Source organism: Dendropsophus ebraccatus, chromosome 4 (genome assembly GCF_027789765.1).
Source record: "Dendropsophus ebraccatus isolate aDenEbr1 chromosome 4, aDenEbr1.pat, whole genome shotgun sequence".
Classification (NCBI taxonomy): Eukaryota; Metazoa; Chordata; class Amphibia; order Anura; family Hylidae; genus Dendropsophus; species Dendropsophus ebraccatus.
Window position 1 is genome coordinate 84,280,726 of NC_091457.1, and position 66,859 is coordinate 84,347,584.

Genomic DNA, 66,859 nt, shown 5'->3' on the forward strand with positions numbered 1-66,859 from the left:
GGAACATAACAATACAGTAACAGATTTCAAGTGTTCAAGAAAAGCCCCACCTTCGGGCCCCTTCATGAATAATGGATATTATGGAAATGTGGAACTAGGAATTTCCTTAAGATGATCTTATTGTTGGAATTATTTCATGCTAGGCTTTGTCTACAATATATTTACTAGAATACAGATATTGTTAGATATATAGATAAAGATACTATTAGTAGAATGCTACCAATTTAAATAATAACACTGTGTTAAGGATTTGTTAGCAATGCAATTCCTTAAGGCTATGTTCACACAGCATTTTGTTTTATTTGCAATTAAAACAACTGCTATTCTTGTCATAAAAAATGTGTTGCACTAAAGTCAATGCGAACAGCGGACATAATTCATGCAATGTAACGCCATGCAACGCCCGTTGTTCGCTGCGGCCGTGGAAATAATTGTCAATTATTTCCATCCGTTGTGAAATTAATGCAATTTTCACTACAACAATGACAGTTATTTGACACTCACAACAACGGCCATTGTTCATGCATTGTGTGAACATAGCCTAAGGGTAAATTTACACATACTCAGTTCGCAGGAGATTTCAAGCTGCAAGTTTTGCAGTAAAATCTGCTGTGTACTGTTATGGCCTATGGCTCTTCATATTCGCAGCCGATTTTCATTTCGCTGTGAGAATGTAGTCACTGGCTTTTTAACTAAATAGTTGCCGGGCCCTAAGCAAGATAATCCTTTACCTGCCTGCGCTTCCGCCTGCTTCTAAAGTTCCTGGGTCACAGCCGGCCCCAGGCCACATTAACATCTGCTGCTGCCCTAGGCACTAAACCTGAAGACCCCCCATCTTAATTTACCAATTGGCATCAGGATTTTTTAGTTTCTGAACATCATATTAATATCTGATCAGTCTTAGGCCCCGTTCCCACATTTACTGTACGTCACCACATGCAGCAGATGCCAGGCCCTCATGCGGTAACCAATAGGCCAATATGGCCAATAATCCTGGTAACAGCACATGACTACTGGGGAAGAAATGAAAGCATGGTTTTGGCCACATTTATTTCTCTACATGTAGAAACGCTGTCTGAATCGCATTTTTTATGGTTTTGAACTGCTTAAAACGTAAACAAATTTCCACATTGAATTAAAGATTAGAGCAGCCTGCATATTGTCTGAAGGAATTCTCACCACAGGATTGGTAGGTAATAGCTCCAGGTGTCATATTTAACACTGCCATACTGTGACTGGATAACACTGCCATACCAGACCTGACCAATACCGCCCTACTGTATTTAGATAACACCGCCTCACACAAGACCTGACCAATACCACCATACTGAGACTGTATAACACCGCCACACCAGACCTAAACAATACTGCCATACTGTCACTGGATAACACCGCCATACCAGACCTGACCAGTACCACCATACTGTGACTGGATAAAACCGCCATACCAGACCTGACCAATACCGCCCTACTGTAACTAGATAACACCACCACACAAGACCTGACCAATACCACCATACTGAGACTGTATAACACCGCCACACTAGACCTGAACAATACTCCCATATTGTGAGTAGATAACACCACCATACCAGACCTGACCAATACCGCCATACTGTGACTGGATAACACCGCCATACCAGACCTGACCAATACCACCACACAGTGACTGGATAACACCGCTACACCAGATCTGACCAATACTGCCATACTGTGACTGGATAACACCACCAAACCAGACCTGACAAATTCTGCCATACTGTGACTGGATAACACAGCCACATAGGGGCGGACACAGACTGCAAAGGGCCCCTGTGCAAAAAATGTGTTTGGGCCTCTATAACCTATTAGTTTCTCCCCTTTTCTGCCTTAATGGCGCACACATATGTACGTCCGGGCATCCGGTACATGTGTCCTGGTTTCTTGGGAGGGCCCTACAGCACAGATACCAGGGCCTGCTAAAGGACTGTACTGTAGTCTGTGCAGGCCTTAGTGCAGGACTGGGGTACCTGTGGCCACCAATAGAACTGATCATGGTGGGCACCCAAATAAAGAACCCGTCGAAAGCGACATGCAGACCTTGTCCCACCTTGGACTGATGTATCTGTGACCACAACTTCCAGTATAACAATACCTACAACTCTCAGAATGCCTCACACTCATGAAGCTCTCAAAGAATGCTGGGAGTTTTAGTTCCAGAGAGGACAACCCCTTGAGTTGTTTGCTCATTTGAACTTCAAATCTTAGCGCATCCTGAGGGCTGTAGACTGCAGTACATGCTAGGAGTTGTAGTGTTTGCAGCGGGGGCAGGGGGGAGATGAAAGAGAAAAACAGCTATGCTGCAAAGTGGAGAGGGCACAGTGTTTGGCATAAAAGGCATAAACTTATAATCAAACATCAGCATCAGAGGGTGGGGGCTCTGTGCTTTGCCTTACACAGTCCACCCTCTATCCTGCAACTTCCAGCAGCCTGACAGACACACTGTCAATAATAACTCACTGTCAGAGCTGCTGCTGTTGCTCCTCTTCACAGTCCCGTCCCTGGTAGCCATAACCCCGCAGGATCCCTCAAACTCCTGTCACCACATGCTCTTTGTCCTCTCCTCCTCACACAAGGTATGGCGGACAGTGGAGTACAGGAGGGGCTGTCAGGAGCAGCGTGGAGGAGGAGAGGTGGAGAGAGGAGAACCAGCCCCAGCTGGGCACAGCATCTAGTTACTAAGTGGGCCCCCCAGGAGCAGGGGGCCCGTTCTTCCCAGGTGCTGATACCGCCTGGGGGTCCACTACAGACATGTGCCATGCTGAGCTGACACTTTAGAGTCTGAGCCTGGAGGGCCCCTCTATTGGCCTGGGCCCCTGTGCAGCTGAACAGGCTGCACAAGTGATATGTCCGCCTCTGCAGCCACACCGGACCTGAACAACACCACCATACTGTAACTATAACACCGCCACACCAGACCTGAACAATACTGCCATACTGTGACTGGATAACACTACCACACCAGACCTGAACAATACCGCCATACTGTGACTGGATAACACCGACACACCAGACCTGACCAATACCGCCATACTGTGACTGGATAACACAGACACACCAGACCTGACCAATACCGCCATACTGTGACTGGATAACACCGACACACCAGACCTGAACAATACCGCCATACTGTGACTGGATAACACTGACACACCAGACCTGAACAATACCACCATACCTCCCTCAAAAGTACACCAAATTTACTGGCAAGTCTGAACAGGAGGTGGGAGACTAAATAAAAAATTGTTTCCCCCTGCAAGGTGCTGCCCTAGGCACTGGACCACAGGTGCCTAGTGGTAAATACAGCCCTGGCCAGCCTGCTCAGCCAATCAGTCCACTGTCCTGCTGCAGCCACTGATTAGCTGAGCAGGCTGTTAGTGACCCAGGAGCCAATGAAGAATGCAGGAGAGCTGGCAGGTAAAGCATTATCTTGTTTAAGGGTCGGCAGCTATTTAGTTAAATAGGCAGTGGCTACATTCTCACAGCAAAAGGATAATCGGCTGCGAAAATGCAGAGCCATAACAGTACCGAGTATCGCAGTAAATTTCACTGTGAACTCAGTACATGTGAATGTACATGTTACAGTTTGTCAGTTACAGTAGTTGCACATATACATTGGCAACTTGTCAAAATAGTGTGCCGACATATATGTGGACATATTGTCAAATTTAACACCAGACTCAGGTCAGAAATAATTTGACATGTAATAGTGCCTTTAGTTAGGCGGCCTTATGCCTAAATAGCTCTTTCCTTTTACTGCCACACAGGGCAATGGAAGCAAGAATCACTTTTTACTTGATTATCTTTGAAACTGGGTATCCTTGGTACTGGTTACATATATCACAATACATACAGTATATATGACCCTTTATAGCAACATTCCAATGCTGCTGTATTATATAAACTGCATAATCGATAGATCCCTATACACCTAGTGCCTGTTCATCCTGTGGAAAGTGTCATGCAATATTTTGGCCTTTAAGAGGTCAGGATGTGGTCAGCCCACGCAACAGGTTCTCCAAATGTCCTTTTGTCCGTTACTCTGTGTTGCACTACAAGTCACAACATCCTGAAATTGGCAGTAAACTGACTTCAGGAGTTTTGTAACGGAATGTTTAGAATCATCCTGTATTTGCAAATTCCTCAAATTGTCACAAACATGCAGAAGTTACATAAGACGAGCTCAGCTGTGTTTATAGTGAAGATGCAGTCCTGATGATTAGCAGAGAACTATCATGTACCACAGGTGTATCACAAATTTATATCCGTCCTCAAGGCGCTCATTGGAATCAGCACTAAAGTTAGGAAGCTACAGTGTAGTACAGTTTGTCTGATGTGCCTGCAGAACTAAAGATCTATTTTGTCCTTGTCAAACTTATTTTATGTATGGTGTTATAATTTAATATGCATATTATAATATTATTATAATTTAATATGCACAATTTTATAATTATATTTAATATTATAATTTAATATGCTCATGCATCAGGAGTAGTCTCCTAAACCACTGGAACTAGTAAGGTTGCTTTGGTGGAGAACAGAGCAGTGTAAAAAGGTGTAACAGCTTGTACTGCCTTGTCTATGTACCATGTGTTTCTACTTATCTGGACTGTTGCAAGCTCCCACATGTCTTTCGCTTAAAGGATGGCAGAGTGTCATACTATGTATGCGGTTGTTGGAAAAAATTATGAAAATTTTATGAAAATATGTATTAAAAAAAAATGGTGAAACAGGTCAGTCATGTCATTTGACTGTCATTTTTTATGCAATATAACTGGGATTTTAATGGAGGAGCCATGTATTATTCTAGTATGGCAAGAGGAATTCATACTGTAATGCAGGTATAATAGTGAGCATACTGTTACTATCCAGGGGAAATGTGCCTGGCGTATATGAGGGGTTCAGTGAAAGCACTTTAATAGCATGAATCTGTATGTAGAACACAACCCATCCTTCTATTGTGAGCCATCGGCTTTATCCAAGTACCTTCACAGGATCATTTTGATCTCCAGTAAACAGGGCTTAGTCGTTGCATCTACAACAGGTGCAGTTCCAAATGAAAACGATCGACTGTAAAAATGAAAGCAATCGTTTTACATGATTAAATACATTAATAACATTGTAAAGATTTGATGACACTAAGATAAAACTAGCAGCTTTGTTTAGCAAGGGCCAGTCTGTACAATGTAGCAATAAAGACCGAGGCAATTCATCTCCATTTACATTCTCATTATAGCACCCTGACTGCATGATATACGAGAGTGTTCATCCAGACTGTAGTGATTGATAATTCTACTGCCATAAGATGGGAAAGATACAGGGAGGAAGTATTGTGGCCTCCAGATCCTATCATCTCCCCACAGCTGGCCCTACAGGAAGTCCAGTGGCCAAGGAGCCTGCCGGAGCCAGACTTGGGTCTAAACCTCTGGGCTGGTGTTGTTGGTGATAACAGGGCTGTGTTTACGGAGAGGTTGAGCTGCTGGTGTATCCTGCAGTCATCCAACAGACTGATCCATAAACCAAACCTATGATTTCACTTGTCATTGTAAGACATCACCAAAGACGGAGCAAGGCTTCTATACCACCCTGTCTGGATCGGTAATTTAATGAGCTGCACCATGTCGCTTTCCAGATGGACCTGTAAAATTGTAACTGCAAGTCCACTGGTATCAAGAAGATTCCTAAACCATATTGAAAAGAAAAAGTTCTGCAACTTTCTGATATGTTTTGATCCTGAGAAGTCTGCTTGCTATCAGTTAATGGCTGATAACTGTACAGACCCTCTATCAGTAGAGGAATTAGATGGCCTGTATAAAATTGCATTTATCACAATGTGGTTTACTAGCATCATTTTTCTAGTCATGACAGAAATAATAATAATAAAAAAACAGCAAATATGTAATGCTTGCCTTATGTATGCTATTGATTTTAATCTCACAGCTCTAGCAGTCCATTTAGTGCCCGATTGTGCTGATTATGCTTCCGCATTTTGCTCTGAATTGGGGGACGGGCTATTAGATCATTTAGTTGACTCAGCATCAGCACACAGGGGCGTGTACAGGGGGGAGCACAGCTGCTGGCCAATCAGCATTCATCTTCACTGGGCCAACCTGTGCAGATCAGAGAGAACTGACATCACTTCCTGCACTTGGTCTCTTTTTTTTTTTTTTTTTTTTTACAAAAAGACCAAATGGCCTTAGTGACGAAGCCTTGACTGAAGTTTTCCAGTAAGTGGAACACCTAGTGGCAGATTTTATAGCATTGTATTTTACATAGAATACAGGCAAAAATAAATAAATATATAAATAAATGAAGTAAATTGCAAAGTGCATAAACCTTTTAACTAGGGATGGTCCGAACCCGCCGAGGTTCGGCTGAACCCAAACGCTCGGCATCGGATTCCCGCTGTCTGCGCGCTCCGTGCAGCGGGCGGATACAGCGGAAGGAACGCCTGGAAAACTGGGATACAGCCTATGACTATGGCTGTATCCCAGTTTTCCAGGCGTTCCTCCCGCTGGATCCGCCCGCTGCACGGAGCGGGCAGACAGCGGTAATCATTGCGGAGGGTTCGGGTTCGTATGAACCCCGTCCCAACCAGGTTCGGACCATCCCTACTTTTAACCCTCTTCTTAAGGGCAGTTTCACACAGGACGGACCACAGTGGAAATCTCACTGTGAGTTTTGCAGCAAGATCCGTTGCAATCCAAGGTCCTGGCAATTCCTATGTGAATACATGCTTGCAGGGGATCTTTTAGACTGCTGCGAGTATGTAAATCACCTGCCCCCTTAACCCACACGCTGCCGGCGCATACATCATCCATCCTCAATCTGGCTTGCTGCACGGGGTCCCAGCTTCTAACTCTCCCGCCAGCCAATCAGTCAGCTGCCCAGCTGCAGCCACTGATTGGCTGGGTGAGAGAGCAGGAAGCAGGGACCCCATACAGCAAGTCAGAATGAGAACGGGCCTTGTGTGGGTTAAGGGGGCTGGTGATTTACATACTTGCAGCCAGGGTCGCCATCAGGAATTTTGGGGCCCCATACAGCCAAAGTATCAGGGCCCCCTATTAGCAGAACCAATCCCCAAAAATTGCGATGTATCCTTAACCGATGTCTTTGGAGTGGCATGAAGACACAGGGGCTTTGGGTACGTCCTTTTTCCATGCATGAGCCCTAATAATTAAAATAAAAACATGTTGCTCAATCTCCCAGCAGCAGCTACGTCTGTACGCCACTCCAGAGACATTAACTTTGTGGCAGGCACCCTTTAAGAATTACTGTCATTTGAATTAAAGGGGTACTCCAGCCAAAATATGGAGTTATCATATTTAACTATTAAATTGCCCCACAAAAGTTATTTAACATCTAAATATACTGGGGGAGATTTATCAAACATGGTGTAAAGTGAAGCTGGCTCAGTCTCCCCTAGCAACCAATCAGATTCCACCTTTCATTTTCCAAAGAGTCTGTGAGGAATTAAAGGTGGAATCTGATTGGTTGCTACGGGCAACTGAGCCAATTTTACTTCACACCATGTTTGACAAATCTCCCCCAATGTATCTACCGCTTCTGGACGCATAGTGCTATATTATTTGCACTTACTGCGACCAGAAGTCTTGAACTTGAGCTTTTGTCCCATCTCTCTAGCTAGGATCGGGGCTAGGCTAGGAGGTCGCCTTTTCCCCGCCCCACTTCTCGTCTTTTGCAAGACTTGGTAACTGAGCAGATAGTGACGGCCCCTGTCTCTATATCTGATGTTACCAAGTCTTGCAAGAAATGGGATGTGGAGCGGGGAAAAAGCAATCTCCTAGCCTCTTACATGCCACGGCGCTAGGACCATGGCAACCAAGCAAACACATCACAGACCCAAGATGCCGCCCGATCCTAGATAGGGAGATGAGACAAAAGAATTATTTTTATCAAGTTCAAGATTGCAGATAATGAGTACAGACAACATAGCACTATGCAGCCAGAAGCAGTAGAGACAGTATATTTAGATGTTATATAACTTTTGTGGGACAATGCAATAGTTATACATATATAAATTATAGCAGGAGTTCCCCTTTAACTTTTGACATGTGTGCAACATGTATGAAGTTTAGACTGGTCAGGGTCTAAACCCCCTGCAATTGTTACCTATAGTAATGTGCACAATAGTATGGTTCACTCCCCAGCTCAGTGCACAGTCCAACTGATCACAGGAAATGGGCTCCATAGACTATAATGGAGCCCCTCTCCTATAATCAGTTGCACTGCAAGGGCAGTATTAAAACGGCCTGATCACTATTGTAAGTGAGTTCCGATCTGCCAGATCGGTGCTTGCTTGCTGAGCCCATATACGGCTCGATAATCATGCAGCAAGGGCTGTGTGTGTGTGTGTATATATATATATATATATATATCTCATTAGTGATGTCCGTGCAGCCTTTGCCCTATTGTAAAATAATAAACCTTAGCACACCTGTCCATGTTTCCGGTGTACTTCTTGCTTCTGTCTGCAGCTGCCGCTGGAACTTCTGAGCCAGTCTCTAAAGGGACAGGCCGCTCAACCAATCACTGGCCATGGTGGTCCCTTCTCGGTCAGTGATTGGCTGAGCGGCCTGTCATTTTAGAGACCAGCTCAAAAGTTCCAGTGATGGCTGCTGACAGATGTGAGAAGAACATCGGAAGTGTGGACAGGTGTGCAAAGGTTTATTTAATTTTACACATTTATCAGCCAGATCGTTGTAATTTACTTCAACCTAAAAATCATTGGCTGCTGGGCATGCCAATGATTTTTAGGCTGGAAAAAACTACTACAATCAGCCGATGATCATTTCATCAGCTGATCGTTGGTGATAATTTGCCAAATGACCTGATTTGGCAGACTATCGCTCCGTTTAATAGGGCCCTAAGCTGAGCCGGGGGTCTCAGCACTCAGACACTGATGGATCTTAATTTTTCACTTGTTTGTTGAACATGTCACAAATTAATCTAAATGACAAAAAAAGGCTATTTTTTTTTACTGTGCGACCCTGCTGATACAGTATGTCAGTGTAGCCGCCTCGCTCCTCATTTCAGCGCTGTTCTTATTTTTGCAGGTGCCGCTGTTTTGAAACAATTTCATCCAAAATTAGGCTGCATTCACACTACGTATATTTCAGTCAGTATTGACTGAAATATCCCGCCTCTGTCACTGACTGGCTGAGCGGACCTGAGACGTATCGTCTCAAGCTGGAATCGGGGAGGTGAGTGGACGTCTTTTCCCTCAGCCACCTCCTCCCCAGTCCCAGCAAAAAAGTGCCGCCCCCCCCCGCCGGAGTACCCCTTTAAATCTTCAACTTCAAATCTGCGCCATCACATCTGCCATAGCAAAAAAGAAGAGGTAAGGGCGCTTCCTAGTGCAATATTGTATGGTCAGGGGAATATGTGCAGAGGAAAATAGCCTGTGTACACTCACCTTATAGTGTTGTGCAAAAGGTATAGGCACAACAGTATATCAAGCATACAGTAGTTCAACCACCGCAGCTGGGCACGGGATCATCCACACAGCGAATGAAATGAGACAGTAGAAGTAGAACCAGTTCCTTGCAGGACTTTAGGAGCCGAAAAAGGTGATTAATAGTACTTGAGAAAGGCACAAATGGATGTTTGTGCCAAAACGCATCGCTACTACAAATAAATCTCCTTTGTTTTGATACTTGGTACTAAAGTGGCCATATCTATATCTCAACCGCTATTGCGGTTTGAATGCGATAGTCAGCTTCAGGTGATTGCACTACCTGCGCTCCGCACTATTGAGGATCTTTTTCGGCTTCTAAAGTCGTGCAAGGAACCGGTTCTACTTCTACTTATCCAAAACCAGGGGCAAAACTCACAGGACAAAATTATAATGGAACCCACTCCTGGTTTTGATTGAAAAAAGACTGACGGAAATACTATGTGTGAACATAGCCTGAAGGTGAATGGTATTTTTCTGGTAACTAGTAACATGAAGTTTTACCAGCACACAAGGGGTTACAGTGCTGAGTCTATGCTGAGATCAGCAATGGGTTCAGCAGAAAAGTTAGTGGGTCAAAGAGCAACAGACAGAGATAAGAGCGCTCTTCTGTGCTGCATGTACTACAGTATGTGTTTGCTTTCACTCAAGGCTAAGACAATATAGGATTATCTATGAGCGAATGGGAAATGTAACATGTTGTAATGAAATTGTACGTTCTGTTCCAGACTCATTGATTGAATCATGCTACCATTTTATTTTTATCCTATAAGGTCTCATTTTCTGGTGAGTTTAGCATAGTAGCAGTAAGTAGTTGGTGTGCTTCTATATGAGTTATTTCTCTGGAAATCCTTTGCCATGTTTTCTCATAGTTAATCACACTACAGCACTTCCTTCATGAAGGGTCAAGCTACATTTTTTATCCCGGGCAGAATAAACATGAATGTAAGGCTGCATTCACACGTTCCGTGTTCTGTATGGAACACGGACGTGGAGTGCATGTAAAGGACTTCTCCCCCCCGCCCAGGCATTATCTGTGATAAGATGCTAGGAGCAGGGGAACTGTATTCATATGCACCGTGCTGTAATAAAGCAGCCGTGTGGCGCTGTCATTACAGCGCGGCGCATATGAATACCGTTCCCCAGCTCCCATCATCTTATACAGATGCTGCCCGAGCGGGGGGAAGTCTGTTATATGCACTCCACGTCAGTGTTCCGCGCAGAACACTGAACGTGCGAATGCGGCTTTAGAACTATGATAAACTTCTAGAACTCTGAGCAGGGGAGATAGAAAGCAGATGAAAATGCAATTCGGGGTCAGCTGAATTACAACCTCTGAAAGATTGCCATTACTGGCTTTGACCTTTGAAAATTTATAATTCATTATTTCAGTCACTAAATCCAGCAAAACCTTCCACAATTGATAGTATTTCACAATATCAGTACAATAAACCTTTACACACTGCAATTTTCTCCTAGCCACACGCCACTTTACAGTCAGGACTGCCTTTAGGCGACAACCTACGATTTAGTATAAATATAGTATGGGCATTTGTGACACAGAATCTGCATTAATTTTTATATCCATATAAATGTAGTTTTGCCTAGTAAAAATCATTGACCTAGATTTATCAAACTGGTGTAAAGTAGAATTGGCTCAGTTGCCCCAAGCAACCAATCCAATTCCACCTTTCATTTTCAAAACAATCTGTGAGTAATAAAAGGTGGAATCTGATTGGTTGCTAGGGGCAACTGAGCCAGTTTCACGTTACACCATGCTTGATAAATCTCCCCCATTGAGTTAAGTGGGAGTTTCACACTTGGATTATTCCACTGAAACTTCCAGACAGACGGGGTTTTCAATTTACACAATGGCCGTTCTTTTCATAATAAAATGATTTGCATTGAAATCAATGCAAATAATGGCCGTTGTTCACAAAATGTATTGAACAATGGCTGTCAAAAAAATGATCATTGTTTCTGACTGTTGTCCATAGACTTAAATGCAATTTGCATTTAAAACAATGGCCGTTGTTTGATACTCAAAACAATGGTGGTTGTTTAAACAGTATGTGAACATAGCCTAAATTTTTCACCTCTATAAGCTGCTGTGTGAATAAACCCTTAGGCCTGATATTCCTGATAAGAGAGCACCGATGAACTAGATCAGTACTCGCTTACAGAATTACAAGGTTACAATTATCGTGTAACCCTTGCTTTAGTGTAAAATAATAAAGATATATACTTACCTGATCACGTTTCTGAGGGTCCTCAGACCTTGTCTATCGGATTCCCCGGTCTCTGCAGCTGCAGCATGTGATATGTGGCTGGTTCCATTATATAGGCACTGATATATGGCTACCACTGTCTCATCATGGGCACAATTACAAGAGGACTAGATTGGGAACCATTTATCCAACTCAAAAATAATGCTAGCAAAGTCTGTATGACTGACAGCAGCCAGCCTACCTTATGATAAACTGCTAAACTAATCCTGTTTATCATGTCCTAGTGCTTATGAGTGACAGTGCCTTCATTACCATCTATTCAATCCACTCATTTGCTTCTATAGTTACAATAGTATCAAGAGCAACGGAGCTGAACAGACGCAATCAACTTCACAGCCCATAATCTCCCTCTGAGCCGCCCGTCACCTGGGTAAAGGTGTTTCTCTCTTAATGCAAATCAACTATAAGGAATAGGTTTGACAATGCTGCGGTATATAATCCTGCTGATAACAGGCTTAGTCATCTGAACCCAGTACATGCCAAGGAGGCTGGCATGGTGCCCGTCTCATGTCATGATGGGAAAGGGAGTGTAAACTGCCGATGGGCAAGGCTAGTAATGACCTATCTTTACTATAAATTTATTTCGGCACTCGTGACTTTGTAGGAATATGTTGCTGTTTTTTTGTTTGTTTTTTTGCCAAAAGCTGTCCGGGAGCCAAGGTTATAAACTCATAAATGAGAGCAGATGAAAGTATTAAAGGCTTACAGGTTAATGAGAAATAGGAAATATAAGGAAATAATTGTTCAGAGTTGTTTGGGAGCAGAAAAAGTTAGTCATCTTGTAAATGCATCATATTATACGAAGCTTTAGTCGGAATTATATGCCAGAGCTCAATTCACAATCCTACTGGTCAGCACGCTTGGTGACAGATAGCAACAGCTTAGTTAAGTGTCTCTAATGCAGAGAACAAGTAGTTTTTCTTACATCAGATTTGTGTACAGAGCCATGTATAAAAAATATACTTCCCAAAATTACAAGAGCAAGTGATGTGCAGGAAATTATTAAGATTTCAGCCCTGAAGCTTGGGACTACAGCTCTGCACTGTAAAATAGGCTGTAACTCAGGATCAATGTAAGATAGGTGTATATCTCAGGTACATTAACAAGTGAATTTTATTAAAGTAACAAAAAAGAATGTCTCCATAATGCATTACTAAGGAAAGGGGATTGCACATACAACCCAAGATATACAGTATTTGTGTAAGGACACTGGAAAAAGGGAATGAATAGTTGCTGTTAGTTACTTTCCTCAGAAAATCTGATATTATTAAGATTTTTGGATAAGCAATAATATATGAGATCATTTCCTGTAGTAGTTTTATACAGAACGTGCAGAATCATGTTTAACTTGAACGTCAGATCTAGCTCTACAAAAGGGCGTGTAAGCTTCATATTGTATGATTGCTTTCACACTGATCAATAAAGAGGCTCTGGCTTCATTTATTTCTAGAAAAATCTGAATGCAATAAATGCACAGGGGTCAGAATGGTTGCAGAAAAATTCGTTTTTTTTGTTACTTCTCTGTCAGTACAGTGCAAGCCAAGCCTTAAAGCTGTGCTTAAATAAATGCAGACATGTCCATAGTTGTGATCACTTGAAGTCTGAGTGTGGAGACCACCACTGTTCTCTAGCTATAGCCAGAAGAAGTGTGTGATTGTGCGCTTTACTTCCCGGCTCAGCACTTAATCCGTCTTAGTGTACTATTACACCAAGCAATTTTTCGACGACTAACGACTACGATAAACGATCTTAAACGACCGCTATGGCAAACGACCCGAAATCGTTCGCCAATTACATGGAATGATGATCGTTATTTATGATCGTTCTTGAGGTCGTTTAGTCGTCGGTATTGCGTACATTTCAGCTGCGAATTCTTATTCCACCGAACAATGTTCGAACGATGTGCGAACGATCAAACGATAAAAATAGGTCTGGATCCTATTAAACGATCAACGATTTCTCATTGGTCGTTTAATCGTTGCCTGCTATTACATGAAACGATTATCGTTCAAATCCGAACGATTTAACGATTTTTCGAACGATAATCGCTCCGTGTAATACCAGCCTTAGAGTCAGGCTTCGTAGATTTCTAAAGGAACTCATCTCCTGCAATGAGCTGGATTGCACGTCTCTCAGGTATAGAGATCATTGGAGGTAGATGAATTGAACCATCCACAGGATAGGTTATCAGTAACTGATTGATAAGGTGCTGACACTGGGCACCCCTGCTGATCAGCTGATTGCACACACTACACAGTGAATGAGGCTGGAAGCAGTTGTCTGAGTTCACTGTGTAGTGGCTGTTTGTGGTTACTGCAGCTCACCTGCTGTTCACCTAAGCTGCAGGAACACATTGCCCCCACTACATAGTGAATGGAGCAAATTGCATCCTGCCCCATTCACTGGGTAGTGATGGCACTGCCCAGTAACTGATGTGCTATGTTGTGAATAGCTTATCAGTATGTTTTGAATACTGAAAGCCCCTTTAAGTTGAGCAGAGGAGATATTTTAGGCAGGCTGTGTGCTAATGATACACTACAAGCTATGATCTTATGCCACAGCTACAATGTTTGGATAGGTCTTTTTTGTTTCAGGTCCTGATACAGTTTGTAAAATTATGTAAATAACTAACTATCAAACGTATCCCTGAATGAGAACATTTTGGCATGATTTTTGTTTGAGGACCAACTAAATGCAATCCAAGAATAAGAAGTGTGCTGTTTCTGGGTGAACATGGAAACCATTCTTCTCTTGTATAAACGCTTTGTTTTCCGAAATGACAGTTACACTTTAAGTAGAATTCTTAGTCATCCCTCACAGCTCAGCCTTCCAAAATCTGTACATAGTTATGCAACAATAAGAATGTGGAAGATTATTGCATATCTACACAGATATAATATAAGGGTCTAGATAAGAAAGGTGACAGCCCCTGTGGGAGTTATATTGGTGGCCACATATGTGCCTTATTCAGAAATTAATAAAACATAATTCATGGAGGGAAGGACAGGCTTTAGCACCCTCATGTATACTACTGGGGCAAGGGCCCCATTAATGGAGACTTTTCTTTTCTGTAACGCTTCCTGTATAAGACCTGTGACTGCTAAATGTTACATAATATCAGATTAATTCAGTGGAATAACAAAACAAAACAATCACTGAGCTCAAGGAGATCAGCGACAAAAATTCCAATGGAGTACTCACTCAAGAGTCTCCACTGATACATTGCCTACTATAAATTTAAATATGCAAAAAAAGGGGTCGTGGAGCCTCAGTTACGAGTCTCAAAACACGGGAATAGCCAGATATCCCTCAAGAGAAGGAAAGCCTGTTGCCAAGGGGAGCCTCCCAGTGGGGAGATCACCAAACCACCCTGATACGTAGCCCTTTAAGTCCCACTTGGTTGCGAGTATTGGAATATAAACAGGGAAATACCAGGGTGGCCCCTTTTGCGTCAAAGTGTAACTCTGTGGCGAGTTTTGTGACATGACAAGGGTTATCAAGGCAGGCATCCAGCCACAGACAGCTATTTCCCTATTTATGTTCCAATACTCGCAACTGAGTTGGACTTAATACCTTAAGAACCAGGCCTGAAATGACCTTAGGGACTGGGCCAATTGTCACTTTTGCATTTTTTCCTCCTCGCCTTCTAAGACCCAAAACTCTTTCATTTTTCCACCTAAAGGGCCATATGAGGGCTTATTTTTTTAAGGAGCAGGTATACTTTGTAATGACATCTTTCAACTTGCCATAAAATGAATGACGGAACCCCCAAAATATCATTTATGGGATGAATTTGGGTCAAAAATGTGATTCGCAATTTGGGGAGGCATCCATGTTTACGTAATGCACTTTACGGTAAAACTGTCAATTCTTCTTATATTCTATTTTGCAAATAAATATATTTAAAAAGGCCCTCTCGTGACTCTTATAGCACATTTATTTTTTCACTTACGGGGCTGTGTGGGGTGTCATTTTTTTGCGCCATGATCTCTAGTTTTTATTAGTAACATTTTTTTCTAGATCAAACGTATTGATGTTTTTAACGCTTTTTGTTCATGCTGTTCACCATGCGGGAATAATATTGCTTTATTTTAATAGATCGGACCATTACGCATGCTATGGTATATTATATGTTAATTAGCTTTATTATTTTTCTGTGTTTTATGTATAAAATGGGAAGTGGGGTGATTTTCACTTTTATTGAGGGAGGGGCTATGGGGCATTTTTTAAAACTTTTATAGATTTTTTTATTTTTTTTACACTTTTTGTGCATTAATACATTTGATTCTATACACTGATCACTGTTATGTCCTCCTGCGTTAAGGCCCAGGCAAAGGGGGCATAAATGTACGCCCATGGTCGTTAAGGGGATAATGGGCTATGTATCAAGGTGGTTTAGTGAACTCCCCACTGGGAGGCACCCCTTGGCAACAGGCTTTCCTTCTCTGGAGGGATATCTGGCTATTCCCGTAATTCAGTGGAATGACTGTAATAATATTCTAGAGTAGAACCCGAGAGATGGCAGCTAATTTATTCTTAGTAACTTTTAATCTTATGTCCTATAAAAAGGGCCTTGCATTGACAGGTAACATGCTTAAAACTCTTTGTTATTTTTTGTAGCACCTGTAAATGTGCAAAATTACCATACAGCAAATAACATACTTCAGCTCTGGAGTATCCTATTGGTGGGTCTACAGAACATCTTGATTTTCTTTGTGGAAAACACAAAGGAAAACCTCCATTGCTTTTTCCTTCAAAATCAGCAGATTAACCCTTTGAGAACCAGGCCCAAAATGACCCAGTGGACCGCGCAAATTTTGATTTTTGTGCTTTCATTTTTCCCTCCTCCCCTTCTAAGAGCTCTAGCACTTTCAGTTTTCTATCTACAGGACCATGTAAGGGCTTGTTTTTTAAAGGAATAGTTGTACTTTGTAATGGCGTCTTTCATTTTACCATAACATGTATGACAGAATCCCAAAGTTATTATTTATGAAGATATAAATAGGTGAAATCATAAAAAAGAATGCAATATGGTAACATTTGGGGGGTTCCTGTGTCTACGTAATGCACTATATGGTAAAACAGACACAATACTGTTATTCTATAGGTCAGTCCGAACACAACCATATGCAGGTTTACACAGATTTTTTAATGTTATATATATATTTTTAATGAAATACTTTTTTTCGGCAATTAATTATTAATAAAATGGGCCTATTGTGATGCTTATAACGGTTTTATTTTTTCACCTACGGGGCTGTATGAGATGTCATTTTTTCCGCAATGATCTCTAGTTTTTAACAATACCATATTTGTGAATAATTTTTTTTAAATATATAATGTAACATAAAATCGGTAATCCGTGCACTTTCTTCCTTCTTTTCGTCTACACCGTTCGCAATGACGCTTACATTTTAATATATTGGACAATTATGCGCGCTACGGTATATTATATGTTTATTTATTTTTATATTTTTTATTTATATAATAGGAAAGGGGGGTTATTTCAACTTTTATTAGGGGAGGGGCTTTGGGGTAGTGTGTTAATGATTTTAACTTTTTTTACACATTTTAAGTCCCTTTGGGGGACTTGTACATTCATTACTTTCATTTCATACACTGATCATTGCTATGCCATAGGCATAGCATTGATCAGTGTGATAGGTGATCTGCTCATTAAGCCTGCCTGTGCAGGCTCAGTGAGAAGAGCGCCGATCGGACCGCACGGAGGAAGGTAAGAGACCTCCGGGGGTCCGTTTTAACGATCGGGACCCAATCGGTAAGTGACAGGGGACTCCCCCTGTCACTTACACTTAAACGACGCGCCCGCACCGCAATCGCATTGTTTAAGGAGTTGATGACACGCTGCAGTGCAATCGCTGCAGTCTGTCATTAACGGTGATGCGCCAGCTGCTTACTGCAGCCGGCCCCCACCTGCTATGAAGTGCGCTCCGCTCCGGAGCGCGCTTCATAGCTCAGGACGTACCGGTACGCCCAGAGTCGTCTGGGCACAGACCTCCAGGGCGTACCGGTACATCCTAGGTCACCTAGGGGTTAATGCAAACTAGATTGCCACAGCCGCATACCTCATCTTTTCTGTGTCAGCAGTTTGGACCATTACTCAGCCCTTGGGGTTCCCAGTACCACCATGTGCACACAGTCCTTGGTAGACTCCTCAGAGATATTTATTCATTTGTGTGGTATTATAATACACTGCTCAAAAAGTTAAGGGGACACTCCAATAACACATCCTAGATCTGCATGAATTAAATATTCTGATTGAATACTTTGTTCTGTACAAAGTTGAATGTGCTGACAACAAAATAACACAAAAATCAGCAATGGACATCACATTTATTAACCAATGGAGGCCTGGATTTGGAGTCACACACAAAATTAAAGTGGAAAAACACATTCCGGGCTTTGTGTGTGTGTGTGTGTGTGTATTGTGTGTGGCCTCCACATGCCTGTATGACCTCCCTACAATGCCTGGGAAGGCTCCTTCTGATGGTCTCCTGAGGGATTTTCTCCTAGACCTGGACTAAAGCATCCGACAACTCCTGGACAGTCTATGGTGCAACGTAATCTTGGTGGATGGAGTGAGACATGATCTCCCAGATGTGCTCAATGGGATTCAGGTCTGGGGACAGGCTGGCCAGTCCATAGCTTCAATGCCTTCATCTTACAGGAACGGCTGACACACTCCAGCCACATGAGGTCTAGCATTGTCCTGCATTAGGAGGAACCCAGGGCCAACTGCACCAGCATATGGTCTCACAAGGGGTCTGAGGATCTCATCTTGTTACCTAATGGCAGTCAGGCTACCTCTAGAGAGCACATGGAGGGCTGTGAGGCCCTCCAAAGAAATGCCACCCCACACCATTACCGATCCACTGCCAAACCGGTCATGCTGAAGGGTGTTGCAGGCAGCTCATGGCGCTCCATGGCTTCTCCAGACTCTGTCATGTCTGTCACATGTGCTCAGTGTGAACCTGCTCTCATCTGTGAAGAACCTCCTGTTCCTCCTTGCACAAAGGTGGAGGTAGCGGTCCTGCTGCTGGGGTGTTCCCCTCTAACAGCCTCCTCCACGTCTCCTGGTGTACTGGCCTGTATCCTGGTAGCGCCTCCAGCCTCTGCCAACACTGCCAGCCACAGCAAACTTTCTTGCCACAGCTCAATGAGCCACTTGTGTGGGTTGTAGAGTCCATCTCATGCTACCACGAGCGGGAAAGCACCACCAACATTCAAAAGTGACCAAAACATCAGCCAGAAAGCATAGGTACTGAGAACTACCCTGTGGTCCCCACTGCAGAACCATTCCTTTATTGAGTGTATCTTGCTAATTGCCAATATAATTTCCACCTGTAGTCTATTCCATTTGCACAACAGCATGTGAAATTGATTGTCAATCAGTGTTGCTTCCTAAGTGGACAGTTTGATTTCAAAGAAGTTTGATTTAATTGGAGTTATATTGTGTTGTTGGTGCGTTTACACGGAGCGATAATTCGTCAACTCGAACGATTAACGATTTTGAAGTAACAATGTGTTTTTTATAACGATCAGCGTTTAGACAGAACGATATATAATTTGAAAAAATCGTTATTGCGATCATTTTAAGATCGCTTAAGCCTATCTCACACATAGGGTAAATCGTTGAAAGACTGTTTACACAAAGCGATCTGCGAATTTTTAGCGGACGACCAACAATGATTTAAGAACGTGTTGAAAGATCACAATGAACGATTTCTCGCTCGTCTCTTGATTGTTCGCTGTGTTTACACGGAACGATTATCGCTCAAATGCGATCGTTATCGCGAAAATTTGAACGATAATCATTCTGTGTAAACGCACCATTAGTGTTCCCTTTATTTTTTTGAGCAGTGTATTATACACACATGGATGAACCTCCTGATAAATAGTTGCATCTATGGCTGCCTTGAGTTTGCAGCAAAGTGCTGCTGTTTTACTGTAAGTGCAGTAGTGGTTTTATATAACTGCAATGTACAATCCAGGCAATAACAATGTGGGAGATTTATCAAACACAGTGTAAAGTAGAACTGGCTCAGTTGCCCCTAGCAACCAATCAGATTCCACCTTTCATTTTCCAAAGAGTCTGTGAGGAATGAAAAGTGGAATCTGATTGATTGCTAGGGGCAACTGAGCCAGTTTCACTTTAGCTTACACCATGTTTGATAAATCCCCCCCCAAAGTGTTTACTACTCCCATAATGTCATGTAAATCTGTGCGGTAGCTGGGCACATTTGCTCTTCACTGGGTCACTCGCTCTGGACATGTTTGTTTTTACAGATGTAATGCTGATTGTTTCACATTACTAAGACAGTAAGGAATTCTTGTTAATTTCCTTCACACGTTACGCCTAATGATACCACAGAAACCGTTAAAAAGGCCATGAAATGTATACCTGGTGCTACATCCACAGCCATTTTTATTAACACAGAGGGGACTGTAAACTGGAATTATATATGTGAGGGCTGGCTTAGCATACATGGATAATACTTAACAGTGGAATTGTTAAAAATGTCAAATAAACAGATTATGCACTCAGTAACCAAACTGAGCAATGGATACAACAGATCTGAGAATGACTCCATGATACAACACCTCTCACTCTAAATTCACCATCAAACACCATAAGATAGATAGAAGGCTGAGTAAATTATTTGTCTAGTTCTGATCCTGAGTTAGTTAGAACCTGTATTGTGTTCTAGGGGGGCACGCACTGTTCTGCTGGTGGAGGCAGTGAGCTGCATTGACTGTTCGGTTGGTTCTTACTGATGACAGTCAGCAATCTTGTCATCAGTCACTTCCCTCACAAAATGACTAGTGCATACAAAGTTATTTTGGATTGTATCATGACATCTTTTCATAGCTGATGCTGCTTTCAAATGGGCACGGTTACTAAAAATATCTTTATGTCTGATGCCATGTCAAAAGTTATTGATTGCAGAGGGTCTCACTGCTGAGGCCCACTCTAGTCAGAAGATAAAGCCATGGGAGAGCTGATGGCAGTACGATGCACTCCTGGGCCGGACGTGCAGTTCATCAATATTCTCAATGTAAGTCTATAAGAAAATATTGACAAAAAAGTGGCTGGCCAGCGAGAAGATTGCGCTACCGCAATCTCTACACGGATATATCTTCTAATCAGAGAGGGTCTCAGCAGTGATCAATAACTTTTTAAATGCCCTAGTAAACAGGCTACCCTTTATCTAAACCTCCCTTAACATCCTTTCCCCAGAGCTGATTATCAGGAGACAACTTATCCTATAAAAAGCAGGGGAAATTATGGTAGGTCATCTGAACATGGTGCTGGCTGCCAATTAAAAAAATTTAAGCACTTTCCAACAAGATTCAAGAGTCTGAAAGATCACTAATCCATACATACAATGGTAAACTACAGTTTTTACTACAATGTTATTTAAGGCAAGGGCTACATGGCAATACTTTCCTACGATTTACGATTTTGAAGATAGAAGTGTGGTCACATGTAACTTTTCTTCTTTGTTGGTAATGCTGTGTTGTTGTTTAGCCTTAGCCCTAGAAGAAAGTATTCATCATATTTAGATTTGATATGTGAATCTAACTGCATCACAATAAAACTTTAACTTAAGACGCGTAAAGTAACTTAGGATGCAAACCTTAAAGACATCGAATTAAATAATCAAGGACAACACAACAGTAAATCAGACTTCTATCTGTAAGTATTGATGAGCGATGACTGCGTTTTAGAGAATGCTAAGTTGTAGAAATAAACATAATGTTCCAGAAACTTTAAAAAATCTACAATCCACGCATAACAAAACCTGTTTCCAGTTTTTGTTATGACATGGTTACATAACCAGAAGAACATTGCAGGCTGTTGGCTGAGCACATCCTCCTTTGTGCCAGGTAGGAACGTGCCGGTGAAGGACAGTCGGTAACCACAGATTAAGGGCTACCCTCTTTGATTTGATGCAGATCTGACCACAGGATATGTGTACATTCATCTTAGGTCAGATAAGTAGCTTGTGCTTCCTCTTTTGTGAAATCACCATTTAGCAGGACCCCCCGATGTGACATGGCCTCCTCTGGCCTTAGCATTAGTGGTTAGAAGAGGTTTCTTCCAAACTTTTCTCTTAGAGGATATAAACATTACAGGTTTGTAAAGGTCTGACCACAGATCAGTTATATGTCATAACAGGAAAGATGAGACTCAAGATATTTCTTAACCAGAATTTCCAGATCATAGAGGACTCAACCAGCCACTAGCTCTATAGATGTAACCGACAATCCTTATCTGTATTGCATGGAAAACAGAGCATGTCACCATGCCTGATTTCCAGGCATAGCCTTGGGTTTTAAAGATTTGTCCATGGAAACTGTTGAAGAATGTCCAGAAATATTAAACCAAATCAACTGTAGATGTGAAATAAAGCATGTTTGCAATTCTTTTTTTATTTGTTTTAATGCTTTAGGGCATCTTTTTAGTCTTTTGCTCATTGAAAAATGAGACTAAACACAGGACGTCCCGGCCATTTACATGCTCACAGAGAACGCAGTTATGTGACTGGTCAACAGAGAATGTATAGGAAAAGTCTATTTGGTACCTAATGTACAAAAATGTAACAGCGCAACTCTCTCTCTCTCTCTCTCTCTCTCTTTATATATATATATATATATATATATATATATATATATATATATATATAGTCAGGACCCTGAGCATTTAAGACTTGCCTATGATCCTTTCAGTAACCCTTACATGCCATTCAATCAGCACTGTAAATGAATTCTGAACTATCCTTCCAAGTCCATACATTACACTGTAATATTCCCAGTTATCACAAGGTGAACGGGTCATAGGATAATTAACAGTGTTTACTGCCAGGGCTGATTAGGCTTGGGCTTGATTAATGTTCCACCCAGTCATTGTCTTTTTGATAAATCAAAACTATTAAAAGGAGGCTTGGAGGAGCTCGAACGTACCTTCCCAGTATAATTCACTAGGCTCCCACCTTTGGCTAGACACCATTTACTCTAATTACCACTGTTGACACAAGGATCAGGTATCCATGACTCATCAACATGAACCTTTTCATGGCAGCTGCCAATACATCAATAAACAGATTACTGATCTAAGGAAGACCAGCTAGAAAATACTGTTGGCTGCTGGTTAAAGGGCTCAACACAATGAGATGCAAGGGCATTGCCCCCTGGAAGACATGAATATGCAAAAAAAAAAAAAAAGTCTATGGAGCCTCAATTATAAGTGTCAAAAACAATGGATTAGCAAGATATCCCGCCATGGTAAGGAAACCTCCAAAACCACAATATTAAGTGGCCCTTTCAGTCAATATCCAGCTCAATTATGAATTTTAGGAGATCAATGATCTGTTTATCATATTGGTCTACTAGGCATTGTTCCTACCTAGCCAGAATCCTAATCCACACTGATGAGGGGTAACACCCCGAAACAGCAGTCTGTGCATAGATATTGGACTTTGGTAGTTCCCTTGTCATAGCCTCAGACTTGTAAATGAGTCGGATATTGACTGAAAGGGCCACTTAATGACGTGGTTTTGGTTGTCTCCTTACAGGATTCACCCCTTGGCTTGGCCCATGTTTTGAGACCCGTAGAAAATGCATGAAAAGGAGAAGAAACATCACAAAAACAGAACAGGAACTACTTTCAAAAGTTAAAGGCAGAGGGGGCTTGATCTTTCCATAAAGTAATGGCATATCAATATGATATGCCATCAATTCACTACTGTAGGGATCACAGAGGTCAGAAATTCCACCAATAACACAATAAATGGGGCCATAGTGCTGATTTAGCACTGTATCCCCTTTATGGTTTTCCCGTTGTATAGTGACCCTGGGACATGTGGTTGTGCAGAGAACTACAGCGTAGCTCCATGTAAGTGAATGGGACTGGCTGTAGTTTCTTGCACAGGCAGGGGGCCAGAAGTTCCATTTTGTAGGGGAAAACCCAGCTTTTTTTGACTGGTGTCGGTCGCAGAGGTTGTAAACCCAAAGATCGTATTACTTTAGGAGATGGGAAAATGTCTTACGTTGTACACTTATATTTACTCTTCTGATCTTTAACTAATCTGCAGGTATGGCTGATAAAAGAAAGTTTGGATATAGATCCATTGGCACAGGAATTGATCAGATCAGAAGGATTCTGAAATTTAAAGCTATGATTAATTTAAATTGCAAAAAAGGGCATAATAACAAACTATTTTACTACATGGCCAAACTTGTAACAGTAGCAAGTAAATTCAGGACCTAATATTATTTAAGTTAAGGTTAAGAGTATTTCAGGTTATGTTTGTTTCCATTATGTTCTTCCTTTCCATCATCCAAATTTATAATTTAGTGTATCTATATTTATTCTGGTGTAATATTTTTTTTTGGCTACTTATCTGAGAATAGTTTGCACTGTCCATAGGCTACGTTGCGTGGCATCTACCTAGGTGACCACACACCTTGTATTCATATATAAAGGGTTTTCTTCTGAACTATTATATTTAATGTATGTCAAATAAAGGTTATTAAGTTTTAGCTTACATACCAAAGTTTTTAATAGCATGTGACATCAGGTGTACATCTTTTGGATAACTCAGTGGTACGCCCCCTACCTGCTATCCCTGCTACCCTAGCTCTATCTGTACATGCTCAAATCACAGGTTGACATTATTTTTGTCTTCTGACACTTTACATTGGACGTGACATTGGAATAACATGTCAAATCCCATCTCAAACTTATTTTTAAAATGATTTAAATAAAACAGAGTACTGATGGTAAATCACCTATTATAAAAGTACCAGGCAAGCAATTCTGAATACAATGAGGCATAAGGATGGTAACACAAGAGCAAGCAAGGACTTGTCCCTCCATCTGACTGGGAGCCCATTTGCAATTAGACATTTATCGGCACCCCTACTCTCAGAGACAAAAGGTCTATTTGCAGACCTTAAATTATTGCACTAATTATACCTCCTGGCCTTTAACATCGGCCAAATTACATTAATGACATGTTGCAGCAGAGAAGGGAGTTTTATTTCATGAAACTAATAAGATCATTTCAAAGCCAAAATCTAACAATCATTTAAAGAATGACAAGCAATTTCAGTCTCTGTGGTCAAATGAAAGAGCATGAACTTCACATCATATTTCATTAGAGATCTCAGCAGGGAACTGATGTGAGCCCATCCTCTACACACGTACTAACAGCAAACTAAGTGAATACATCCCCTCGACGCTCTTATGATAGTAGAATCCATTTTCTTGTGGAATAGAATACTGGCTTACTGTAAGGTATGTGTTCACATGCTACAGATTTCCTGCTGATCAATTGCAGACAATGTGCAGTGTTTTTAAGCCAAAACATCTGCTGCAGGAAATCTGCAGCATGTGAACATTCCCAAAAAGAGTTTTTTTGCCATGCCATTTTGACATTTTTTTTTAAATCAACATTACAAAAAAAAAATAGAAATAATTGGTACAACTACACATGCACAGCAAGGGGGCAAAAATTGTCATAACATTTAGAGCCCCAAACAACCTAAAAATTCACTTTATAGTTATTGTTCCATCTCGGCAGATAAAAATGGAGAGAGTAAACGGCTGCCCTGATCCTCCTCTCAGTAGGTATTCCATTTTCCTGATAGGACACCACTTTCAGTTTGTGGATGGACTGGAGGTCCCTTTCTCAATGTAACAATATGAGACTCATTGAATGTGACTCAGCAATGCAGCAGGGACTTGAGCAGGTGCTCTACTGGGAAAATGGAGCCTTCATAAATGCATCTGTCTGTGCTCCCATGCTTTTCTCTTCACCATGGTCAGGGAGGCAAGACCCCATCTTCATGGAAACCTGACTGTCACAAGCAAAGCACGGGCATCCGATTACTGGCTGAGGTGTGTTACCACTCTGGAGCCAATAACGAGCAGCCCAGCTCTAGAATTATGGCTGGAGGGAGATTTAGGCAATGGCCAACAATTCGGGGCAGCTACTTAGTGATTAGCTGCCTATACTTGTTGGTCATTGCCCATATCACCAGTGTTTTCCCTGCATATCTTCAGTGTTTCTGACCTTGCTACCTTCCCGAATCCTGATTTAGTACCTCGAGTGTTTACTGATATTGATTCTGCCCCTGCTTTTGTTACCTGTGGTGGCTAATTAACTATTTAAATGCCGCTGTTAAAACTGACAGCAGCATTTCAATACTGTTAAAAAAGGGATCAAGTGGTAATCTAGTGGTAAATTACCTAGTGGTAGATCGGCTTCTCACGATGTGATCGCAAGAAGCCGATCTGTCATACTTACCTAGAAGGGCCTCAACGATGTAAGGACAATGGGCGGGGCGGGGCAATCGATTACTAGGTGCTTCAGCAGCCTTTAGTAATCGAGAGCCGAATACATAGAAAGCAATACATACAAAAAAGTTTTTCGTTATTAAAAAAGGTCATCCCATAATAAAAAATAAAATCACCCCCCTCTTCCCATTTTATAAATAAGAAAAAAATAAAATAAAATAAACATATTTACTATTGCCTGCATGTGTAATCACCTGAACTATTAAATTATTACATTCCTGATCTTGGACAGTAAATGGCATAAGCGCAAAAACCTGCCAAAGCACAAAATTGATGATTTTTTTGTTACCTTACACCCAGAAAAATTTCAATAATAATATTATAAATAATAAAAATGATGATAATAAGTGATAAAAAAAAGTTGCATTTATGCATTTGAGGTACCAATAGAAAGTACAGATCATGATGCAAAAATTATACCTCAAATTCTCCCATAGGCTAAAAATTTAAAGCTTTATAATGATCAGAATATATTTTTAACACATTTATATTTTAAGTTTTATTTACAGAGAATTGCATTTAGACTACTTCAGACCTGTCAGTTTACTTTACAAATAAGAATGAATAATTTTTCTTTGCAACGTTGCTTTTAATTTTTGGTTGTATTACATTTGTGTTATACATATATATTGCTTCACTGCATACATACTTGGTTAATACTGAGCTACTCCACTGAAGGTCATCACAAGGTTACAATCACTGACTTGACTGATATGTCACAATGGGTGAGCAGCGCTGTGCAGAGGGACTGAGAAAAATATCACACATGTACTTTACAAGCTGAAGTGCAGTTTCCAGCTGTTTTCCATTTTCATCTAGCCAGCAACATATGTATGTGGAGAATCAGGGAAGATCTGTAGATCTGCATTAATTACTTTTTCACTGTAGTGAAAGTGACATCTTAGCTGCCTGCATCAGTGCATTACAAACAGCAGGGAACCTGCCATTGATCCATGTGCATTGATTATTCTTGTCCTTTGTCATAAATGATTTTTAATTATGACTTCCCTGTAAAATCTTTAAAAACTAAGTTACACAAGCACTGGTGTAGATATAGCGAGTGCAAAGGTTACAGTTTCAGAATGGTTCTTTTAGCTGAGGGCTTTGAAAGACAATAGTATTTTTAGGGTGCTGTCTCTTCAAGGTGGAATGCACAATAATATTAATACTGTAAATGACAGTGTAGTCTTACAAATTAATATGTCAGTTTTACATGTATGTATTGTAGATCCTGCCCACTGTGGGTAGCTGTGAGCATCAGGTACAGAACATGCATCAGCTTGACACTACAACTCCGCAAGCATTTGCTATAGTGCTGGAAAAAGCACTATACTGTAATTTGTATTCTTTATTCTTCTTCTAGCTAACTTTTCTGCAATTAATACAGGCCAAACCACTTTGCGCACAGACTCTGTTAAAACTGCGTTTTGAAGCCCTTGGCAGTGACAGGTGTGCTAAGTATTTTTGGATTCGATCGTATTCGTCATTTTAAAGAAATTTACATCTAAAGACCCAAAAATGAATAGTGAAATTCACTGCATGTCACTGCAACAATTAATATTATTATTATTATTATTATTATTATTATTATTATTATTATTATTATTATTATTATTATCTTAAAGTAGAAAAATAGTGGCACTCACCAAATTTGCAGCAATTCCAAAGTTCCTTTATTAATAAAAACAAAACGTCATAACAGCAAGTAAGATGCCAGTAAAAAGGAATGTGTGTTGCCGGCAACACACATTGGTATTCACTGGCGTCTCAACTGCTGTTATGATGTTTCATTTTTATTAATAAAGGATCTTCGGAATTACTGCAAATGTGGTGAGTGCCACTATTTTTCTACTTTAAGATGTTATAAAGTTGAAGACTATGTATCGTTAGCTGAGGACCCCACATAGACTCTTACCTATTCCATCTACCTACAAGTATTCACCCTTTGCATGCCAGCAAAAAGCATGTTTCATTGGAAGGTAATCCCTGCTGTGCTGGTGCTTTCTCTTATTACTATATATTATTATTGTTATCCTCAAAGGGAAATAAAGTTACTCTGGCTGTGTTATAGGGCGATTGCAACCTGCACCTCCAGTGTCTGAAAACAGAAGGGAAGTTATGCAAGGCAGATGGCATTTTATTCATACCAGCAGCTATTATTTATGCTTTTCAGAATATCTTTAAGGTATTTCCATTAGTCTATTGGTCAGTCTTTTTGCAAGCAAAACCAGGAGTGGATTGAAAACACAGGAACTGTGCAAATTTACCCATTATAATTTTGCCCTCTCAGTTACACTGCTAATTTTGGTTAAAAAAAATTCTGAACAAAAGTTTAGGCTATGTGTGAACATAACCTAAACAAAATAATCACATTAAAGTTTCAATCTTTACTAGTTTTACTAGTTTAGATTGACTCAAGATTAAAGCACGGGAAGTACTATGTTCCAATGAAAAGGTATCAATATAAATGAATAAAAGGCTAACTGAGGGAAAATATAGTTTAAAAGGTTGCAGCACCAGCTGGGAACATGCCCTGTGAAGTACAGTTATTTGATGTGTTTAGTGTGTTGTCCATGGTGCTGAACACAGAGCTGAACTAAAATCAAATTTCGGTGTTGATAACATTTAACTTTTCCTGTCTTCTTTGATTGACCGCCTTTCCACTGAATGACAATGGCCATCAAAGTGTAAATAACAGACGTTATTTGCGCCATGACAGTTGCTGTATTCAAACACAGATGTAATTTTTACATAATGTGAACCTAGCCTAATCCTGTTAATGCAGGATTTGTCTGTTACCCATGCATTTTACAATATTATAAAAAGTAATATTAGATCTCCAGAGATCTCTATAGCATACAGATTCCTCAAAAACTTGAACAGGCATAGAAAACATTTTTCATGTGTAATCAATCTATAACAGACATTCTTCTGGCTTTACTGGTAACTTCCCTACGTTTCCCAAGATCTTAGATGTTGAGAAATCAGCTACTTTACCCCAAAATATGCTCCTATAAATCTACACAGATAAAGTTCCTTTACAAATAGTGTTCATTTAAAGTATGAGGTATGAGTGCAGGATCAGACTACACAGTGATAGTTTGTAGTCTGGTACCATAGTAAACACAAGTCTCCACAGAAACTGTAATCAAAAATAATTTTAATCAGGATCAATAAAATAAATCAAGATTACTTGGAAAGTTGCTTCATTTATTTTTATGTTCACTGCATTGATACAACACAAAATGGTTGCACAGTTTGATACAGTCTTAAAGATTGTATTAAGAAATACAAAAACTAGCAATTCCCTAAACTACTCATGTAGAAAACTGTATGGAATTGAAATCTCCTACAGCAATCATGTAAAACAGTCATGTCAAACTCTGGCCCGCGGGCCAAATCTGGCCCATGGTGCCATTATTTTTGGCCCTCAGGCAATTCAGAGTTTTAATTACATCTGGCCCACCATGGCTACTATATAAGAGATTATGAGGGAGGGCTGGCTACTATATGAGACTACTGAGGAGGGCTGGCTACTATATGAGACTATTAGGGAGGGCTGGCTACTATATAAGAGACTATGGGGGAGGGCTGGCTACTATATGGGACACTTGGGGGCTGGCTACTATATGGGACACTTGGGGGGCTGGCTACTATTAGGGCACTATTAGGGGGGCTGGCTAATATGTGGGGCAATTTTTGGGGGATTGGCTATTATATGGGTTGGGGTTTAAAGAGTCACTGTCGTATTTTTTTTTTTTTTTGCAGAAATCAATAGTCCAGGCGATTTTAAGAAACTTTGTAATTGGGTTTATTAGCCAAATCTGCCATTATCTGCATGTAAAAAGCCTTTTCCCAGGTCCCCCCCTCCTTCATCTTTTTCATCCACTCTGAAAAATCTGAAAATTGTGACTTGTTGCAGGAGACGTACCCTGTCTGTTCTAGGGAGAGGGGAGGGGGGAGGAGGAAGGAGGGAGTTAGCCGGCAGCAGAAAGCAGATAACAGAGGATTACAGGCACAGAGCTGGGTGACAGCTGTAATCCGAGCTCAGACAGGTCACTGGTGACTGTCACAGGAGATATCTCGTGAGGGATTTGTAGATTAACTCTTTGTTGTCCTGTTTTGGTCTTTTCTTTAGCTCTCTCCATAGGAGAACAATGAAGACAGGGGAGAGAGCTTCAAACTGCTTTTTCATGATAAAAATGCATTTTTCGGATAATAAACCCAATTACAAAGTTTCTTAAAATCGCCTGGACTATTGATTTCTGCAAAAAAAAAATTCACGACAGTGACACTTTAATCATTTCATAGCAATTTATCATAGTGCACGAGGCTGGGAGACGGACACCACTGACAGTGCCAGGAACAACGCACGCTGGTCTGGCAGTGCCAGGACCGCTGCATTCGTGCTTCAATAATTATCATGGTTGGCCCGCGACTTTGTCCAATTTTTTAATTTTGGCCTACTGTGTATTTGAGTTTGACACCACTGATGTAAAACATTCACCGTTATTCCAGCAGACAAGCCTGTGTCAGGCTATGTTAACACAAGGTCCAAAAAAGGAAAAAGGCGTCTGCTTTTTGTGTTTAAAATTACGTCCGTTATTGCATCATTTAATTGGCTTGACTAAAAATGCATTAAAGTCTATAGAATAACGGACGTCTTTTTACACATTGTGTTGAATGAGTCCGGCTCAAAAGACGTCCGTTATTCAATACAATGTGTGAAAAAGACGTCCGTTATTCCATAGACTTCAATACATTTTAGACAAGCCCACAAACACAAAAAGCGGACGCCTTTTTTCTTTTTTGGGCTATGTTCACACAACGTCAAAAATAAAGAAAAGGCGGTCGATTTTCATATTTACAATAACGTCCGATTTATTTGACTGCAATGGCAATGCATTGAAGTCCATGGGAAGACGGTGCACACAGTGTATTGAATAACGGAGGTTTTTGCCGCGGGCGTCAAAATAATGGAAACGATCATTGTTTTCGGACGTCTTTTGCAAACAGCATACTTTTTTTTATTAGTAGTGTACACACCGGTTTTCTTTTGTTACCGTTCTTTCTCAGTTTTTGCTATTAAATTCAATGGACTTTTCCATTAAGACACACCCAAAGGGCAATTAGTAACTCCAAACTAAAATAATGTGCAAAAAGAGGAGGCCAAACAGCTAAATAATGTCCGTTATTTTAGACTCAAAATAATGGACGTCATTTTAAACAGAGCAGAAAAAACGTTGTGTGAACATAGCCTTGGATGCTGTGTGAACATAACCTCAGCCTGTGCAGTTCTATAACCTTTTTTTAATGCATGCACAGACGCTTTATTTTTATGGAACACAAGATAAATCAAATCTCGGTTTCGTGCATGCCTTCGAGCTAACAAGACAAGTTCAAGTCTTGTGATCAAACCACAGTATCTATTTCAAATACCCCAGTATATGAGTCTCCTTTCAGATCAACGCTACGGCCAAGTTGGACAGAATACGTCCCATTGTTCCCCTCTGCTATACCTATGGGGCTTTGCTGCACTTATTTAATAATTGCAGTTTTGAATTTCATGGCTTACATTTTGTGTGCGTCCAGTTGCAAACCTATGAGTCACTCCGCTTCCAGGGGAGCTGTCGCTTGACAGGTTTAGTGCACACCGGGGTAACATCAGAGGTTAATCAGTGATTATAGGCCAGATGATGGCGTTCACATGTTTGCCTAAAATCACACCCTGCCTGCAAAAATACATCGGACTTTGGAACTTTAGGGGCTATTTAATTATTATTTTTTTTTTTTAATAAATCCATATTCGGTTCAAAGATCCTTTACAGGTTGTATATTGATCCATAGATAGAAGTATTGAACTAAGAATATCCTGTCACCAGGTTTTATGATGCTATTTAGTTATATGCTATTTATATGATGCTGTTTAGTTATACCATAGCAATTTCTGTAAAGATTTGCCCAGGAAATACCTTATTGCTATATGGTGAGGGAAAGAATAATAGTCCCTTATAGTGTGCGAGTTTATAATTTGTACATTCTAAAGCCTTTGTGCTTCTGGTATCCACGGTATACATTGGACAATACTATAATCAGAATCAGTCAGACTCTTTCAAGCGGTTCTGTCAGCATGATTTTAGCATACCATCCAAGCACATGGTACAAAAGATTTCCTCACCCTCTGCTGATATGTTTTTACAGAAATCAGCCCCTCCAGCCCAGACATATGCTTTCTTTGAAAAGCAAATCAGATCATAACACCCAAGGGGCGTTCGTTCCCCAGGGCTGCAAAAGCCCAGCATGGTCTAGTCCCTCCATATAAGATTTACCCTATGCTCTGTAATGAAGGTCCACACTTCATTGACTGACCGCCTGTTAGCTGTCTTCTGTATAGCCCCACCTCCTGAAATCTTGTGCAGCTGCTGTGTACAATACCCCTGGCACATTTGAATGAATGTGACACTGTCACCCCCTTTTTGCATTATGACTTCTCTACACAGGTGTAAAGGGTAAATGTTGCAGTTTTCATACCTTATTTTAAATCATACGTCATGGTGCTTGTTCCAATTAAAAGTTATCTTTTATCATCTGCGATTGTGCCACCTGGGTGGGGCTTCTCCACCGAAGCGCCACTTAGCCCCACCTACAACAATGCCGTAGACCCCTATGTGATGTCATAGCTATGTAGGCCCCACCTTCTCAATGGTCATTAGAATGGGCTGGCCTAAAGGTCTCGGCCCCACCCCCTCTAGGTCGGACCATAATAATGGCCGCCAAGGGAGTGGGGCCTATGCGCTGATGACACTGCAGAGGGGCGGGGCCTACAGTGGCAATGTGGGCGGGGCTAAGTGGTGCTGCCGCCATAAAGCCCAGCCCAGGTAGCACAATCCACAGATGACAAAAGATCACTTTTGACTGAAACAAGCACAATGACGTATGATATAAAATGAGGCATAAAAAATACAAAATGTATCCTTTACACCTGTGTAGAGAAGTCATAATGCAAAAAGGGGGTGACAGTGTCTATTTAATTACACTTTCTCCTGGCAGCCTTACTTCACAGCACAAAGTGGTAAAAGAGGCAGCCAGGAAAACTGGCCCAGCTCATCCACTGAAATCCCCAATTCTCCCGGCTGTATACAATACCCCCCAGATGTCAAAGGTATTCTTTACAGTGGCAGTGCAAGGTTTCAGACAGTGGGGCTACAGAGAAGACAGCTGAGGTTATTTTCACACCTAGGGGGAGATTTATTAAAATGGTGTAAAGAAGAATTTGCTCAGTTGCCCCTAGCAACCAATCATATTCCACCTTTCATTCTCCAAGGAAGTTGTGAAGAAGTGGAATCTAATTGGTTGCTAGGGGCAACTGAGCCAATTCTACTTTACACCCCTTTGTTAAATCTCCCCCATAGAGTTTAATTTGCATTAATTAGCACTATTTTGCTAAGAATTGCACAATTTGCAGTAAAATAGCGCTATTTTGCCACAGTTTTGTCAAAATAGATTTAAAATTAGCAATTTCAAATGCTAATTAAACGCTATGTGTGAACATAATCTAATAGTCTGTCAATCAATATAGTGAGCATTGACTACAGGGCACGGGGGTGTTATTACACAGTGATAGGGCTCGACCACACTGGGCTTTTGTACCAAATTACGTATCAAAGAGAACATGCACTTCTTGGTATTGGAGGGGCTGATCTCAATGATCATTTGTATCACTTGCTTGGATGCCATGCAAGGATCATGCTGACAGGAAAGGCCAGCCTTCGGGCTGCAAGGTAAGGGGGCGTCCAGACTACTGCAGCTGATTAAACTGATTAAACTGTGTGGCCTGCCACTACGCTATACTGTACATTAAGAGACTGCAGTGCCTGGCACGGAAAAGTCTGCTCTGGCTCTTTAACTGTGAGGCTCATAATGAGTGCTCACAGTTAAATGATGTGGCGACCTCCTGTTTCAGGACAGTAGATTTAAACTGTTTAAGAAAATGGCCCTTAAGTGTGCACTGACTGGCCACAAAAGCTTCACTTTAAATGAATATATTCTCAGTTAGGATATTTAATAATTCTGCAGAAAATATAAAAACACTATGAAATATAAAAGATAATCCTTTTTTCTGTATGACAACAAAAGTGTGACACAATGAAAACCCATCTATGTGTGACTCCGAATCTTATAAACACCACTACTTTGTGTCTCAAGCTCAGGAAGTTGCAGGAAAATTACAGTTTGACTTTCTTGTCGCAAACATAGGAGATTTTTGCACAATACAAGAGGTACATGAGCACACGTTATAATATATAGGCTAGTAAGAGATTAGACATTTATGGACGTTTACAATGTCTGTACTGTTGCCCGGTTGCTGGTTTTAGGTGTTGTGCGCAGCTGGTGGGCTCTGGTGTTTAGGGGCAACTTGTCACTGTGGCCAGGAGCGGTAACACCCACCTGCGGACACATGGGCACCGAGTCCTGCACTTAAACAGGAGTTGAACATTACTGGAAATATCTTGAATGCAATACAGAATACACAGAGACAACTGCTCATAGGTGCTAGTACAAAAATACAGACTTTAGACCGCCTTCTGCCTACACAAGTTCAGAGACCGCTTTGTGAGGTAGTAAGAGTCCTAGGCCTCTGTCTCTAGGTTAAGCTTCCACTGAAGATTTCCCCAGGTGGACGAGCATACCTCAGTAAGGTAATTTAGCTCTCAGCATCTTTACTTTACTGTGGATCAGTCCCTCCTACTTTCCTTAGGGGGTGACTGTCCTGACTAAAAAGATTCTCGGCGTAGGCAAGAGTTGGTCCTAATCTTCCAGTTACCCACTTCTGAAGCTTAGCACTGCATAGTGGGTACAAGTCTAGCCTAGACTGGACATTCCTCTCCCTTCTCTAGCTAGATCACAACTATCTACCCATAGAAATAAAGGGTAAGAGAGTGCAATAAGAGTAGAGTGGGGCCATCTGTGATTGGATGAACACAGCTAAACCTTTGTAAGACTGCAGCTATGCACAGTAGGGAGACACCTAGTGGCTTGAGTGGAAAACACTGCTGCCAGCACTTGATGTGACACCTAAGAGGGTTACATTCTGACTGGCAGTAAAAAACCTAGTGACTTCTGTACTAGGACACTACATCTGGGAAAAAAGTGTTAAAGGGATTTTCAGCGCAGTGCACAGTTGCCTGATGAATTATCCACAGCATAATTAGTCAATGATCATTGGGGTGCCAGTAAACAGGACCAGGAACAGATGTCTCTATTTACTTTCAATGTGTAGTGGTTGTGACATATAACTGCAGCTCAGCTCAGTAACCAGTTCCGATAACTACACCGTGAATAGAGACAACTGCTTCTGCCCCCGTTCACTGTGTAGTGCAGGTGCTGGGGGAGGGCATGGCAATGAGTGACCAATGAGCTATCGTTTGGAAAGTACATCAGTCTGTTTTGAGCAGAAAACCCTTTACTAGTGTTAAAGGGGTAGTGCGGCGCTCAGAAATTATTCACAGAATAACACACATTACAAAGTTATACAACTTTGTAAAGTATGTTATGTCTGTGAATCGCCCCGTTCCCCGTGTCCCACCACCCCCACCCGTGTACCCGGAAGTGTGGTGCATTATACATTACCTGATCCGTGTCGAGGGCCGTCCGCCATCTTGTGCCAAACGTCATCTTCGGACGGACGGCCGAGTCGCTGCCGCCAGTCCCCCCTCCGCCGCGTCACAACTGTGCTCAGCTGCGATTGGCTGAGCACAGTTATGCTCAGCCAATCGCGGCTGAGCATCGGATGACGCTGCAGAGGGCGGCCAGCATTCGGGACAGTCGGAGCTGTTCGCCGTCCGCCCGAAGAAGACGTCACTCGCTGAAGATCGGAGACGGGTGAGTATAGTGCACCACACTTCCGGGTACACGGGTGGGGGTGGTGGGACATGGGGAAGGGGGCCATTCACAGACATAACATACATTACAAAGTTGTATAACTTTGTAATGTGTGTTAGTCTGTGAATAATTCTTTACCGTCACACTACCCCTTTAAGCGAACGTCATGAAAGTCTCTTGGGACTCCCATGGGCGGCATGAATTTTTTTCAGACGCGGAGAGTAAAATGCTGAGCATTCAGGCTCAGAGAAGTTGCCGAACACAGACACTTTCATGAAGTTCACTCAACACTACCTCTTACTCATACATAGGCAAAAGATAATAACTACTGTATGTCCATCATTTTTGTGGTTAGTCTGTAACGATCATTTATGTCAATCTCCCGTGAACTTAAGGAGTGGTTATAGAGCTCAAATAATTCTTCTGAAAAAAGTTTGCTGTGCTTGTTCTGCGGCAAGGGATCATTCCAAGATAGGTCATGCATCAAATTGGGGTCATGATAAAAGTAATGCATAGTTTTATGAGGATTGTATAAGAGCAACAAATGAATTTTGCAAAACATTAGAACGCAATGAATATAACCTAACCACAAGCTCTGATGTAACTACACCAAGAGGATAATTCTTTAGTGTTATAGGGTTGTGTCACAGTCACTGCCATAATGCTTACCTCCTGTGATGCCATCCGGAGCAGTGAAATTCATTGCCTTTAGTAGAAGTACCATGACAAAAAACACGGATGTAAAGAGAGGGCAGACTGAAAGGTCTGTGTTGGACCTGAAACAAAACATGTGGATCTATCAACTCCACCACTACTGTATTTAGGAGAGAAATTCAGAATTAGAAAAACAGCGATAAAATACTGTGTGGCTGTGTAGAACTAATCTTTAATAGTACCTACAAATGTTTGTCTGGGGCAGAGTACGTGTTTATTCTGCACCAGTATACATATATAGTGCGCTCACATTACATCCTATTGATCTCATTGAAAAATGCTGTAGTTTATACAGTGTATTTTGTTCTTTTCATTTGAAATATGTGTCAAATAAGGAAAATAGAAGTTACATGTCTGCACTTATTGTATTGGGTTGTTGGGTTTGTTTTAAAATTGTTTTAAAAATGCACTTCAAATATGCATAAAAACATGCAAGCAAAATAGAAAAACACCTCGAAAAGTTTGTTTTAGGGTATAAACCCACACACCGTATATGCAGCGTATTTACTGCTGCGATATGCAGCAAACTCGCAGCAAAATCGCAGCAAAATCGCAGCAGATTAGATCTAAATAACTGAACACAGCATCAAATCTGTACCAACAAATCTGCTGCGTATTTGTTGCATATCTGCTGCATATACGGTGTGTGGGTTTATACCCTTAGTGTAACATTAACTAAAAAGATGGACAAGACAAAAGCACCACTGTGTCGTCTGTCTAGAACTTCATCTGGTCATAAACACGAAAGCTGTCTGGTCAAGCACAGTGTAGGAAGTCTGAGTTTGCTCAACATTGTCCTGTTCCATCTAAACTTTGGTGAGTGACAGAACTTTGACACAGTTTGGGGGTTTTGACTTAACATGCCTGTCTGTAAGGTCTCAGCCAGTGTTTGTCTGCTTGCGGCACAATCTCACAAATGTTCCAGCACCAGTAAAACTTTCAAAACTGTATCTTCATGCCAACTTACATTTTATTTTTAGTGTTGAACATCAGCCATTTATCATTTAGATTTAGATGCTTATGATAGCAATAACATTTAACAGCAATTCCATCTATTTATAGAGCTCACACAAGAAATAGTGTTCAGAGAAAGTACTGATAAAGTTGCCTGTGTTGCTCTTTCCTATTTAAATGCATTAGGTAAGAACCCCTGGTTGCCACTGAACATACATTGTAAATACTGAATCTTTCACATGGTCTCCAGGGGTGCAGAGAATGCAACTTTATCCAGGACCCCTGGGAGACCAGTTCACAGGGGGTACAAGAAGACCTACTGTGAAATGCATCCAATGTTCAATAGAGCATTCTCATAACAAATGGTCACATTCTGCATCATTTTGCATTGTATGCTCAATATTTCTTAATTTCTGTTACTTCTATTGTGCTAACATATTCTGCAGTGCTGTATGGAGATTGTCACCATTTACTTTAGTCCATATCAATTTACCACTGTATGTGATCGTGTTAAAGCTTCTCTGTCATATGTACGCACTTTTGACACGTCAGAGACATTTCAATATTTCTGTGTGTTCTGCCCCCACTGATCTTTAGAACTAACAAGGAGAGACTTGTGGCCAACCCTTGAGGAGCTGGGTGGTATTGATCTGTTTATTAATACTAGCTGAAGAGGGGCAAAATAACCACAGGAAGGATCCTTTACACATCAATAACCCAGAACAAAGCAGTGGCTCATTGGCACAGTGAATTGCTGATATAGAGAGCCAGTGGGCCCAATATGCAATTAATTTAGATCTGTGCATTGAAAAGCTGGGTCCCAGCACTCCAGATTAGCAGCCCACTGCTTGCTGCCACCACATCGCTGCAAAGGGATTGTATTTGGAGCAATAAACAGGCACTGATAACTAATAATCTCAGAGCATTTTAGAAATTGCCTTCCTTTTAGAGTTTGATCTTTAAAGCAAATAACAGCCCAGCAGATAAGCTCATCTTGTATTCTTGCTTTGTCATCTAACTTGTGTCTATATATAAACTCCACCAGGTTCTGTGCGGTGACACCGCCCAGAGATTCTGTTCCATCTGCACTTTTATATACTTGTTGCATGTAACAGACAGAGGAGCCATCATCATTCCCCATACCCACTTCCTAAAATATGGAAGAACTGAAAGTTCTGACAGTTTTGTCATTTACTTTCCAAGACACTCAAATTTTCAGTTGAAAAAACAAACCTAATAGATTACCAGTTTACCATAGCATAAAAATGCAACAAAAAAATTGTAAAAATACAATCTGATTCCTTGCATCTGTTATAGAACTTATAATATGATCTTTGTACAATGCAAATGAATTTTTTTTTTTTTACCTAAAACAATTACTAGCCATTTTTTCAAGTTAATGTATTGGTATAGGCATTTTTTTTATTTGGTTTTATTTCCTGCATTTTCTTAAAGCAGGTCATTTAAAGGGGTTATCCACCGGTACAAAAACATGGCCATTTGTGCCCCACTCTTGTCTTCAGTTCAGGTGTAGTTTGCAATTAAGCTCCATTTACTTCAATGGAAATGAGTTTCAAACCCCCACCCAATCTGGAGACAAGAGTGGTACAAAAGTGGCCATGTTTTTGTAGCACTGGATAACCCCTTTAACCCCTTAAAGACAGAGCCTGAAATGGCCTTAATGACAGAGACAAATTTTATGAATATGACCTGTGTCACTTTATTCATTAATAACTTCGGGATGCTTTTACCTATCCGTCTGATTCCGAGATTGTATTCTCGTGACATATTGTACTTTACATTTCTGGTAAATTGTTGTCGATACTTATAACAAATCTTTATGAAAAAAAAACCAAATAACGTGAAAAATTGTGAAAAAATGCATTTTTCCAACTTTGAAACTTTTTTGCTTATACAGAAAGTGGTTATACCACATAAATTATATATTAAATAGCATTAGCAACATGTCTACTTTATGTTGGTGGCATTTATTAAACTATATTTCATTTTTTTTTTTTTTAGACAATAGAAAGCGTAAAACATAATCAGCAAATTTCCAAATTTTCAGTAAAATTTCAAAATCAGATATTTTTAGGGACCTGTTCAGGTTTGAAGTGTATTTGAGGGGCCTGTATGTTAGAAAGCCCCACAAAGCACCCCATTTCAGAAACTGCACCCCCCAAACTGTGCAAAAGCACATCCAGAAAGTTTTTTAACCCTTTAGGAGAGTCACAGAAATAAAAGCTAAGTGCGTAAGAAATTTGAAAATTTTAATTTTCTGTGCAGAGATTTTATTGTAATCCAATATTTTTCATATTTATAAACTTATTACCAGAGAAATGCACCCCAATATTGATTGCCCCGTTTCTGCAGTTTATAGAAATACCCCATATGTGGCCCTATTGCGCTATTTGACGCAACCACAAGCCTCAGATATAAAGGAGCGCCTAGTGAATTTCAATGGCTCCGTTATATTTGGTCATTTCTGACTGTAACACTTCAGGTTGGCAGAGGCTCTGGGGTGCCAAAACCTAAAAAACACCCCTAAAGGGACACCATTTAGAAAACTGCACCCCTCAAGGAATATAACAAGGGGTGCGGTGAGCATCTGGACCCCACAGGTGCTTCACAGATTTTCCTAACAATATGGCGTGAAAAAAGAAAAATTTATTTTTTACACTAAAACGTTGTTCTAGCCTTCAATTTTTCATTTTCACAAAGGGATAAAAGGAAAAAAAAACACAAAACATGTAGCGCAGTTTCTCCCGAGTACAGAAATACCCAACATGTGGACATAAAGCGCAATTTAGGTGCAGGGCGAGCCTCCAAAGGGAAGGAGCGCCAATTGGCTTTTGGAAGCTGGATTTCACTGGAATGGATTTCAAGGGCCATGTCGCATTTACAAAGCGATTGTGCTGCCAAAACACTGGAAACCCCCCACAAGTGACCCCATTCTGGAAACTACACCCCTCAAGGAATCTAATAAGGGGTGCAGTAACATATGGACCCCACTGGTGACGGCACAAATGTAGAAAAATGTGACGTGAAAGTGAAAATTTTCATTTTTTCACTTTCACGGCACATATGTGCCCGTCATCCAGGGGTACATATCCTCACTGCACCCCTTGTTAGATTCCTTGAGGGCAAGGGCATAACTTCCACTGTAGCAGGCTTAGCGGCTGCTATGAGGCCCACCACATCAGGGGGCCCTGTCGCCCACTCCTGCAATACACTGGGCCTCCAGAACTGTCATCATTTGCAACACCAGGTGGCTGAGTGGGCCTCCTGGGTTCTGCAAATGTCCTTTTAACTGTAAGAACTCCTGACAAGCACTTGCCGTTATGCAGTTATGACTACACTTGACGGCTTAGTGGTCAGTCGGGAAGGGGGAGGGCGGCCCAATTAAACGTTTGCTATGGGGCCCAGCCATTTCTAGTTATGCCCCTGCTTGAGGGGTGTAGTTTTCAGAATGGGGTCACTTGTGGGGGGTTTCCAGTGTTTTGGCAGCATGAGGGCTCTGTAAATGCGACATGGCGTTCATCATCCATTCTGGCCAAATCCAACCACCAAAATCCAAATGGCGCTCCTTCCCTTCGGAGGCTTGCCCTGCACCCACATTGCGGTTTATGTCCACATGTGGGGTATTTACGGACTCGGGGGAAATTGCTCTACACATTTTGTGGCTTTTTTTCCTCTTTTAACCCTTTGTGAAAATGAAAAATTCAAGGCTAGACCAACATTATAGTGCAAAAAATGTAATATTTCATTTTCACATTTTGTGTTTTTTTATCTTTTAACCCCTTGTGAAAATGAAAAAATCAAGACAAGATCAATGATTTAGTGTAAAAATTTAACATTTTTTACACTAAATGTTGGTCTAGCCTTGATTTTCCATTTCCACAAGGGGTTAAAAAAGAAAATGAATGCAAAACGTGTAAGTTAATTTCCCCTGAGTACAAAAATACCCCACATTTGGACATAATTTGCTGTATGGGCACAGGGCAAGCGACCAAAGGGACAGAGCGCCATTTAGAGGCTGGAATGGAGGATGGAGGACATGTCGCAATTACAAAGCTCCTGTGCTGCCAGGACAGTAGAAACCCCCCACAAGTGACCCCATTCTAGAAACTACACCCCATAAGGAATCTAACAAGGGGTACAGTGAGCATATGGACCCCACTGGTGATGGGCACATGTGTAGAACATGTGCCGTGAAAATAAAAAATACTATTTTTTTCAATTTCACGGCCCAAATGTGGCCGTCACCAGGGGGCCATATACCCGCTGCCCCCCTTGTTAGATTCCTTATGGGGTGTAGTTTCCAGAATGGGGTCACTTGTGGGGAGTTTCTACTGTCCTGGCCGCACAGAGGCTTTGTAATTGCATCATGGCATCCTCTAATGGGAATGGTGGCCATACCTATTTAGCTGGGGAAAAGGGACAATTCTAATTTATTTGGGGGTATTAGGCCAATTATTAGTTTATAAGGTTGAAAATGACAGGTGTCCATCAAATTCCACCTGTGTTGATCCAGAGGAAGGCAAAAAACCCTTGTGAGGCAGACGACAATAGCTTCATCACAGGGGAAAAATTCCTTCCCGACTCCATAATGGCGATCAGAATAATCCCTGGATCAACGTGACCCCTGAAATAGGAATAAGGGAAGGAATTTAGAAAATGTAGAACCCAAGTGACGTGTGGTGCGCCTTGGAGCGATCCAGTATGCAGAGGCCGGGGTGATCAGGACAGGTGTCACACTGGAAAATGTTGTCCTTCCTGATCCCCCTGTTACGCCACACTCTGCACTTCTTCTGGGGTCTCCTGTTTTCCAGTGTGGGGGACGTCACCTGGAAAATGTTTTCCTGGTGCGATACGGGGTCCGTCATATCCAGAAGCGCTGGGTCCGCTCCATGGCTGCTAAATATTAGGGCTCTATTACTACTTCTGATATTTTTGGACCGTGCCGCAAGCTACAGTAGCTCGGACAGCGAGGGACTGGAAGAGGGGGTGCTGGAATAAAAGTTATCCCCGTACAAATGGTGACCTTTATCCAGCAGTGGGAAGATCAGTTCCCGAACGATCTTCCCACTAACTCCGAGGATGCGGTGGGGGGGCATCTGCGGGCTGGATTCGGGTGTCCCTTCCATCATACACTCTAAGGGTACGTGCACACTGCGGAATGGCGAAGGATAACCCTTTGTGCATTCCGCAGCTGGCACCCACCGGCGGACTGATGGAGGCGCACGTCTCCGCTCATGTCACACTCCATTCTATGCACGGGCGGATTCCGCCCTCTGTCTAAAGAATGAACGTGTTCATTCTTTGGACGGACAACGGAATCCGCCCGTGCATAGAATGGAATCTATGACACGGGCGGAGACGTGCGCCTCCATCAGTCCGCCGGCGGGTGCCAGCTGCGGAATGCACAAAGGGTTATCCTTCGCCATTCCGCAGTGTGCACGTACCCTAAATCTGTAAGTGTACCCTGAGGTACTATTACAGAGTTTGGAGAATTTCATGCCATACCGTAATCTCTTATTGGGACGGTACTGGCGGAAAAGACGTGTCTGGAGGGCAGCGTACGCTACGCTACCCCCAGACATGTCACTGGATGATGAGGATGATGAGGATGAATGGAGAAAAGAAGGATCCCCCCATTCATCCTCACTGGCTGTTTCGGTGTTGGAGGCAATAATAACGTATGCGTCCGACACCGAAAACACCCTGGGGGCCATCTTTATACCGGGACTAGTATATGGGGTATGTAAATGTGTAGTGGTGTAGTGTAAAACTTTATTTCATGTAGTGTGGTGTAGTGTAGTGTTTTTTTACGTTTTTTTGACAGTAAGAAAAAAATATCTACGCCAAAAAAGGAGCTGCTGATAAATGCCGCACTTGTGTGCGGTACTTATCAGCAGACAGTGGCGGTAGGATATAGGGGGGAAAACGCCCCTACGCCAAAAAGGAGGAGTTGCTGATCAGCGGCGCACTTACGTGCGATGCTGATCAGCACTCAGCGGTGTTAGGGCGAATAAAAAGTAAAAAAAAAAACTTTTTTTTAACCTAAAGCAACTGATCAGTGAATGATATTCACTGATCAGCCGCTAGGGGCAGTACAGAGAAGCTGACGAAGACTGCCGAAGATAGGGGCCACGGAAAAGCCCGAAGAGCCGGAAATTGCCGACGGGACCCGATCGAACCCAGAAGTGAAGACGCGAGGACGCTCGGGACCCGATCGCTGCTCCGGACGCCCAGATCTGGTGAGTATAGTGCACCTACACTATACACACCTGTTCTGCACCCCTCAGCTACCTAGCTGAGAGGTGCAGATCCCGGGGACACTGTTTTTTAACGGTTTGATCGCCGTGATGGGCCGGCCGGTACTGGCCGGCCTATCACGGCGATCGTGGGGGTGGCATCGACGCCATCTTTTCCCCGGACACTAATGGTGATTGGTGCTGTCTCGGACAGCACCAATCGCCAGTGCTTTCCGGGTCACCGGTCACCGATGACCCGGAAAGCTGAATTTAGCTGCTATATGCTGATCTGTATTGATCAGCCTATATCAGCGATCGTCGGCACGGGAGGGGTTAATCAACCCCCCGTGCCGACGAGCAGAGATGGCCTGCTATACATTATAGCAGGCCATCTCCCCCGACCGCTGTGTGTGAACACACAGCAATCAGGGAAACATCGGGCGTAAATTTACGCCCATTTGCGCTAAGTACCATTTACGCCCGATGTCGTTAAGGGGTTAAAGGGGTTATCCAGCGCTACAAAAACATGGCCACTTTCCCCCTCCCTTGTCTCCAGATTGGGTGGGGTTTTTAAACTCAGTTCCATTGAAGTAAATGGAGCTTAATTACAAACTGCACCTGAACTGGAGACAACAGTAGGGGGAAAAGTGGCCATGTTTTTGTAGCGCTGGATAACCCCTTTAATTCTTTTATCATGTAACATGCGTATAGACATGATATTTTTTTTCTGGCAATTCTCTCCACCTATAGAAGTGGATGGGAGGAAAAACAACACTTTTTTTTTTTTTTTTGGGGGGGGGGGGAGCCTTGCCCTGACCACTCTGCAATTTTGCTACACTACCACTGAACCTAACAGCCACTACCCATAAGCCTCTAAATAGTGTGAAAAAAAGTAGTTAAGAAACTGGGGGGAATGGCAATTTGTATTTCCCTGCTACAGACAACAGGTAGAAAGGATAGACAATAAGCAAGACAACCCCTATAAAGAAGTGGTTCTGCAGATGGTGACCATAGACCATTACTTAGTTAGTTTGCATTTTGTTATTGTTCTCCCTCCCTAGAGGTAGGATGAGGCGGTGTCTACAACCTACAGAAGTTTGTGAGGTAGTGCATCTAGAAAGGCAAAGCTGTTGCAGATATGTTAGCTGTGTCTGTCAGCATAGTGTCCAGAGCATGGAGCAGATACCAGGAGACAGGCCAGTACACCAGGAGACATTGACAAGGCCGTGGAGCAGAACCGCTACTTTCATCTTTGTGCAAGGAGGAAGAAGAGGAGCAGTGCCAAATGACCTCCAGCAGGCCCCTAATATCCAGGTGCCTGCTCAAACTGTGAAAAATAGACTGAATGAAGGGGGATATGACTACTTGACGTCTACAAGTCTTGATTGTGCTTACAACCCAACACCATGTAGGATGACTGGCATTTGCCAGAGGGCACCAAGGTTGGCAGCTTCAACATTGGCACCCTGTTGAAGAAAGCAGGTTCACACTGAGCACATGTGAAAGACATGAAAGAGTCTGGAGAAGCCATGGAGAATGTTCTGATCCTTTCAACATCCTTCAGCATGATCGGTTTGGAAGTAAGTCAGTAATGGTGTGGGGTGGCATTTCTTTGGAAGGCTGCACAGCCCTCCTTGTGCTCACCAGAGGCAGCCTTACTGCCATTAGGTACTGAAATGAGATCCTCAGACTCCTTGTGAGACCATATGCTGGTGCAGTGAGCCCTGGGTCCCTTCTGAGGTGTGACTGCTAAGTCTCATGTGGCTGAAGTGTGTCAGCAGTTCCTGCACGATGAAGGCATTGATGCTATGGACTGGCATGCTCGCTCCCTAGACTTGAATCCAATCAAGCACATCTGGGACATCCACCAACGCCATTGTGCACCACAAACTGTTCAGGAGTTTACTGATGCTTTAATCTAGGTCTAGGAGGAGATCCCTCAGGAAAACATCTGCTGCCTCATCGGGAGCTGCTTTGGCATTGTAGGGAGGTCATACACACACACACACACACACACACACACACACACTACTAAGTCCATTGAAGTTGGATCAGCGGCGACCTCGCTCTGAACCGCCGCAATCCCGGGTGCCGCGTGTAGTCCGGGATCGCAGCTATTAGCGGGCACGGTCTGATAAAAGTTGACAGCTGCATCCAATTACCGTATGCAGCCATTCCCTGGTGTCTAGTGGCGGAGATTGCTCCTCCGGGACGTTGTCTATTACCTGCCGGCGTCTTCGCCAAAATTGCGCTGACCCCAGCTCGGCACTGGGTTGTTTTCGGCTGCAGCAGCCGAAAGCAATCAGGTGCCGATCTCATCGATCTATGCTGTATAACTATATACAGCATAGATCAATGAGAGATCAGAGTGCATATACTAGAAGTCCCCCAGGGGGGCTAATAGTATATGTGTAAAATAAAAAAAATTGTTGTTGTTAATAAAAAGCCCCCTTCCCTAATAAAAGTCTTAATCACCCACCTTTCCCCATGTTATAAAATTAATAAATAAATAAATAAACATGTTTGCTATCGCCACATACGTAATCACCCGAACTATTAATTAATCACATTACTGATTTTGCACGGTAAACGGCGTAAGCGCAAAAAAATCCCAAATTGCTAAATTGTGCATTTTTGGTTGCATCAAATCCAGAAAAAATGTAATAAAAAGTGATCAAAAAGTCGTATATGTGCATTCAAGGTACCGATCGAAAGAACACATCATGGCGCAAAAAATGACACCGGACACAGCCCCATAGACCAAAGGATAAAAGCGCTATAAGCCTGGGAATGGAGCGATTTTAAGGAACATATATTTGTTAACAATGATTTGAATTTTTTACAAGCCATCAGATAAAAGAAAAGTTATACATGTTATATATCGTTGTAATTTTAACGACTTAAGGAACATGCATAACAAGTCAGTTTTTTCCCCAGGGTGAATGGCGTATTAACAAATACCCCCCAATTTCACCACACATTGAATTTTTTCCTGGTTTCGCAGTGTACTTTATGCAAAAATTCAGCCTGTCATTGCAAAGTACAATTAGTGACACAAAATAAGGGCTCACGTGGGTTTCTAGGTGGAAAAATGCAAGTGCTATGGCCTTTTAAACACAAGAAGGAAAAAACGAAAACTCAAAAAAGAAAGTTGGCCCCGTCCTTAAGGGGTTAAAGAGCTAAGAAATGAAATTCTCCCAAACATAGCTGGTCTTACTAACCAAGTTCCCCTTAGCATTTTTATCCATATCCCATCTTTCTAGCTGCCACCATTCCTGAGCTACATGTTTTTCTAAAAGCCAGTTTATAGCTAGATTTACATACATTTACATACATTTCCCAGCATGCAGTACACCTCAGAGCCAACTGACAAGTATCTGCCTCATCTTTTAGTATCTGCCTATGGCTGACTCAATCTGCTTCTTTTTTTTCATTCCAGGGGGCGGCGCGTCATGACGTAGGACGCACGCTGCTGGAGGCTTTGCTCTCCCTCCTCCCTCTCCTCTCTTCTCCGTCCAAGCCGCCCCGATCCGAGGCCCTCTCTTCCTGCTCTAGCCCGACGAGGACCCGTTGTGATGGACATGATGTGGCTACATACCTGCCTGAGTGGCGTTGTTGTCCCGGGCGGATCTCTGGTGGGGTCTGGCGCCGGGAGCTTGCATCGGGATGCCTTTGCTGGGACTCACGGACGATGTTGGAGTCCAGAGCGGTCAGACCAGCTGTGTGTGTTCGGGGGATTTCAGCAGGCAATGCGTTGGAAGGTCCCCGGAGTCACGTGCTGTTAAGGACCAATAAAATGGCTCCACCACTGGGGCCTGACGAAAAACGCTTTTCCTGAATTGTGGTGCTAGGCGGCGTGAGATTAATGCTCCTACTACCGGGACGTGAATAGCTCAAAACTCTCAGCAAAGTGACTTTGTTGGCGCATCACGATGCCTTGGCACCTGAACTTGATGGGGGGGTGAGGCTGGGGGTGGCTGGGTGTGCCAGTCGGCCGGGGGGGGGGGGGGTGCTGTGGCTACCGCGGGGCTCCCCTTTTGGGGGGTCCCGGGGGGGGGGCTGTGTCGCCTTCTCTTCCTACGGCCGGCGCTGTCGCTCCGCTGTCCTTTACTGATCCCTGCTGGGTCTTCCAGGAATGGCGTCTGAACTGAACAAAAGCGCACTTGGAGCTTATGGCGTCTTATTGTCTCTCCCCTTTCAGGTCAGAGCAGAGAGTGCATTGCTCTGGGACTCCTATGAACTTGGGGGAGATTGGAGCACTGAAGGGGCTGATTGCTGCCTCGGTGTCAGCTAGCAGGCTGCTATAGAACTCAAGCAGAACCAAGGTATAGACTGTGAATGATTAATTATGCCAAATCAAAGTATTTCCCCTGCTATTCCGTCAAGGTGTAAAGTTCTACTGTGGAGAATGGTTATCTCTTTCTGCTAGTTACATAAAAGCTAATGAATGTATTTTGCCCGCAGTTACTGTTGAGCCAACAGGAGAGAGGAGCCTGCGGTAATGACCTCTAGATCTGCCAATAAGAAATCAACTGCGGTCAAAGATAAGTCTGTAAAACTTGACGAATATATGAAATCGCTGGTTAATTATGCTAAAGCAGTGGCCTCTCGCTCTCCCTCCCCTATGCTTGCTTCTGGTGGGTCTCGCTATGCTGTACTGCATAAGGAGATGGGGGAGGCTGCAGTAGAAGCATCTGTACAAGGGTCGGATAAAAAACTGGACGCTATATTTGCTGAACTGAAGGGATGCAGCAAATCCCTCTCTGACCTAACCTTGAATGTTGGCTCTCTCTCCACGGAGGTTACCCTTATTAGAGACGATTTAAATAAAATAAGGGAAAAAGTGACTATGCTAGAAAAATCTGTCCCTAATCTGGAAGCCGAAATAATGGACCTAAAAAAGACTGTGATAGATCATGAAAAACAGCTTAAGTCTACCAATGATAAAATTACTGATCTGGAGGACCGCTCTCGCTAGTCCAATGTAAGGATTCTCGGTTTGCCAGAGGGGACAGAGTTAGGGGATGCTGTGAAATTCTGCTTTGGATGGCTGATTGATCTTTTTGGCAAAGAGTCCTTTTCAGAACTGTTCGGCATCGAAAAAGCTCATAGGGTGCCAATTAACCCCTTCTGCCAATATGACGTCCAGGGACGTCATGAAAAGCAGTGCCATTCTGCAACATGACGTCCCTGGACCTCATGCCTTCTCTGCCTCCCCCAGCTGTCTGTATCTGAGATGCCTTCTCTGCCTCCCCCAGCTGTCTGTATCTGTATCTGAGGCTGTGTCACACAGTCTCCTCCCGCTGCCAATGCCCGGAGGGGAGCCGTGCTCCCCCACGGGCAGTTAACCCCATAGAGGCCGCGGGCGTTGCGACCGCAGCGTCTATGGGGAGATCTGATGCCTCCTGCTGATCTGGAGGACCTCCCAAGACTCACCCCCCACCCCGGACCTCCCAAGACTCACCCCCGCCCGGCTCCGGCTTCCTCCCGGTGCTTAACGATGAGCTGTCGGTCCTTAACAATGAGCTGTCAGCTGTAAAGTTCACTGTATCATGCATTACAGCACAGAGCAATGCATGATATACAGTATATTTCTGCAAAGGTTGAAACAAAAAAAAACACACACACACAAATATATAATTAATTAAAATTAATAATTAATTTAATTAAATACATAAATAATTAAAATAAATAAATAAATAAACACATTCACCATCCCCCCTTTATAAATGATCCCCTATAAATAAAGTACACATATTTGGTATCGCCACGTCCGTAATGACCCCGTCTATTAACCCGTTACATTAATTATACCACCTAATGAACACCATTAAAAAAATAACTAAAAATCTAACCAAAATGACAATTTTTTGTTAATCCCGCCCCCCAAAAAATATAGATAAAAGCTATCAGAACGTCACATGTACCCAAAAGGGGCACCACTAAAAACGTCAGCTTATGCTTAAAAAAAAAAATAACTCCATTGCCGAAAAAATAAAAATATTGCTGCTCTTGCAAGATACAAACAGTTTTTATAGCATAAATGCCATAAACTATAATGAAAGCTATATAACATGGATATCGTTGTAATCGTACCGACCTGACGAATAAAGATAACATGTCATATGTGACAAATAGTAAACTGCATACAAAAAAATGGTGAAAAACAGCTGCTAAGTTGTGTTTTTTATTCGTACCACCTTATAAAAAAATTAACTAAATATCGATCAGGGTGTCACATGTCCCTCAGTATGGTACAGGTGGAAACGTCAACTTGTCTTACACAATTATTTTGGCACCGCAAAGCCTCTGTGACATGGTATAATGGCTAAAAAAAACCTGAAATAAGAAAAGACCCCAAAATTCCCCAGGTCTCTGTCATGTCTGCGGTCTGTGGTTGAGTCAGGTGACGCACAGCAGCCACATATGGGGGATTTCTAGAAACATTGGAATATGGGGAATAAATAGTGAGATGCATTTCTCAGTTAGTATTTGCTGTGTTAGAGGGAAAATGGATTAAAAAGGAATATCAGCCAAAAAAAATGAAATTTTTAAATTTCCCCACCAACTTGCTTAAATTTCTATGAAACACCTAAAGGGTTAATACACTTATGAAATGTTACTTTGAATACTTTGAGGGGTGCATTTTTTACAGTGGAGGGATTTATGGGGGTAACTAACATACAGGCCCCACAAATCCACTTCAGAACTGAACTGGTCCCTAATAAAATCAGAATTTGAAATTTTCCTGAAAATGTGAAAAATCGCTGCAAAATTTCGAAGCCCTCTAACATCCTAACAAGAGGACGTTCACCAAATGACGTCACCATAAAGCAGACATGTTGTAGATGTTGTAGTAATAATAAGTTTATGTGATATAACTATTTTTCTTAGGAGAAAAGAATTTTGAATATAAAGAAACGTAAATTTTTCTAGTTTTTGCACAAATGTTGTGTTGTCTACAAAAAACGACTGAGTGTATCAACCAAAGTATACCACAAACATAAAGAGGAATATGTCACGAAAAAACAATCTCAGAATAACCTTGCTCCCTCTCGAACCAGACGCCTCGTTGAGGGAACTGAAAATTTTGGTGGTTCCCCCAGGGGGCTCATTCGAATATCTGGGAGTTCAGGTTTCGGGTAAGGTTGAGGATTTCCTTGGACTTAATTTACTGCCTCTGCGGAATAAAATTCAGGGTAAGTTGAGTTTTTGGTCGCATTTAGCCATCTCTATGGTTGATAGGATTGCCTTAATTTAAATGGTTATTTTGCCACAAGTAATTTATTTGCTATATTCCACTCCTATTTGGATATCTAGATCATGGTTTGAAAAACTGACCAGAATTCTGAACTCCTTTATTTGGAATGGTAAGCCCAGACTGAAGTATAAAAACTGGACCGGCAGGCTGGAGGATGGAGGTTTGGGATTGCCTGATTTTTTTTATTTATTATTTGTCAATTGGGGCACAGGATTTACTTAGGGGGAGGAGTTTTCCAATTCTAAGATTTATTATGGATTATACTAAGTGGGGTTTTGAAGATGTAATGGTTGGGGTAGACGCTGGTTTTGGTGGATGTAGAATTTTGACACAGGCTAATAAATACTGTAATATTTGGAAGCACCTGAAAATAATATGTAATCACAAAGTGCACTTTGAATTTTCATCATTGTGGGGCAACACTGCTGTTAAAGAATTTTTTAAAATTTCAGAGGCTGGGTTTTAGATAAATAAGGGTTTGAAGCGTATCAATCAGTTGGTGGTTGATGGTACTCTAATTTCCTTTGAGGATTGTAAAGAGCACTATGGGGTGACGGATACACAATATTTTTGGTATTTACAATTGCTTGATGCTTTTAGAAGCTCAGGTGAGGATAGTTGGCATGTTGAATCGCACCCTTTTTTGATTATTTAGGGTCACTCCCTAAGGGGAAGAAGGTAATGTCTGGAATATATAGATATCTGGTTTGGGAGAGGAGCAATCCATATTTATCTAAGATGAGGGAAAAGTGGGCTCTTAGGATAGGTGATATTAGCCATCTTCAATGGGAAGCGATGAGGCACAATCTTAAATCTAGCTCTGTTAGCGCTTCCCACCGTCTGATCCTGTTGAAAATCATATATCGAGTGTGTTTGTCTCCAGAAAGGCTATATTTAATTCAGAGTAGGGAGGATTCCAATTGCCCAAAGTGTCAGAAAGAACACACAGATTTTTTTCATTTGATTTGGGGTTGTTCGTCTGTCCAGGCTTTTTGGAGTGATGTAATAAGTTATATGAAAAATGAAATGGGTGTAATGTTGGAAGAAGATACTTTCTCTATACTATTGGTGGCATACTCTTTAGAAACAGCGGATGGCAGGATTATTAACAAGCTTACTGCACTGGCGAGGGTTCTTATTTCCCGGTATTGGATGGGAAATTCCTCTCCAGTCCTCCGGGAATGGGTACTCCAAGTGGGTAAAGTTTATAACTATGAGAAATCCCTTGCCAGAAAACACTCTAGTAAATCGTTGGTCCGGTTTTGTAGGACATGGGAGAAGTGGGAAAGCAGGAGGTCCAATTGAGGATATGTATTAATTGTAATAACGGTGATTTTGCTTTGCGTTTTTTTTTTTTTTTGCGTCCTCTTATCTCTCTTACTCCGCTGGGTGGGTGGGTTTTGGGGGGACGAGTGGGACGGGATTAGGGTTCTTAGAAATGTAAGTTTGCAGGATGGTAATAAGGGATATAAGATTGTGTTTGTTGTAAATACGTCTTGCAGCAGATTGATATGATACTGCTCTTACGCTGTTCTTTTTGTATTTCTTGGCTGTGCTGATTATGTGGCCTTTATATATATATATATATATATATATATATATATATATATATATATATACAGTATGTTGTGTAGTTTAACCCCTTGCCCCAATATGACGTCCTGGGACGTCATGAAAAGCCAGTACTTAACGCATTATGACGTCCCAGGACGTCATGAATGTAAACATGCACCACGCGAAATCGCGCGGTGATGTGTACTGCTCCCAGCCGCCTACAAGACCTAGGGTCTCCTCGCAACAGCCAGGAGACAAACCCAAGCCCCGCCAGTCTGTTTAACCCTATAGATGCCGTGGTCAGTACTGACCACAGAATCTATAAGGTTAACAGGAGGAGAGGGATCCCCTGTCACTCATCGGGACCCTCGCAGTGCGATCGCGGGGTCCCGATGTGTTCCTGAGCTTGGTATGTACTAAATCATGCCGCCCTTTGCCCCCCCCATCCGGTCTCCTTATGCCAAACATTTACCCCCATACAGTATGTGGCCCCCGTTGTGTGTGCAATCAGGTTAAGAAAAGAAGGGGCTCCCCCTGTCACTCATCGGAACCCCTGCAGTGCGATCGCGGGGTCTCGATGTGTCCCTGAGCCTCCTGATTCATGGCACAAGCAACTGCTGCTACAGAAGCCTGTGAGATCGCGCCGCAGGATTTGTCTCACAGGCTAAGTGTCAGTGTAAAACCGACAGCCTGCCAGAGCCTGCGGCGCGATCTCACAGGCTTCTGTAGCAGCAGTTGCTTGTGCCATGAATCAGGAGGCTCAGGGACACATCGAGACCCCGCGATCGCACTGCAGGGGTCCCGATGAGTGACAGGGGGAGCCCCTTCTTTTCTTAACCTGATTGCACACACAACGGGGGCCACATACTGTATGAGGGTAAATGTTTGGCATAAGTAGAATGGGGGCCATGATTGAACAGGAGCACATCGGGACCCCGCAATCGCACTGCGGGGGTCCCGATGGGTGACAGGGGAAGCTCCCTCCTCCTGTCAACTCTAATGCACACATCAGGACCCTCCGATCCCTAGTATGACACATAGCCAGGGCCGGTTTTAGACTAGATGTGGCCCTGGGCAAAGTTAAAGGTGGGGCCCCAAATGCTGAAATATTTTAGCAACAATTTAAGGTCCCCATACATTTTACTCTTTTGTTGGTGGTACCTGTTGCTCCTGGTGGGTTCGGCCATCAATGTAAGGTGTATGGGGCTCTCTGGACAGTCCTCTGACAGATGATATCAGTGGACATAGGGGATCAAGCTTGATGGAAAATCAATGCCCAACCTCTTTGTTCTAAGAGAGATAAGCCGCCATCAGATCTGTATGGCTATGGCTTTACCCTCTCATAGAAAACACAGGAAAACTCAGATGTGCCAAATTTCTGTGTATGGGGAGGACGGGACCGGATGGGACAGATAATTGTCAGCTGAAGGAATGTTCAGCCAGCAGTTATTGGAAGCATACGGCCACTTTTAAGGCCGTATTACACGGCCTGATATTCTGCAGAAGTGAGCGCCAATCTGGTAGAATGGAGCTCGCTTAGAGAGCCTACTACAGCAAAAGCTATGGAGGAGATTTATCAAACTGGTGTAAAGAAGAATTGGCTCAGTTGCCGCTAGCAACCAATCAGATTCCACCTACTTAGAATCTGAGTAATGAAAGGTGGAATCTGATAAGTTGCTAGGGGCAACTGAGCCAGTTTCACTTTACACCATGTTTGATAAATCTCCCCCTATGTGTATATATACAGTATATCATTAGTGATGTGTGTGCAATCCTTGCTGTATATAGTAAACAATAAAGATATATACTACCTGATCATGTTCCCCGGTGTCCTCAGGCCTTGTCTGTGATATATACTACCTGATCATGTTCCCCAGTGTCCTCACAGAGCGATAGCGTCCTGATTCGGACAATTTTCGCTCCATGTATTAGGGTCCTTACTCAGTTCAGAAGTTTACATGCCGCTACATGTCAGGACTACCGCTACATGCCGGGACCGCAGCTACATGTCGGGACCGCCCCTACATGTCGGGACCGCCCCTACATGTCGGGACCGCCTCTACATGTCGGGACCGCAGCTACATGTCGGGACCGCCCCAACATGTTGGGACTGCCCCTACATGTCAGGACCGCCGCTACATTCTGGGACTGCCCCTACATGTCAGGACCGCCGCTACATTTTGGGACTGCCACTACATGCCAGGACTGCCGCTAAATGCCCGGAATGCCGCTAAATGCCAGGACTGCCCCTACATGCCAGGACTGCCACTAAATGTCAGGACTGCCCGCTAGTGGTGTAAATACAAGAACTATTTATATGAATTGCTTTAAAAAAAATAAATTTAAAAAATCACTATAATCAGGACTAAATATTACCTCCATACCGTTATTGAAGAAAACACACTATATATAGGCCAATATTACCGCCATAAAGTGACCGCCCCATAATGACTCTATATACACTATATACAGACCAATATTATGTGGCGATCACTCTATGGCTGTACTATATATACTGTACTGTGGCTGTACTGTATATAGTGTCATTATGTGGTAGTCAATCTATGGCAATAATGACTCTATATATACGCTATATACAGACCAATATTACCGCCATAGAGTGACCACTGCATAATGACTCTATATACAGACCAAAATTACTGCCATAGACTGACCCCTGTATAATGACTCTATATACACACTATATACAGACCAATATTATGTGGGCGATCACTCTATGGTTGTACTATTGGTCTGTATATAGTGTGTATATAGAGTCATTATGTGGTGGTCACTGTATGGCGGTAATATTGGTCTGTATATAGTGTCATTATGTGGTAGTCAATCTATGGCAGTAATGAGTGTATATATATACGCTATATACAGACCAATATTAATGCCAAAGAGTGACCACTGCATAATGACACTTTATACAGACCAATATTACCACCATACAGTGACCACCACCTAAAGACTGAACACCACCTTATTTTTTTCTCAATAAAATACACCGTATTGCCTTAGTGATGTCTTCATACACTATACATAGGAGCTGCAGCTATTACATAGGACTGATGAGGCCGGAGAATGGCTGCAGCTCCTATGTACAGTCTATTCACCTCAACACTTGGAGTCAGAAGTGCTTATACACACACACCATTATATATATATATATATATATATATATATATATATATATACACACACACACACTCACACACCCACGAAAACACATTATACAGATACAAACCATCCAGTCCACACACTATACACAGAACATGTAACATGTGACACTACATTCATGCATTATACACCTACATTCATACACATTACACACTACATGTACAGAATACTTACTCCCTCTAGCATGCTGGTTGTAGTGGTGAATCCCCCTCATGTTCCTTGCAGCAGCAGCAGGCTGTCATCCTCACCCGGCAGCCCTCTCCTCCATCGTCCCGACAGCTCCACACCAGAGCAGGAAGTCACGTGCAGTGAGAGGAGCTGGAGGGAGGGGAGGGGGAGCAGACACCGAGCCCAGCGTCCTGCAGCCTCTGCGTGACCCCTGATAGCAGCAGCAAGGGATCACTCCCAGACACTGCAGGACGCTGTCTGTGCTCTCCTCTCCACTGGAACTGCGGTAGGGGGCCCCTGGGGGATGGGGGCCCTGGGCATTTGCCCTGCTTGCCCCCCCCCCTAACGCCGGCCCTGCACATAGCAGTACATCAGCACTGCTATGTGCTATACCTGTCAGTGCAGGTATAGTACATAGCAGTACTGATATACTGCTATGTGTCATACTAGGAATTGCAGGGTCCTGATGTGTGCCTGAGCTGTGCACTTGGCCCCCAGCACCTCCAGTATGGAACCCTCCTCAGAGAGGGAGCTGCAGGCTCCCTCTCACAGGCTGTCAGTGTAAAACTGACAGGTATAGCACATAGCAGTACTAATGTACTGCTATGTGCTATACTAGCGATCTAACAATGGCAGTGTTAAGTCCCCTAGAAGAACAAAAAAAAAAGTGAAAAAAAATCAAATAAAATAAAGTGTAAAAAAAAAAAAAAAAAAAAAAAAAGTGTTAGAACATAAAAAGTGATCATTTGATCCTTCCCCAATAAAGGCATGTATTATTATAAAAAAAAAAACGGGAAAAAAATACATATTTGGTATTGCCGCATTCGTAGCGACCTGTTCTATAAAACCGTATTAAGTTTTTTGATGGCTTATTTCCCTGTCTTTCTTGTGAAAATTAAATTGCAAGCCAAAAATGAATGTTACTGGGAAAAAAAATTAAATGTTCATTTTCATTGTCCACTGCTAGATACTTTCCTCAAACAGTGGAGTCCTTATACTTACTACACCCCTTGATGATTACATTGAGGGGTGTAATTTACAAAATGGGGTCACATGTGGGGGTGAACTCGGCAAGCGCATGTTGCACCCAGAAATGGCTCCATGAAAATCTGCACTGAAAATGCAAAAGGACGCTCCTTCCCTTCCGAGCCCTGCCATGGACCAAACAGCGGTTTACGCCCACATATGGGGTGTTGTTGTACTCAGGAGAACTTGTGTTACAAATTTCGGGGTTCATTTTTGCCTTTGTTCTTTGTGAAAATATGAAATTTTAAACTAAAAGAAAATACTAATGGAAAAAGATAATTTTTTTTAAATTTGTATGTCCTAATAAGAAACGCTTTTCTCAAACACCTGTGAGGTCAAAATGCTCACTATACCTCTCGATAAAATCTTTAAGGGGTGCAGTTTTTAATATGGGGTGACATTTTAGGGTTCATACCAAACAGGCTGCTCCAATTCACTTCACAAATGAACTGGTCCCTAAAAAAAATAGATTTTGGAAATTTTCACGAAAATTAGAAAATTGCTCATAAACTTGTAAGCTTTGTAACATCCTAAGAAAGTAAAAAATGTTTACCAAATCATGCCAGCACATACTAGACAAATTACTAATGTGACATGGTAACTAATATTTGTGATATGACTAACTTTTTTAGAAGTAGAAAATTTCAAAGTCATACTAATGCAATTTTTTTTTAAATTTTTTTACGTTTTGCATTTTTTCCCCAACAAACACTAAATATATTGGGCAATCGAATACAATAACATTAATTACAATGTGTCACGAGAAAACAATCCAAGAATCGCAAGCATATGTTAAAGCATTGCAGAGTTATAATGATATAAAGAGAGACTGGTCAGATTATAAAAAATTAGCTTGGTCATTAAGGCCAAAACAGGCTGCGGAGGCAAGGGGTTAATAATATAAAAAAGGGGCAAAAAAAATAAAGTATTAAAAAAAAAATTCAAAGTTATATGTTCACGGCATTGAATTCATTGTGCAAAAGTGTGTAAAAGATAAAAAAATTAATTTAAAAAAAAGTCATGTAATTAAATAAAAATCTGCTTCTTTTTTACACTGTAAACAAAGTACTGTGTCTTTTAATACTGTATCGTTTTGTGTTTATGCCATTTGCCCTATGGTAAAGATGACTTGTTATCTATGTTCCTCACGTTGGTACAATTACAGTAATATGCAACTTGCATGACTTTTATTTGACAGTTTTTAAAAATTAAAATCTTTTAAAAAAAACTATGTAAGGTGTCATTTTTGGGCCATTATCTGTACTTTCTATGGGTGTCATAGTTGCGTATTTGTGACTTTTTTTTATCCCTTTTTATTATAATTTATTTGGAGTTGATGTGACCAAAAGGCACAATTTAGCATTTTAGCATTATTATTTTTCACAAACGCCATTTACTGTGCATGATCAGAAATGTGATACTTTAATAGTTTGAGCGAATACATTATGTTTACTTTTTAATTTATTATTTATTTATTGTTTTTAAAAAAAATAATAAAAAGAAAGGGGGTCATTCAAATTTTTGTTAGGGGAGGGGATTTCTTTATTTATAAAAACATTTTTTTAACTCTTACATTAAATAGAAGCCCACTAGGGTACTTTTAATACAACTACATATGTATCTTCCCTCTGTGATCGCATCCGAATTCACCAGAAATGAAGATGATCCGGCCGGTACTGCAGGACCAGCCAGGATCATCTTCAGTAACACCGACTGTTCTGTGACCCGGTGAAGTCACAGAATGGCTGGTGTTATGTACCATGTGAACATGGCCTCAGGGTGTAAGTCAGGATGTGCTGCAGACAAACGGTCCAATTCATGTAATAGGAACCTATTGCATACAAGCTAAGATTATGGGTGGGGACCTAACAGGGTTAAATTTTTAAAGTGGAGTACCCCTTTAAGTATCATTCTTGGGTTATTAATTTTGATTAACAGCAATTATTTTTATGTTTCATTAACCTCAATACATTCCACTATGTAATCAAACATTTGCAACTGGAATATTTCATTCATTGAGATCAAGGATGTTCCTGTTTTTTTGAGCAGCAAATATTCCTTTTCCCAGCACCCACTGTTGATACAGTGGATGCTGAATGTGTAGTGTTTGGAAGATCATCAATTACAAAGAATAAAGAAAACAGAACACTATCTACTAATTACCAACAATTACTTACTAATTGCTGTAGCTACACAGATTATTAAGCAGCTAATAAAACTTTAAAACATGTATTTTATTCCCAGTGTTGTCCCGCATCTTTATAAATGCCTTGTCAGCAGGAGTCCTGGATACGAATCAACTGGAGACTTTCCGATGAGAACGCACTTGTAAAGCCATGCATGTCACAGAATGTTCAGTACTGGTCCAAAGTACTAACCAGCAGGGACAGTCTTGTCATCCCCATTATATTTTATCCCATTTAGGGCCATATTATTACGGCTAGGGCTAAACTGCAAATGTTTGTGATGCTGCTGATTGGGTTTAACAATTGAGTGACAGCTACAGTGCACAAGACTACAAACAAAAAGTGTAAACTATACACTGGTGTAAACTGCCCACAGCAACCAATCACAGCTCAGCTTTCATTTGACCAGAGGTGAAAGCTGAGCTGTGATTGGTTGCTATGGGCAGTTTAGACCAGTGTATATATTATACCCTTTGATAAATCTCTGTGCCTGTACTGTGCCTATAATAAGCAGTACCATTATCCCCGGACTATACTGTGCCCACAATCTACTTTGCCACTGACTCCCTAATGAACTGTGCCACTGAAAAATAGTTGTTTTCCAACCAGTGCATCCTCAGCTGTTCCTAAACTGCAACCCCCATTGTGTCCTGCTAACAGGGCATAATGGGAGTTGTAGTTTTGTAGTGACTGGAGGGTCACAGGTTGGAGAACACATTACTACATAAACTGTCCTTCTCAATTATTGCTTCCTAATCAGTGGCTCCTCTCCTCAGCTGTTACCAAACTACAACTACTATCATGTTCTGCCAGCAGGTCATGATGGGAGTAGTAGTTTTGCAGTAACTGGAGAGTCACATGTTGGAGAACACTGAACAATGCTTCCTCCCCCCCACCCATCCTAATATACTCACCAGCGCCAGCTCCCATGCTGCTCTGGCCTCCTTTAGTCAGGCCTGGCCAGAGCAGAGTGATGCAGGCAGTCCTAATCACCGTGCCTGTATCACAGAGGAAATACTGGATAAATGTTGTCTGCTGCAGCCAGTCCTAGGCTACTGTACGTGTATTCCGGCCTACAACAGTCATAGGACAGAAAGGAAGATATCTAAGTGCTAAACTTGAGTCTCTTTGGCAACTGCCATAGTCCGTTTTTCTCCTTGCTGTTCCTCATCAGATAATGCAGTGTTGTAAAATCTACATGGTTTTGACGCAGATTTCAACATGGAATTCACATCATAGTCCATGCATCATTTCAGAAAACATAACATTTCGTAGTGAATTTGCAACCCCTTTTTCTTAATCATTCACATAATAATAACTGGACTGTGAATCTATAGACATAAACTGAAAGCATCATAGTCATGCATCATGTCTGAATATGGCCTCAAAAATTGTCTGTATGCATTTAGGGGGCACTGTGGGCAGTTTATAGCTTGTAGCTTAGGAAAATGGCATTCCATTAATTTAAAATAAATAGGTACTGTTCAAGATAAACCATTGGAAGTATTATAGCCTTTTCTTGAGCCGCAAAAGAGCTGTTTGAGCATAGTCCGGTGAGCAGAAAAGATCATAGCCCATAGCTGCAGGATGTCACTGCAACAAATGAGTGCATCGGTGGCTGCTTTTCTATACACCTTAGTAGAACACATTATTATTACTTTAAAAAGATGGCTGCTTTTGATTTCATTTTACAGTGTGTGAACCCTTCCTCAGTCTGATCATCAGCACTGAATGTCGATACACTGATAATTACTCGATTTTAACCCTTTCCTTGCCAGGGGTGTCTGCCAAATCTGTAATTTGTAGCCCTTTACTTTCTCCATTCTGTCTACAATAACAATGTTTTTTTTTTTTCTTTCTTACAAAGACAAACAAGCAGCTTTCTTTTGGCATTATGAGAGAATAAACATCTTGTTTTAATTTGAATTTGAAAAAAAGTATTTTTATTTCATGACTTTTTCTTCTTTTATTGTTTTTACGGTATTTGAATAGAATTCCTTTTTTATTCTTCTTAGGCTATGTCTTTAGCTCTTTGATGACAAATAAAGTCTGTTGTTTTATAATGATGGCTGTAGTTTGCACAATAACGGGTTATTTGACCACAAAGAGAGAGTGGGGAAGAAAGGGTGAAGCTGATTTCTCTTAGGCCCAGTAATTATGCAAATTTAACAAGAATTTATTTCTGGTAGGAAAAAAATCCCTAAGTAAGTAAGCATAAGGTTTGTTGCAAATTATGGCTATGTTCACACATATTATTTCCATTAGTCTTTTTTGAACCAAAACCAGGAAACCAGGGTTAAAAACACAGAAGCTGTGAAAATCTTTCTATTATTATTTTGTCCTGTCAGTTCCACTCCTGATTTTGATTGGAAAAAAAACTGGACAAAAGATTGATGGATATAGTATGTGTAAACATCATTTATAACTTATAACTGTTCCTCCAGCCTGTTTTTTATTTGTGGTTTGATTTCTGCAAGACCCATTTAGAAGGAAGGGATACTTGCAGATTTTTTTCGCAACAGTTTTAAAAAAAACCAACGTTTTATCAGTTTTTAGCCTTCTTTAAAGGTATGCTGCAGCCAACCCTCACACTTAAACGGGCATTGTGATAAAAATAAAAACTGCTCCAATCAAGAGAATGAGGCGGAAGAAGTATGCGGTAGCGCATTTTACTTTCTGACTCGCAGAGATCTCTGACTAGGCAACTCCATTATAAGTCTATGGGGTTCCCTGGACTGAGATGAGCTGGAAAGTGCGATTCTCTCTGCCCATTTTGATAAGTCCCTGTAACATGTCAAAGTTTTTATTTCTATTCCTTTTTTTTAAATCACAGGTATGCTTTACCTTGCTGAACACTCCAGGACAGGCTAGCACATCTAAAAATCAGTCATCTCAAGTCCCTATTACACGGCGCGACTTGAAGAGTAAATGAGCGCTGTCAGCGCTTGTTTGCTCCTCGTTCCCTGCTCGCTGCCGCCTGTACACGCAGCGCAGCAAGCGGGTTAGTGCAGGGGAGGCCGTGGGGAGGTGTGGGAGTGAACGCTAGATTGTCCGGGCAGCCCATAGAAGATAGCAGCGGTTTCCTATTGCACGGAACGACGGCAGCAGATCACTGCTATATGAGTCGTTTGTCTTTCAACATGTTAAAAGACAAATGACTGCAACGATCAGCCGACATCGTTCATGTCGGACGATTGTTGCCTTCTATTACACAGAACGATTATTGGCCGTAACGGCCGATATTAGCTGAATACGGCCGATAATTGCTCCATGTAATAAGGCTTTTAGTGTGAGGGGCAGGCTACAGAGTTATCTTTTCTTCCCCACCTAAGTGGTGACCTTTGCACGGTCCTGACCTTTCCTTCCTCTTCTTCCACAACCTCCCAGTACAGAATCCTAGGCCTTTTGCCTAGCTGTCTCTCTGATATTTTTTCAGCAAGCCGGGTATGCAGTGTCCCAGAACATGCAGACTACTACTCCTATTATGGCCATTTCTGTTTCTGTGTCAATGCCTGTTCTGGTAAGTGTTTGCACTGCAACTGCTGCTGGTTTTACCCTAGTATTCTCTGGTCATGTGCATTCTCATGTGTATTCTCATGTATTCCTGTGTATTATTACAGTGTACAGTGGTATGCAAGGCTGTTGATCACGTGACCTGTAACCATGGTTACTCCAATGGCCGACTAGTTCTGGCCAGGAGCAACCATGTGACCTCCCACTTCCTGCTGACAAGTTAGTCTTCCCCCTGCTTCCAAGCAAGGAGGATGTGTGTCGTCCCTCTCCTGCCTCAGAGGAGTTGGGCTTCTTCTCTGCAGCTCCCACTTCACCACTAGAAGTGTGGATTAGGTGCTCTGCTATATTCAAGTCTTCGGCTGTATCTGCCTGCTCAAGTGACCGGATTCTTCTCTCTCATCTGGGTGTCATTCCGTTATCTCTCCTCATCGCTGCAAGGATTCACAGCAAGTATTATTCTCAAGCTAATCCACCCAGCACCGCTATTTCTCTCATACTCCTACTCCCATCATCCGGCACGTATTCTCACAGCCTATGCAGCACCACTCCTGCTTTATTTGTCAAAGCCTGCTATATACCCGGTTGCATCCGGACAGAACTGTTGCTACTAGTTACCTCATCTATAATAAAACCGCTGTTACTGAACCCTGGCATTGGTGTCCACTAACTGGTGCCCTGACTAGGTGCAGCGAAGAATCGCATGCCCATCATCACCCGCAGATTCCACAGACCGGCCCTACAGCTGTGCTGCCCTCAGGCCTATACCGTGACAAGTATAACCCCTGCAGCTGCCCCGGTCATTGCCCGCTCATAACACCAGCACTGCGGAAGTGGCCCCCAGGGGCCAGGGCATCGCATTTTTGGCGTCACGAACAGGATCTACCCGCCACGTGGTGTACCAGATCTACAGTTTAATATCGTCTCCAGAGACTGTGCTAAAATTGCCATGGGAGTTCTGATAACTGAGTCGCTGCACGGCTTGGACTGTACACAAAATGGCCGCTTCTTGCTATTATTTCTACCTGCGCCATCCCCCGGTGACGAGGGGGTTAACTGCCATGCGGCCGAGAAGCGGGAATTGCTTGGCGCCATTGATAATGACTGTGTCTCTCCTGATTGGCCGGCCGCTTCCACTGACGTCATTGTTGCTGGGCAGACTTTGGAGCCTGATCCTCCAGCCTGGCGCTCCTCCCCTTCCTGCTACAAGTTCCGGCCAGTGGAACGCAAGATGGCGGCCTATGAAGAGCACCTGCCTGCAGCCCCAGCGCTTGTGATGCCTACACTGCCTGAGAGTCTGCCTCTGCTCAATCCTGCGTGCCTGCTAATGCCGCTACCCTCCGACAGCGATATCAGTTGGGGCTCTACACCAGTCTCCAACGGTCCGGAGGAAGAGCCTGTCTCCATCGCCAGCGTCTCACCGGGATCTCGTTGCTCCAGCACTCCCGAGGTTGCCTTCTCCACAGGAGGATCGACCTCGCCAGAAAACTATGGATCCGTGAGTACCGGGGTTCCGGGCGCCCCTCTTCCTGCCTCTAGCCAGGGGGATAACTTTAAGGCCACCGGCTACGCCAGTCCCTGGAGGCTCCCCGGGCCCGAGTCACCATCCCTGCCTCAGTGGGTGTTTGGGGACGACCCGGTTATCAAGAAGTTGGCGGATGAGATCAAGCAGGCCCTAACCTTGCTACCTCCGGTGGCTAAAGCCCCCCTCACCATGGCTACTACGGTGACTCCCCCTACCACTGCCGTGGCTAAAGCTGCGACCACCACCACTACCTACCATGTGGCCCCTACTGTCTCTCCTGTGACCACCGTGACCCCTAGCCTCGTGGTCACCACCGCACCAGATGAGGCTCCTGCTCCGGCTTCCTCCCGGTATTACCCCTGGGAGAAGAAGAGGGGTGCCACTTGGGGTCTTCCAGGACACCTCTATTAGGTGTTCTCTTCAAAGGCTGAGTTCTATGACTGTGTTTTTTTTTTGTGTGCTGTTTCACCATTTAGTTCATGCAACGTTCAAGGTTCGTGCCTGGTCCTCCTGACCAAGTTCCCTGTACTAACCAGCCATGAGCTGATGGACACTTACAATAACAAAAGGTTCTCTAGTGCCTGTCCCAGAGCCTTTTACATGGACGATGTTCCAATCGCCTAAAAGAGACTCTACCTAACAGAGACACTTAACCCATTCCTTCCTAATGCACTTTCCTGTGATTGTGTGTTCCATATAGGGTATTATTGCACTTATTTCATTATTGCACTTTTTTCTACTATTGCATTTCAGTGTTATCAAAGTCTTTGTATTTCCTCCTCTGAGTAAGCACAAGGTTACATAGATTGCCTCAGAGTAGAGTGCCTCTTTTGTAAAACAGTATATTTTTCCAGTGTCAAAGTCAGATAGCTCCTCCTCTGAGTAAGAGAAGTCAGTATACATATACCTCAGAGAAAGTCCAGTTTATGTAGGAGTGTATTTTCTCATCCAGTCTTATTATTGTCTATATTATCTCTATAGCTGGAAAGATTTAGTTGAGCCAGTTCGTATGCAGATTTTTCTCAGATTTTCATTCAGATTTCTCTCAGGTTTCATTCAGATTCATATGAGCCAGTTCTCCTCAAGACCTCGCAGTATTTGTTGTCTTTTGTGTTTCCCTTCCTTTTGTTTCCAGTATTTGTTCACCTCTGTCTTGTCCCAACATAGTAGTTATCACACATAGTCATACCTAACCTTCACACTTGTCCATACATATCGCACCTTGGATACCCTTTCGTGTGTTTGGCCTGTGGAGTGCTTGTGTGTGTGATTGAGTGGTATGAAAGGGAGCTCCCCATGTATGTTTGCTTTTATTATTTTGTTCTTTTCTCTTCCAGGTATCCAAGACACTACTCAGACACGCCAAGGTAGTACACAGGTCTTCACAGTTCTCTTTTCCAGTAGGGTAACACATATAACAGAAAACCTACTGTCTAACTGGCTGGAATATGGAGGGTCACCCGCCAGCAGTTAAGTTGTCCTGGCTTACACGTCAGATGGTTCACGCACTAGCTACCTGGTCGCCAGAGTACGTTAGGCACCCCTAGGTGAAGTCCTGCCACTAGGGTTTCTCATTCTCTCTCTCTTCTCACCTGTGCCTTGGGCGTGGGAAACACACACCTCCTCACACTCACTCTCATCATTCATTCCTGTTGTTGGATTGTCCAGTCTATTCATGTTTGCTGCCTTCTAGATTCGCCGAGGTCGGCTCAAATTTGCTAGGGAGGTATGCAGTGTCCCAGAACATGCAGACTACTACTCCTATTATGGCCATTTCTGTTTCTGTGTCAATGCCTGTTCTGGTAAGTGTTTGCACTGCAACTGCTGCTGGTTTTACCCTAGTATTCTCTGGTCATGTGCATTCTCATGTGTATTCTCATGTATTCCTGTGTATTATTACAGTGTACAGTGGTATGCAAGGCTGTTGATCACGTGACCTGTAACCATGGTTACTCCAATGGCCGACTAGTTCTGGCCAGGAGCAACCATGTGACCTCCCACTTCCTGCTGACAAGTTAGTCTTCCCCCTGCTTCCAAGCAAGGAGGATGTGTGTCGTCCCTCTCCTGCCTCAGAGGAGTTGGGCTTCTTCTCTGCAGCTCCCACTTCACCACTAGAAGTGTGGATTAGGTGCTCTGCTATATTCAAGTCTTCGGCTGTATCTGCCTGCTCAAGTGACCGGATTCTTCTCTCTCATCTGGGTGTCATTCCGTTATCTCTCCTCATCGCTGCAAGGATTCACAGCAAGTATTATTCTCAAGCTAATCCACCCAGCACCGCTATTTCTCTCATACTCCTACTCCCATCATCCGGCACGTATTCTCACAGCCTATGCAGCACCACTCCTGCTTTATTTGTCAAAGCCTGCTATATACCCGGTTGCATCCGGACAGAACTGTTGCTACTAGTTACCTCATCTATAATAAAACCGCTGTTACTGAACCCTGGCATTGGTG

General features: G+C 42.4%; 1 long non-coding RNA gene across 1 annotated transcript; it reads right to left on the minus strand.

Moving 5' to 3' along the window:
• Positions 1 to 21,302: 21,302 nt before the first annotated feature.
• LOC138789759 (uncharacterized) lies at positions 21,303 to 59,607 on the minus strand. The gene is made up of 3 exons (XR_011362788.1): positions 59,362 to 59,607; positions 36,737 to 36,843; positions 21,303 to 21,360 (listed from the first exon to the last, which is right to left on the minus strand). It is a non-coding gene; the product is annotated as an uncharacterized lncRNA (long non-coding RNA).
• Positions 59,608 to 66,859: the final 7,252 nt, after the last annotated feature.